The sequence below is a fragment of the Silene latifolia genome, chromosome 3, assembly GCF_048544455.1.
Source record: "Silene latifolia isolate original U9 population chromosome 3, ASM4854445v1, whole genome shotgun sequence".
NCBI classification, from domain to species: Eukaryota; Viridiplantae; Streptophyta; class Magnoliopsida; order Caryophyllales; family Caryophyllaceae; genus Silene; species Silene latifolia.
In genome coordinates, this window is record NC_133528.1 from 96,316,691 (window position 1) to 96,388,779 (window position 72,089).

Sequence of the window (72,089 nt, forward strand, 5' to 3'; positions counted from 1 at the left end):
GGTGAGTCAACAACTTTGACTGATTCTACTATTAGAACTCTTGGTTGACGGATTTTCTTAAAATCTATCATTTAGCCCCATAAATAAATATGGGCACGGTGGACCGATTCAACCCCTATTTATACTTACCCAACGTAAAAAGAGTGTACCTCGGTGATCCGAACCTACCTCTAATGAAGAAGGGATTCATAGGTGTTATTATTTGGTAAGGCTAATCTCAAATTTCAATCAAAGGTGAGAGATCTAATCAATTTAATTGTCTATCACTTTTAAGTGAACAAAATTGGTGAATGCTAGACAATTAAATTGATAACAACAAAATAAAACATGTAGTGACGATTTGGCGTGAATGCATAAATATAAGACAACAAATCCTAATATGGCCACCTAGTTAATCTAATTAACTATTACACTTTGGAAACTAACTCCTTGGTCCCTAGAATCTTCATAAAAAAGCGGCCTCCTTCTTTAGGATTTCGAAACGCCTTTATGAAAACGACGTCTTCATGAAAACCCCGTCTTTAGATGCTTCATTTAACTACTAATAATTAAATTACATAACAATTTACTATTATACAATTTGTAACAAAAATAAAAATAAAAAACTTTTAATTAATTACAAATTGGGCGATACGAAATCGTAATTAATTACAAAACAAGTCGATATTCCCTTACATTAGGGGAAATACCAACTTCTACATATGGCTATATTAGGAAAAATTACATAATTAAAATACTAAAAACCCGTCATCCAAATGAATAATAAAAATGCATTATATAAAATGACATGCCAAATCGTTTAACTTACCAACAACGATCATTTGAGCTTGCTTTGACGGAATTTTTACCATTAAAATTCCATAATCAATTCTTAAAATAATTTTAAGATTTACTTATCATACTAATATGGTCTAATATCAAAATAATTATTCTCACTAATTATCTTAAATTTATATGGGATAAAAACATAAATTATAAGAAAAAAGATATAATAATTCCCAATTATTATGGAAAAATTCCATTTAATTAAAAAATTTATGAAAAATTTAATTTTTAGGTTTTGTACATTCTGATCTTTCACCAGAATGACTTGCATGTGAAATGTTTTGGTTTTAAAATTTATTTAAAACAATTTTATAATTTTCTCGGTAAAACGGCAATTTTTACGATTTAATTCTAAATCAAATCATAAAAATTGAAACGACTTTGAAATAAAATTTTGTACATTTTGGAACAATATCCAGGAGCTAAAAATCCAAAAATTTCGAGCCCAAAAAATAAATCAATATTTATTTGTAAAATACCATTATTTACCAATTTTTATCAAATAAAAATCAATAAACATCCTAAATTAATCACATTAATTTAAAGTTTCTATTTTCTTATAAATAGAACATGCATGTGGTTATTTCTAAATAAATATGCATAAAATTAACATGCAACATAATTTAATTAACTCTTTTTAGTGCATTTTTACTCAATTTTATGCCATTTTAAGTCATAAAAAATGATTAAATATTACAAAAATCAAATTTTCGTCCCATATCATTTTAAGACCAGATTATTTACATGCAAGACCATATTATGTGATAAAACTAATTTTAACAACAAAATATCAAATTTTATTAATTATCTCATAAATTACTAAAATCGTCTTAAGACTACATGCATGTATGTAACAATGCTCTGATACCACTTGTTAGTTATTTAGACCATATTAGACTCATCGTATGATATCAAAATTACTAACTAATTTTATGTAGTGGTCTAAATCTACATGCATGCAAAGATAAATAACGTAAAGATGATATAGAACCATCTTAAGAGAGATTTCCTTACATTGATGGTGGAAATATATATGGGCACAACTAAAAGACTCCTTCTTTAAGTTGTTCTTGTGCTAATAGATTGTGGATGATCCTCCAATACCCAAATTACCAACTTAGGTAATCTCCTTTGGTGGCACCCAAAACAATTCCAAAAGACTACTAAAATTACTAACTAGATAATAGTAGTAGTAACCTTGTATTATGTAATAATATTACACTAATAATATTAGTTAATGTGTATTATAATTTGTGATTTTTTATTTGATTATATGATCAACAAATTGATCAAATTTTGATGAGAAAAAAGAAGAAAATAAGTCTCCTTTTAGGCTCAACAAGAACCGGTCAAGAGAAAGAAAGAAGGGTGAATTTTTTGACTTAAAATTAACCCATGTAAATGTTTAAGAGGTGGTATTTATAGACCTCTCAAATGTAAACAAATGAGAGGAACATTACATGTGATTTATTTCACAAAATGTTGACAAATGGTGGTCTTTAAAGACCTTAAAGAAACCGGTCCAAATGGACCCTATTTGGTCAATTTTGATTTCCGATATTTGTCCCACAAATGCTTATAAGTCTTATATTTAAATATCCCATATAATATTAATTTGATTATTTAACACTTAAATAATACAAATTAATAAATAATGACCACTTAACATTTAGGTAATTATCAGACCATTTTATCAACATAAAATGTGTCTCATGATCCCTTATTAGCTAATTTTACAACCTCTTGTAAATTTAAATAGCCAATTACCTCCGCCTCAAAGCATAAATACATGCCGTATAAATTTAATTAATTAACTATTAATTATTAAATTTCAATTAACATTTATTAATTAATTATCGAATAATTAAATAATAAATCCCCTTGGCCCGAGTTCGTAACTCGTCATCAAATAATAAACTCACATGACTTATTAAAAGTCAATAAAACAAGGGTTTAATTTTTTTGTATCTCATACAAATAATTAGTTTTTCCATTTGGGCATCATCCTATAGGTGTGATCTAAAGGGATCAGCTGATCACCGCCGTCACACGACAGTAATGTCAAACTCTAGTCAGCCAATCATTACCGATTAACGATGACCAGCTGACAAATAAATAAATAAATCCCTGATATTCCTTTAACGAGATTTAATGTGTAAACGCACTTATTGTGGAGGACACTACTCCAACATCGGGTGGTGATGTCGAATTTGTGGGGCATTTGTGATGTATTAGGTGAATGGTGATGAAGGATAGGATTTATGAAGAAGGAAGAAGATGACCTGTTGGGCAACCGGTTTTAGCAGGTAAAAAATGAGACGAGATCAATGCAAGTTAAATGATAGGAAAGATCAGATTAATATGGGATAATTAATAGGTTGGATTAAATAGGGAAGAAGAGACTTAAGTTGGATTATTGTCATTTAATAACCCTATAATCAATCGTCCATTTGTCATATCAACCCCCACAAATTATCATTGATTTTTGTATCAAAAATAAAAGTAAATAAATGACCTAACGGAGGGAGTAGATATTTTCAATAGATTTTGGAATTTATGCCTAGGTTGCGCACTTGCGGGATGGAAACTGTAACACCCCCATACTCCAAGTGCCTTACCAGGACCACTCAGGTATAAGGATGCCACCATCTCGGTTACCCGAGGCATGATAATCATAAGACAATGAAGAAACATACTTTATTAAATAAGTTTAAGTGATTACATTATAAAACCAACTATAAGCAAAATACAACTGTTCTCAAACTATAAACCAACTGAAAGGAACTGTCCTAACAAACACAGCGGAAGACTAAAGACTCTGATATGTGATGACTCCATCCCCAACTAGATCCCACGCGTATCCAAGATATACCTGTCAAGCAACTGCTCACCACCCCCGAATGGATCACCACAGTTTTTAAAACATTTAAACGGGGTCAGTACTAATCACACAATTAATATAGATAACAACAATAAGATAAACAGACAGCTGAACTGTCACACACACACACACCACCAACCAATTCCCATCATCTCAATCGACCGTCCTTTGGACCACCCCGCCGATGGGGGACCGCAGCCGTTCCCACCTAAGCCCCGCTCATCATACCGAGCGATAACCCTGTCCCATTAATGTGCACATCCCCTTCCGTGGCGGGTTCCACGAAGGGCGAAACTAGGGCGTGAAGTCACTCCCGCAAGTGACCCCACTCAGCCGAGAACGCATCTCGAGAACCATCAACAGCAATCACAACCACAAATATAGTACAATCATCATATCAAACAACTAACTACAGCACATCACCAATATCCCATTATGGGACTAATACTGAGTAGGAAATCCTACCTGGAAAGCAACACAATCATCGACGATCTAGCAAATTTGTCTCAAAACCTCTCCTTTACAAATCCTTCTCCTATCACATAATCACATAATCACAATCTAACCATAACAAATCATAAAAACCCCCAATCCCAAAATTAGGGTTTAACCAAACTTAACAAAACACAATACGAATTATATTAAAAGCTTACCCTCGACGCAAGGAACTCAACGACACGAATAACGACAAGAACCGACCGTCTGAACTCCGGGAATTGCTAAGAATGCGATTAGGAAGATGAACTGGTTGCTTTCTCTCTTAAACAGGGTTTTAGGTTTTGTAAAAGTGATTTAAAACAATGACGACTATGTTTAAATACCTTAATCGCATAATTAACAAAACCCGAGAAAACTCCCCGTAAAACCGGACACTCGATCGAGTACCCAAGGTACTCGATCGAGTACCCCCTTACTCGATCGAGTACCTCAGCTACTCGATCGAGTACCCAACAGGTCAGAAACTATTTTATATCGCAAAACTCCCTTACTCGACAGAGTAAGGCCTACTCGATAGAGTACCCCAAGACTCATAAATACGGAGTATTACAGAAACATCCGTAGTTACCTCGTGGTAGACTAGGTAGCACGGACACTTCTCTTAATCAGTCGTCCCGTGTCCGACACCGTGTCCGACACCGACACTCGTCGGACACACGCCTAAATGTGTCGGACACCTATAAAGCTCTGTCTAACTTTCTACTTTTATAAGGGCACGTGTCCGACGCGTGTCCATGGTATTTTGGCATGTGTCCGACGCGTGTCCATGGTATTTGGATATCATTTGGGGTGAATGATGTTATTTAGACAAGAAATGAGTCGCCGAAAGAGATTAATTAGAATACGAGTTTGGCTGGGAAATGCATATGAGTTCAAATCAAGGCCAAATTTTACTTTCTTTTATTTAAATTTAATATGAAATACTTTTACAAAAATAAAATCGGACGTTTATATATAACTAAAAAATATACTCCCTCCCATCCACTTTATTTTTCTCCCTTTCCTAAAACGGATTATTCAGGTTTTCTTCCCTCTTTTCTTATTTGGAAAGTTTTTATTAATATTATACTCTTTGCTCTCTCCAATCACCAAACCCCACCATATTCTTTATTAATATTTAATCCTAATTATTTCTCTCTCTCTCTCTGCAATTGTAACACTACGGATTTTCATAAGCTAAATACTCGACCGAGTAGAGCCTACTCGACCGAGTAGTGTCAAAGGTGTAGTTTGTTTGGGTTCTGCCGAGGAATACTCGGCCGAGTATGATGAATACTCGACCGAGTAGAGGATACTCGGCCGAGTATGCCCTATACTCGACCGAGTATCCGGTCTGGCGAGTAATATTTCAGCGGGTTGATTCGGAAGTAATTAGAACGATATATATTTCGTTAAGCAGTTTCCTAAACATAATTTACAAAACCTAATCATCGTACGACGCTCTAATCACTCCGAATCTCTCCTCTGTGTGTGTGGATAATCGTAGCAATCGCATTCGATCCTTTATTCCTCCGTCGGTAAGTCTTTATCCCCAAGTTTGTTGATGATTATTCTAGGGTTTGTCTTTGATTATGAATTTGGGGGAAATGGGGTTTTGCAGTTAGTGATTAGAATTATATGATTGTTGTTGTAGGTGACGATGTGGTAATTGTTATGCATTTGTATGATTGATTACAGCGTAGCGGATTGCGAAAAGGTAGGGTTTCTCCTACTCAGTACTGTTAATTGATTGAGATTGCATATGTTTTATAATTGTTGTTATCTGCTGATCATCGGAGGTTGGGTGTTGTGGTGACGGTATTGGTGTGGTTGTCTTTGTGACGATTGTGGTGTTGTGACATTTGTGATCTTGTGTGTGTGATTGTAGTGGAGTCACTTGCGGGAGTGGCTTCACACCCTAGTTCGCCCTCCGTGGAACCCGTCACGGGAGGGGATGTGCACATTAAGGGACAGGGATTGTTAGTCGCTCGTTGATGAGCTGGACTAGGTGGGGATGGGTGCGGTCACCCATGGCGGCGAGGATTACTGTTGCGATGGGTAATCTGCGGGGGCTACACACTTCGGTGTGTAGTCGGTTCTTGTGTGAGATCGATGATCAGCTGGTTGTATTGTTGTTGTCTTATATTGATTGAGTAGTATCGACCCCGTGTTGTTGTTTTGTAAAACTGCGGTGATCCATTCGGGGATGGTGAGCGGATTGTGACAGTAATGCGAGATGTTTAGCTATGGGACGGTCATGGGGAGTCATCACGTCAAGTCTAGCTTCCGTTGTTATGAGTTTAGATGTCTTGGATTTCATTTGTATTGAGACCTTGTACGTTTATTTTGAGTTGGTCCGAGATAGTGTAATCTTTAACTTTTATACTTTAATAAATGTGGTTTGGAATTTGTAACTTTGATATACTAACCTCGGGAAACCGAGATGGTAACAACCTTTCATGCTAGGGTAGTCCTTGGTAAGGTACCTTGGTATGAGGGGGTGTTACAAAGTGGTATCGGAGCCGACGATTCCGGCACCTGAAACAAATGAACCCAATGAACTTAGGGAGTCTAAATAAAATGAACCCGGGAGAGTTGTTTGAGTCGCCGCAAAGACTTGGGAGACGTCCGAAGTCGCATTAAGGCCCTTACGATCTCAAGCCGGTCACATGGGGGAAACTGTTGTATGTTTGAGTCATGTGAGTTTGATATTTATAGTTTGAATCTTGTGCATGGTTGGATGAAATGATGCAAGAAGTGGAATGTGATAGTTGTTGAAAGATGCATCGAGGATTGTTGATGTTAAACTTTGCGCATGAATATGTTGGCATGTTAAGTGTTGGAACATGGTAAAATATGAAAAGTGAATTGTGAAATTGTATCTGGTTGATATTGAGCATGAAGAATGTGATCATGTTACCTGTTTAATACAATGTTGAACATGAAGTATGGTAGTGGTACATGTGCATATGAACATGATGATTTTAATGCTTGATTGTTGGTAGAAGCATGTGATTAAGGTCATGCGTCTATATATGTGAATGTCGTGTTTAATTTTCATGTGAGTATGATAAGAGTTCACTTGTGTATTGGTTTCTTGGAGTTTTGAGTCATTATTGTTTGTTTTATGCATGTTAAAGTTGTTTTGATAAGTAATTTTGATTTGTATACAAACCGATTTTGGAAGGGTTGTCTTAAAACTGTCATAAGTAGAGTTCTGGAAATGATATTGCTGTGATTCCAGGTTGAGGTGATAGCTTGTCCTCTTACGATTCTAACGATAGGTCACACGCCCAAAATGACCAAGTAACGAGTGAGATATGACTGTTTTACGAAAACTGGACGGTCTTGAGAAGCTGGCGATACTCGACCGAGTAGCCCTACTCGGCCGAGTATCTTTTATACTCGACCGAGTATTCCATATTCGGCCGAGTAATCTCTCGTGATAATACTTGTTTAGCGTGCCGGAGTCGTGAACTCGGCCGAGTAGTCTCATACTCGACCGAGTAAGGTCTACTCGGCCGAGTATTCCCAATACTCGACCGAGTAATCCTTCTGCGACAATTGAGTTTGCTTCTGGAGTCGAGAACTCGACCGAGTAATATAGTTACTCGACCGAGTACCTTGTACTCGACCTAGTATGTTATGTACTCGACCGAGTACCTCATTGGGCGGCCACTTTGAGTCGATGGCTATGTTCTTACTTTTGTTTTGAGTCGGTGGCTATGTTCTTACTTTTGTTTTGAGCCGGTGGCTATGTTTTTACATTGTTTTGAGTCGTAGGGTATATACACATGTATGTTTTGAGTCTTAACGCATTCTTTTATATGTGAGACGGTCTTGATACGTAAGTTCTAGGAAGTTATGACATGGAGAATGATGGCTTATGAGGGACATGTGTTGGGTAAGGAAGACATGTGTTAATGTGGTTGTGAAGGATAGTGGAAAAAGAAAAGGGAAGAATGATGAGCTAATCGAGGTAAAGAGCATGTTTTGTGAGATATGATGAGTGATATAGTTGTGTGTTGAGTAATATAAAAGTAAGTGTATATGGGCAAGGGTGATGTAAGTGTAAAGAAGCATGAGAATGAAAGATTGAGATAAGGGATACGAATAGTGGCATATTTGGATGTGTAAGGATTTATTGAGGAAGACAGCTATGATAGAGTTGCTTAAGGATATATGTAATGGAAGGTTGTTGTAAGAAGATAGGAAAGAGAGGTATATAGTGAACTTAAAGGAAGTTATGTCGCGATGTGGATTTGTAGATAGTGGCTAAGTTTGGGAAGTTGGAATATCAAGGGGTGAGCCTAGTGTGTAATTCTTTGGACAAACGGTATGAAGTGAATTTTGGTTTCTAGAAATGCGAAAGGGAGATACGACTAATTGAAGAGTAACTGTTAGTGCGTGGACTTGATGGTGACAAGGGTGAGTGTGAAGCAAGATGAGAGATGATAAATGATAAGAAGAATGATAAGATATTTATATGAATTAATGGAATTAGAGTTGTGGAGCTATGGAGAAATAAACAAATTACTAAAGAGTTAGGTAGAGAGAGGAAGGCGATGAATTATTAATTGGTATTATTGAGTAAAAAAGGGGAAATAAGGATGGAAGTAAGTTGGGAGAATGTTGACCGGAGTTATGGAGCATGAAGGTAAGAAATTATGGAAATGTACGATATCCCCACTAGAGGGTGTGAGTTAATGGTTATATAGGAGAGCAGGACGACGTGTTAGCCGTGAGTTTCGAGGTATTAAGGGAATAAGGAGCTTGTAGAGTGGTTATACGATCTGAGATTTTGGTGGAGAGTTAGGTAACGATATGATAAAGGATAGAATTGGGAATAGTGTTGAGGTAAATCTTGTTGATGGATTGGATGTTCGTTATTTGGGATGATAACCAAAGAGAGAAAACGGATTGTGATATTAAGAAGTGATAGTAAGAGAGTAGTCACATGAAGGATGTTGGTGCCATAGTATTGTCACTAGTGGTTGAGGGTGATGTTACTTTAGGGAAGCTAGTTGATCTAATGAGGTTGATTTTGTAGAGACCAGATAGATATGTATGGTTGTGAGAGAGTATAAGATGTGGTTATATGAGGCGGTTGTTAGTAGTTGAGTATTAATGGTATGGTTACATTTGGCAGGGGGTGATGGTTATGCGGATGGGAGAATATGTTATGAGGGGTGTACGAGTTAAGCTCGGGTGAGAGGTAACTTTTAACAGGTGGTAACTTACGTGATCAAGATTGACTAGTTGGATGTGATTACGGGTCTATGATATGTGTAAATGTTTGTGTGAGGTTCTGACCTCACAAGAAGTGGTATGGTGTGATAATTATAAAGTTATATGAATGTTTTGTAATTTATGTTGGGTACGGTATACTAACGGAATAAGGTTCAAAAGGTAATAATTTATGGATAGTTAAAATTGTATGTGTATTGATGATACATGTTTATTCCGTGAAATGGTAAGGATGATGTTCATGAGATTCTTGTCAGCTTATTCCGTATATTATGTTGTGTTATAATCTAGTAAAACGGTTTTGAATTAGTTGTCTTGTTCGAAATGTCATACTGAGTCAGTGTTTATGGGAATTATATGTGATTGTGATGTTTATCGATGTGGTTGTTGTGCCTCGAGTGGTGATCCGGGCATGTTACTTCATGTTGTGATGCGGGCATTTTCGCATGCTGCGGTGTGCATTTGTTGGTGGCGGTGTTGCGATGCCGTCACCGGTTGTGGTGGAGTAGGCGGGATGATTATGATTCGAGTTTCGACAACGATACATACCGATTATACATAGATTGTTGTTTTGTTTGATGTTGCTCCTGCGAGTTTGGTTGTGCAAATAAACGGTTGTCTTGTTTATTGATGTTTACTTTACCAGGTTAAGTTTGGGAATGAGGGTAGAGTATGATATGAAATAGAGTTGTATATGTTTTCGTTGTTGTCATGGTATAGTGATATTCATGTTGATGGGACACGTTTGTGAGAGGTTGTTCTGATAATTTTGATCTTGTTCTAGATAAGGCTTTAGTAGACATGGTAATGGCAAGTGATTCGTAAAACATGTGTGGTAATGACCTGAAAGATGCAGGTGGTTCATAACCCTTTGTTGAGACAGTGAGTGTAGGGTGTTGGGGAATTAGTGTCATGCTAAGTTATGAATGAGTTTTGCGGTAATGAAGGAAAGAACTTGAGGATCTAGTGTGAGCGTACGTAACGAGTGTGGATCGTGAGTTATGCTTTTGGGAGATAGGTGCTTTACATAGAGAGGTATATATGTTGTTTTGCAGTAATAATGGAGAGTTAGTATGGTGATTTTACTACGAGTTTTATGGTATAGGTTAGGTGGTGTGCCGAATGAGTTGAGGTATGAGGAATGTTTAAGTAAGAGAGCCTTGGATATATACATGACGAGTGTTTAGATTGTAGGTGGTTATCTTTGACATGCGGTGGCGATGAGGATAATGAGACGATATAGCGAGGATTTAGTATTAGTGAGTTACGAGGACGTAACATTTATCTTAAGAGGAGTAGGATGCGATAAAAGAGATTTAGATGGTTGTGCATATGGTAGTATAATTGGACGTAGAGTGTTGGTGTAGCATAAGGAATGGATGGGTACATATAGTGGTTGATAGTGTTAAAAGGCCATGGCTGTGCTTGTAGTAGTTCGATGTTTAGGAGTGTGAGAATTTTTCGATAGTGTTGATAAAAGTGGATGATGATATTTATGAGTTCGAGAGTTTTGGCAGCTGGATGATGATGTTGATGAGTGTGAGTAAACTTCGAGGACGAAGTTCCTTTTTAAGAGTGGTAGAATGTAACATTCCGTTTTGATGGTTGATCTTCTTTTGTGGATTGTTTTGGTATTGAGTGCTATTGAGTGTTATGGAAGTGAGACAAGATTGGAAACATTATTTTGTGGTTATTCGATAATGTTATGAAGTCAATATCGAGAGGATATGTTATCTAGTAAGCGTGGTTAGTGGAGCTGGTGTTAGGTGTCCATGTTTTATAGGTTGGGTTGGAACTTCGGGGACGAAGTTCTTTTTAAGGGGGGAAGATTGTAACACTACGGATTTTCATAAGCTAAATACTCGACCGAGTAGAGCCTACTCGACCGAGTAGTGTCAAAGGTGTAGTTTGTTTGGGTTCTGCCGAGGAATACTCGGCCGAGTATAATGAATACTCGACCGAGTAGAGGATACTCGGCCGAGTATGCCCTATACTCGACCGAGTATCCGGTCTGGCGAGTAATATTTCAGCGGGTTGATTCGGAAGTAATTAGAACGATATATATTTCGTTAAGCAGTTTCCTAAACATAATTTACAAAACCTAATCATCGTACGACGCTCTAATCACTCCGAATCTCTCCTCTGTGTGTGTGGATAATCGTAGCAATCGCATTCGATCCTTTATTCCTCCGTCGGTAAGTCTTTATCCCCAAGTTTGTTGATGATTATTCTAGGGTTTGTCTTTGATTATGAATTTGGGGGAAATGGGGTTTTGCAGTTAGTGATTAGAATTATATGATTGTTGTTGTAGGTGACGATGTGGTAATTGTTATGCATTTGTATGATTGATTACAGCGTAGCGGATTGCGAAAAGGTAGGGTTTCTCCTACTCAGTACTGTTAATTGATTGAGATTGCATATGTTTTATAATTGTTGTTATCTCACGATCATCGGAGGTTGGGTGTTGTGGTGACGGTATTGGTGTGGTTGTCTTTGTGACGATTGTGGTGTTGTGACAGTTTGTGATTGTGTGTGTGATTGTAGTGGAGTCACTTGCGGGAGTGGCTTCACACCCTAGTTCGCCCTCCGTGGAACCCGTCACGGGAGGGGATGTGCACATTAAGGGACGGGGATTGTTAGTCGCTCGTTGATGAGCTGGACTAGGTGGGGATGGGTGCGGTCACCCATCGGCGGCGAGGATTACATTGCGATGGGTAATGGCGTGGCTACACACTTCGGTGTGTAGTCGGATTCTTGTGTGAGATCGATGATCGTTGGTTGTATTGTTGTTGTCTTATATTGATTGAGTAGTCGACCCCGTGTTGTTGTTTTGTAAAACCTGCGGTGATCCATTCAGGGATGGTGAGCAGATTGTGACAGGTAATGCAGATGTTTAGCTATGGGACAGTCATGGGGAGTCATCACGTCAAGTCTAGCTTCCGTTGTTATGAGTTTAGATGTCTTGGATTTCATTTGTATTGAGACCTTGTACGTTTATTTTGAGTTGGTCTGAGATAATGTAATCTTTAACTTTTATACTTTAATAAATGTGGTTTGGAATTTGTAACTTTGATATACTAACCTCGGGAAACCGAGATGGTAACAACCTTTCATGCTAGGGTAGTCCTTGGTAAGGTACCTTGGTATGAGGGGGTGTTACAGCAATAACCAAACCACACCCATATCTTTTACGTAATTTATTTTCGCAGTACATTTTTTACTCATGTCAGTACTTTTTACGCAAAATTTTCCATTTGATACCCCCTACCTCCCTTTGACTAAGAAAAAACACAATCAATTTTTCTCTATTCCCAGCCCTTCAATTTATCAAACAAATCAATTTCTTCATCAATGAATGGAAATTTGAATATTAAAAAATACGAAAAATTTACGTGGTACCCTCGAACTTTGTCATTTTGCACATGGTACCCAACTTTTTAAGTTTGTGTACATTATAACTTCCATGTTTGATTTTCATGCACAACATATCCTTTTTGTCGCTGTGAAAAAACTCAATTGCGCATAACTCCTAGATCGGAATTAAGAATCGACCAAATTTTTTTCGTTAAATGATTATCTCGTCATAATCTACGATTTGAGGAAAAAAATTGCCAACTGACATTTTATAGGGTTTTTTTTAACGAAAATCTCAAATCAAACATATCTTCGATCATAAATTTCCGAATGACCATTTTCGTTTTATCAATTTATAGATTTCGAAGAGTTAATCAATTTGAAAAAAAAAATTACTCAATTCCGATTTCTGGTCTATAATTTATGCTCAATTGAAAATTTTAAAAACGATAAAAAGGACATGTTGTGCTTGAAAATCAAATTTCAAGGATATCATGTGTATAAATTGAAAAAGTTGGGTACCACGTGAAAAATGGCAAAGTTCGAGGGTACCAAGTGAATTTTCCGTAAAAAATATGCTTGATGCGTGAATTGTAAATTAATCAAATAATTGATGTTCTTCCCATAACTTTATTAATCTGTTTTATGGACTTATATGGTTTTGGGTTAATTAGGGTTGGAGGTTGTACACTGGTGGTTGGCCGCCACAGTACGGATGAGTGATGGGCGGCGCTCCTAATAGGAGGCGGCGGAAAGGGAGGGATAGAGACGGATGGTATTCAGGCTGTAGGCCAAGTGTAGGGGCGATGGCGAAAGGAGGGAGTTGGGTTGGTTGATGTTGGTCGTGGGTGAATGGTGACGCGGTAGTTGTGGTGTTCATTGGAGGAGGCAAGGGCTAGTGAAGGTGATAGGGATGGTTGAGAGGTAAGGGATGACGGTGGTACGATGATTGGGTAGTACGTAATGTTGGTGTTTCCTTTTCAAAAGTTTTCCATTGAATGTAGTACAAAATGGTAGTAAATGACATGGGTAAAATTGTGAAATGTGTACTCTAATGAGTAATATGTGTACTGCGAAAATCAATAACCATCTTTTATTATTATTACTAGATTTAATGCCCGGACGATGCCCGGGCCAATTTGTAATATCGTATGATTATGATGTAATAATACTCTACCGTCCTGTTCGTGGACATAATTTTGCTGAACTGAACATATATAAGTTGAACTGAACTTGAAGAAGCTTAACTTATAGAAAAATGGGTATGAATTGAGTTTAACTTTTCTGAACTGAACTTGTAAGAATTTAACTAACATAAATGAGCCTTACTTTTCTGAATTGAATTTATAAGAGCCTATCTTTTCTTAACCGATCTTATAAGAACTGACATCTTACTTATTTTTTTTTTATAATAGATTGTTAAGTGTCTTTTATAATAGTTTTTTTTTTTTTTTTGGTAAAAGGTAAATTATATTAATAAGGCACCAAATTACATCAACTAATAAAGTCTGACAATATAGTCAGACAAAACACACACACATTTTAGTTTAATTACATGAGTTTTTCAATCCACGCAAGATCTTTCCTAGCTAGCTTGCCCGTGATTTGCTTGTTAATTTTAGTTCTAATTTCATACTGAATCATGGTCACACATCCATCAGGCCTTAGGAGCTTCATGTCATGCCTGCACCCGTTCCTTTGTCGCCAAATGTGGTAGGTAACAGCATTCAGAATGCTGTTCAGAATGCCTACCTTCAGTCTAGTCATTCCAGCAGTCCTTTTCCAGTCATGACCCCTGGACTTTTATAATAGTTTGATAGTGTCATAGACTAATAAAAGTGTAACACGCGAAAATGTCATTTTTTTTTTGTCTCAATAAGTAATTGATAAAACTGGCATATACAATAAAAATGATGAAAAATGAAATTAATTATCTCATGTTGCCTATCTTGTTTTATTTTCTCCTAACAAAATAATGTAAATGTAAACTATTCAATTCAATGAAACAGAGGGAGTATAATTTTCTGTAATTATTATTAACAGTCAAATATAAGATTTTTTTATACATAATAAAAAATGCATATCCACTTCGTTTATGAATTATGTTCACAATATACTTATGAGAGATCAAGGTCTTTTCACCTATATGGCGGATTAAAATAAAATCACGTGATATACTGCCCGCTCGTTCAACTTTTATTCAAGGGCTCACAAGTCGTAATGAACATATATAATCAACATAGTCAAATGTTCGCCTACGTATATGATCGTTTATATTACTCCGTAGTTGTTTGTTGACCTTATAATAATTGAGGCACTTCTCATTACGGGATTCTCTTTATTGAGCATAATACTTCTGTTAACTATAATCTAATTTGATAAGAAGATAGTAGAGCAGAATATCAGAATAAAAGTTGCCAAAAAAGTAAATCAAACCAATCTAATTAGTAATTTTACAATAATTGAAAAATGTAACTTTTAGATTATCAAATACGGAGTACTTCGTACCCAATAGGACTATGAGTCTGAGTTTGACCGTAAAACTACTTTGTCATTGACATTGTAATCCATTTTACTATTACATTGCTACAAATCTACAAAAATTGTCGCAAGACTTATCTTCTTATTTAGCAAATGCGAGAGAGCTTTCATGATCATGTATATTCATATTCTACCCGCTACTTCACCCTTTTTATGTATAATAATGTCAATTTTAAGACTCCTTAATGAACAATTTTAATCATAATGGGACTCTAATAACTAATAGCGCATCTTGTAAGAGGGTCGGGACAAAGAGAGTATTTGATAAGTCATACGTTTTATCATTGATATGTTAGTCAATTACTCAATTATTTTGGAATAAGATCTTAAAAACAGTTTGGGAAAATATGAGTGGAAATGTGTAATACTGAAATAATTTCTCTTCTGAAACGTTAATATGTGAGATTTTCTTTGTTCATTAAAAATCTACACTCTGTTCTTCCATTCAATGTTTCTAATTTGTATTATCACGTAATAAAAGATTGTTATTGTCTTAAAAGTAGCAGAAAATCAATATTATTTTTTTGGTTAACAATACGGTAAGAGATGCATACATAGATAGATTCAAAAATCTCAATGCGTACATATACCTTGAATAGCGAAAAAATCTCAGTCAATAATATAGACTTGTTTTATTTTTCCGTTACAAAATAAAGCAAGTGTAAACACTATTCAATGGAACTGAGAGAGTATGAATTAAAAATACTAATACCGTATGAAGTTTAAGTAGTACGTTTATACCATGAATTTTGTATCTCTATATATGATCAGATACTTTAACACAATTTCACTAAAGCTTTGCATACAACATCTGCAAGAAATTAATTAAAGTTAATTATCATATTATATTAGTGCAATAGAAACAAAGAGCTTAAAGAATCTTTAATACGAAAATCTAAAGGAAGCAATCCGAAGCAATATCATAATTCATACACAATCAACAACAAAAGTAACAAAAATAATAAACTTAAAAATAGAATCAATACATATATATAAAGCAGAAACTTTTCAAGCGATATTAGAGAGTCCAACTTTTTTAGAATCCCTAACAAGAGAAGATTTCGAAACAAATTTAATAAAATTATCCTAATAAAAGTAGATTTTCTAATATTTTAATAAAGTCAGCATCCTAATATAAGTAGATTAAATTTATTTTAATCAGATTATTCTAATATATAAGTAGGTGATACTCAAAATACACAATGTAACTAATGATATGGTATATTAATTATAATATAAACATTATTCATATACTATATCGAGTTAATTAGATTTTACTCCCTTTTGAAATTTACATTTTTAAAATTACTCACTTTTAAATTTTTTTGCTAAAATTACTTCCAAGTTGCATTTTTTCTTAAAATTATTTCAAAACTCCAATTTAAGTGACCTATTTCGTCTGTTTTTGAACTTATTCCCTTTTATGCCTTAGCCAATTTATACTTTGAAAGGTATAACTATGTAAACAAATGGAGGGAGAGTCCAAAAACAGATAAAATAAGTCACTTAAATTGAAGTTTTGAAGCAATTTTAGGAAAAATGCAACATAAGGGAGTAATTTTAGAAAAAAAAATTCAAAAGGGGGTAACTTTTAGAATGTGGATTTCAAAAGGGAGTAAAATATAATTAACTCTACTATATCTTAAATTTCTTTTGTCATACTAACTGAAAAGTTAACTAAAACCTAAAAATGTAGATTGAAAGGTAACTGAAAATTAAAAGGTGATAATTTAATTGGTTAAGCCAAGAATGTTTGGCAAACTAATCGAAATGTAGCTGTTGTTTTGGTAAAATGATATAAAAGGAGATAATAAGTTCTATATATTTCATATTATAAATTGAATGAATAAAAAAAATAGGTAACTAATTTCTTTGAAATAAAACCTAAATATGAGATTTTTCATGATCTCCCGACCTTTCTCATATCTAATTAATTACTTGTTGATGTTTTTTTTTTGGCCAATATTTACTTATTTTTAACCCTGTTGTTAGTAGTTGATCTTAAGTTTTATTTTTAATTTTTATAATCTCCATTATAGCTATTGGTTCAAAATAAATATTAACAATTAGGCATTGTAACACAAGGTACATATATACTCCAAAATCATGAGGAACAGAATAAATAAGTAATTGGCTCAAAATAAATGTTAGCTTTCTACATAAGAATAAAAATTATTGTTAGCTCTACAATAAGAAAAAAGTAAATTAATTTGATCAAAAAGGAAAATCTATCACAAGTGTCCAACTATATCGCATTTGTCTTGGATGCAGCGAATATAAATAAAATGTTGGACTCAAATTGAATTTTAAATCGTGCCAACCATATATAAGGGTAAAATAATATCATAATTATAGAGAATGTTATAGAATAGACAAAGTTGAAGCGGTTATGTTTTTGAAAATCTTTACTTGCGACAAGTAGGGGCATGTAATTTTTCTATTAAATACGGGTATGAGAAGGCCTACATTTGTCATGTCTTATCCCCCATTTGGCATCCTTACTTTTAGGCATCGCTTTTGTTTTCATTATGCGAGATTTTGTCGGGTATTTTAGTTCGTGTAGACTTTGGGAGTAAGATTCATTATCTCTTAGGAATTTCACACTAAATGCATTTCACCTTCTTCACAATGATCTTCCGTATTGCTTTTACACAATTATTAATGCGGAAGTTTGATCATGATTTCGACATATTAATGGTCAAAGTTGTAAAAGTTTAAACTCTAAGAAGCCAAGTGGAAGAGTTTAAGAAGGGGAGAGTGTATACATCGTGATTTTTTTTTAATATAACTCATCATAATAATATGCTCTACCAAATATGGTATGCCGGTTACTTTATAAGAGGATTATCTAACGGGACCTCTCTTATTATCAATCGCCCTAGAAAATTCATAGTAGAAGGGAAGATACTTACGGGTTCCAAAGTCGGCAAAAGGTATTGAACCCGAGGATAGTGATGACTTCCTCAGATACAAAGATTCTTTTCGTTCTTAAGTAGAGACAATATATACGTTGAGGTCATGCTACGTAGACATGACAAACAGATCAGCTCATGTCGGGTTTCAGGTGTCGCATTTAAACGGGTCACGAACTCTTCAACCCAAACCCGACGCAATTAAATCTCGTGTCATGTTCGTGTCGATCCAGTTACATTAATAGGTCATCAAAGCTCAACCATAACCCGTGAATTTCGTGTCGTGTTTGGAAAGTGTAAGTATATTTATGTGAGGATCAAGAAAATTAGGGATTAATTTAGTAAATAAGTTATTCGTGTCGGGTTCGTGTGTAGAGTGCTCAACCCAAACCTAACCCAATTAAATCTCGTGTCGTGTTCGTGTCGACCCACTTACATAAATGGGTCGTTAAATGTCAACCCAAACCCGTTAATTTCGTGTCGGATTCTTGTCGTGTTTTTGTGTCGTGTCATTGTTTGCCGGCTCTAATGCTGCGCCATAACAATAAACAAGAGTTAGGGACAGTTACTAAATCATGTTGAAATTTACTTGCCGAAACCAATTTTTATTAATGGCCAGCTTTATGTAGTTTCAAGAACAACGTCATCCGAGAGATTAAGATTTTACATCGATGATAGAGACCAATTGTATCAAGTCCACAAGAAGGACATTGTTTACAAAGAAGTTTTCATAATTTACCAAATTAAGATGTCGTATTATATATTTTGCATGGAGTTTTTAAGGATAAGTAGTCAAAGACTATTTCGTTTAAAAATAGATGGTGCTAAGACAATAAGAACGGTAACTCTATAATCCAACTATATCTCTGAATGTTAGTATACAACTGATATAGTTAAATACCAAATGCCACAATGCTTTTGTTGCTTTTTTGTTATAGGAACTGATGATTAATCTGTCCTCATCTAAATCAACCTCCGAGATTTTGTTTGCTTCTATTTGTAGCATAATTTGACTTTTTGTTAAATTTAATAGTTTTCTATTACCAAACCATGGTAACGTCAAATAACGTTTTTAGCGGTAACATAAAATATATACTACTAATTGACATTATTATACTAACTTGGTAACCCAACTATTTTAAAAAATGACATAAACTACTAACTGATATTGTCACAGATAATACTACTAGGTGCCCGTGCATTCTATGTAATAGAATCAGAGATATTGCGAGATGTCTATAAGGAGCAAATACTCTTAATTGTAAATAGTCAAGGTAAAATTATGTTGTAAGAGATCTAATATTTTCTCTCAACGCCTTAAATATATATAATTACAATAAGCTGCTTGTTTGTTTTTGTAACATCATTCGATTTTATGTAGTTGTAAAATAATTTGCAAAACTCATAAAGATATGTCTCCATTATTAAGGGTTCATATTGGTGAGCTCCACCATGTTTTTAGAGAAAGCCTTTTGTATTTAATTAAAAACCGGTTTGTATGCCTCAGAACAATGAAAAAGCGGCGACATACTATAACTAATTAACTATGTCACTTGATGCTATACTAATCGATGGCAAAATGTTTATGCTAAAAGCATTAATAATTCATCGGTTATCATCTATACCAATCACGATTTTTTTTTCGTCAATGACAACATAGTAGGACTTTTTTTTATCAACTTAAGAATATATTTTTACAGATAATCCTAATGGAAGCCCCATTCATCGCACGGGCTTTCCAACTAGTAGACATGTATAAAAAATAGAATAGATAGGTATGACAGGAAAAAGAGAGAAGAAATTTTCTTTTATAGACAATTGAGGTGATCAATTTCACCCCAGTAATTGATCACGTTGAAGAGTTGGAATTCTATTACAATTCCTACTCATAAGTTAAGTCAAATACATATATTAGTGTCCTATCCTTTATCATTTGCCAATATTTAATTAGCTTAATATAATTATCTTTAAGTTATTTTATTAATAAAAATAAAAAAAGCGTTTTAAAAAAGTTAGACTCTCTATAATCGCTCGGAAAAGGCTTCCTTTATTAATATAGATAGATAGATTTAATCCTAACTATTTCTACCACCCTCCAAACACCAAACCTCACCCACATTCCCACCCTTAATCTTTTGTTCACAAGAAAGGAGGAGAATATAGTGGATGAAAGGGAGTATATTTTATTAAATTTAAATAACGTGTCCCGTATCTTAAATTTAATGGGATGCCGTGTCATGTGTCCGTGTCGTGTCCGTGTCCGTTTTGGTGCTACCTAGGTGGTAGACCTGACAAACGGGTCGATTCAATTTCGGATCGGGTCGGCCGGTTGGGTTATTTCGAATTCAGGTCATTTTCAGGCAAGCTATTATCAAGTTATTTATGGTAATAATCAGTTTGTAATAATAAATATTCGGATTGAGTTATACTGGATCGGATCAATTCAAATTTGGATCTAATTCGGATATTGAGTTTGAGTGTTGGGTCATTTTTGCCAAATCTACCTCGTGGCACACGTTAATGAAGGGAGATGATGAAACACAGTGGGAGTTCGCAAATCCTGAAACCTTAAACAACTGACTCCCAATAATTGACTGCCACACAGACACTCTCCCTCTGAATCCCCAAAAGCATAAATAATTCGCCGACAACACAGGAAAATGTCAACATTAACAAAATTGCTAAGATTTCTCATTTTATATTATTTTTATTGCATAATTTAACTGCCACTAAAATTCTTTGGGTACTAAATCATTTACTACTTACCTTACAATTTACATGCACTTAGATTCCTATATTTAAGCATTTTATTTCTCTAACAATTTTTTACTGATCAAAATGCAAACCATAACCAAACTGATTTAGTATTTACAAAAACAACACACACCAATACTAACAATGGGTTTAAATTCTGTTGAAGCATCTGTAGAATCAATTTCACTATTTGTAGTGTTGCTTTGCGTTTCTATTGTGTTTGGTCATTTATTGGAGAAGAATCGATGGATTAACAGTACAATCATCGCCCTACTAATTGTCAGTTTAATCATTTGTTTACTTTTTTTTTTTTTTTTTTTTTTTAATTCTGTGTGAGGGGTATTTTAATCATAGGTTAATAAATGATTGACACGGAGGAGTATTATTTATTTTAGTTGAATTTTGCGAATTATGTTGCAGCAAGTTTTAAGGAATGAATGATGGTAATATTGTTTCTGAATTTTGCAGGGTTTTGGGACTGGAGGTGTAATACTTCTTATAACTCAACGAACTAGTTCATTGTTATTTAAATTTGATGAACAACTCTTCTTTAACTATATTCTTCCTCCTATTATATTCAATGCTGGGTATGTCTTTTATGTTTTTTTTTTTTTTTTTTTTTTGGCTACTATTTGTTTCGGTTATTAATTCCCTGTAATTGTTCATCTTGGTAAACTGTAAAAAAGGAAAATATTTTAAGCTATGATGTAATTTTTAATACATGCTGATTGATCGAAACTCATGTGGTAACCCATTCCAGCCTCGCATGTGAGTGTCCTAATTACTCACTTACAGTATCGAACTCCATCCTCGTGGGTGTAGTCCAGACCCTTTTACGGATTTCTCATGGTACGAATAACTTAGGTTCATAATTCGATATTGCTCCATTTCTTTGCAGCTGGATCACTAATGACTAATGTTTGTTCCTCATACTGGTATTTGTGGAGAATAGAGCCCTAGTTTGTTCTGTAAGGACTCCAATGTGAGGGGGTTTGCCCCATTTAAATTTCACAAGTTCAAGTCCACATTTATTGCTTGTTAATTTTGATATTGGACCTTCTTTTGGCTTTTGGAACAAATTCTTTCGCCTCTTTGTGAATTTAACCAACACTTTTTTATGGATTTCATACACATTAGAATATCACCGCACCAATACTTTGCTCAGATCGACTTTGTTGTAAGTGTCTGACATAGGTATGTATTTGGTTGTGAGAGTAGACGATTCTCTAATAAAAAGAAATTTCTCTTGCCTGAAAGAGAGAGTTGAGTGTTCTTATCGCTGTCCAGTGTCAAGTGTACGATACACATACTTGAGCAACCTTATACCATGTGATTGATTTGTGGAGTGTCTGAAGAGAGTGTCTTGTTTGTCGCAAACTTATACCATGTGATTGATTTGTGGTTCTTTCCTACAGCTTCCAGGTAAAAAAGAAACAATTCTTCCATAACTTCACAACCATTATGCTATTTGGTGCAATAGGAACTTTGCTATCCTTTGGCGTTATAACGACAGGTACACTCTGAACTACAAATTTGATACTTGGTCACTGATTTCCCATTGTCTACAATTGCAGAGTTTTACTACAGCGGAATTCTCTTTTCTGTTATACTCCCTCCATTCCAATCATTTGTTTACCTTTGATTAAAATACCCCTCACAAAGAATATAAAAGTAAACAAATGATTGGGAATGGAGGGAGTATCATTTTTGAACACACCATTTGAATTCAAACTTTGTTAATTGAGTGCGACAACATTGAATTTAAATTCTGTTGAAATGGAGTAATTTAAGATGCTGTGACTTTTTCGTAAAAAGGCAGACCTTGCAGCCCACAACTAGGTCCCACAAACCTTCATTTATATGATAACACAGACAAAACTCTGGATTTGATGTTGCAGCAGGGGGTAATCAAACTCATCATTGGGACGGTTTTATTTAAATTCCAATGATGACTAAAATGTTAAGCAAGGCACCCGCATAGTGTATGGTGTAACACATTACACATGTCTTCATTCTGTGCAAAATCAGTTCAATGCTTCTAGTCTTCTACCAGTTATGTTTTGCAGCTGGATTAAAGGTTTAACATGACTTTATTCTGATTTGTAACATGAACAATATTCTGAAACTAGTTCAATGCTTCTAGTCTTCTACCAGTTCATGACTTTTTTTTAGCCAGACCTTTTCTTATTTAATGCAATGTAACTGTTGTGTGTTGCAGTTGCAGTTACCTCTTCTTCTCTGACCTTACCGTTTGCATTTTGAACCAGGTGCTCTGCTATGTTTTAAAAACCTTGATGTTGGTTTCTTGGATACGGCAGACTATCTTGGTACTTGATCTCTTTATTCATGTGTATTTTATGAACATTTGGTGTGAAGTTTGATCACATAATATATCATGCATTCTCTATTTTGTTGAGCTATCATGAGTTGCAATACTGATGTTGTACTGTTGCACATGTTATATACGTATGTAACCTTTAACAATATACTTCAAAAGTTCTATCTGAATTTATATGATTGTGCTATTGTGTTTAAAAAAACCTATTTTTGAATGGTAAAGCTCACGATCTCTTAGACTGATAAGGGTTACCAAGTTCGCTCAACCCTAACAAATTGCAAAGTGGTTAGCTTGTATTCATTTCATTGCAACTGAGAATCTTGTATTTAATATTCATTCGAATTAGAGAATCTTGTACTGGTTAAGAGAGTCAGAAATCGATGATGTAAGGACCAAACTCATGGTGAAAATGAGACTCATTTCCTTTTCTACTTTTGGTTTTAGTTTTCCCAGCATTTATGGTTACACTCGCAATTGATTAAACTGATCTTGTAATCCTTAACCCTGAAACTATTTTTTTTTTTTTTTTTTTTTGAGAAACTGAAACTATTTATTAATTCTGTAGCAATTGGAGCAATATTTGCAGCAACAGACTCTGTTTCCACCCTACAGGTCCATAAACTTCCTTGACTTCAAATATTTATCTTTATGTGAGAGATCAACCATTGTTTCATGAAGTTCATAATGCCATTGCAGATTCTCAACCAGGAGGAGACACCCTTTGTGTATAGCCTGGTTTTTGGGGAGAGTGTAGTCAACGATGCTACATCTGTGGTGCTTTTCAATGTGATACGAAGATTTAAAATGTCTGATAGTGGTGCAACTGTTGCTCTACAGTTTGGTTGGCAGTTTTTGTATTTGTTTGTCGCTAGCACTTTGCTTGGTTCACTTGTAAGTTCTTCTCCCGGCTTATCTTCTGCACTAAATACTTAAGAGAAGGATTGAGGGCAATTTCAAAGTATTAATCAGTCGACGTAATTTTCAATATGGTTCACCCGGAAAATGGTTTGTGCCTCTAACACAGGCTGAAAGCTAGGTAGAACCAAGTCCATTTACCTTGCCATAGGGGGGAGCATTTGAATCATGTTGTTGCTTCACTGTCATGCTCTTTATGTGCAAAATGACTGTTTATCTTGTTAGCAATTTTTGAATTGAGGGTTGGTCTTTTCTCTTTAGATCTATTATCTTACAACCACTGATTTAAAAAACTCGAAACAAAATTTGAGGGTTGGGTCAGAGCATGTAGTTCCTCTTCTGAGTATTCTCTATGAATAATATGTTGAAACAACAAATGAGTGGAACTTACAAGACAAGCCTATGAAGTGGGAATGTCACACATCATATTTTCTTTAACGAAAATAGCAGTGTTATTCAAAGATGCGCTTACTAGGCTTATTGATACTCTGATAGGGAAAGAAAAAACTATTTGTCAATTTTTGGAACCTCACTTGATGTTGACCATGCAAGCAGTGATCATATCACATTGTTTGGGAAGAAATATTTTCTTTTCCAAGAATATAAGCATAGATGCTTTAACACCAATAATCCTTGATTTTGTGGTGCTAAGTTGATAGTCATATTGGCTGGCTCTCAAAGTTTCAACATTCCCATGTTGGTACTGACTGACCCGCTATAAATGCGTTTTTCCTGCTCTCTACTTTTTGTGAATTTTGAAAGCGTAGCTTGTTAACCTTTTCTGCTTCTTTAACAACAGGTCGGGTTACTATGCGCATATATAACAAAAAAGCTTTACTTTGGCAGGTATGAAATAGTTACGGCTTTATCCTCTTAGTGAATAATTCGTGTCGCTTCTCCTGTTTACTCACAATGCCTAAGATTATTAAAAAAAAAAAAAAAAAAAAAAAAAAAAAACAAGTTCTTTATGGTATAATTGGAGGTCTGTGTGCTTCTGACGTTCGCATGCTTACTTGAAAGGGAATCACAGCAATATCGAGTCCTGACGTTTTTTAGTACTTGTTATATTGTACTTGTAACAATGAAATTACATGTTATCTATTGATGTCTCCCTAAGATTTTAGTGCCAAATGTAACAGTCATCCTTCAATATTTTTTATTGGAATACTTGTTCAAAAACTCCTTATCCTTGAGTCTGTCCATATTCGTGTAAACTTGCACCATGTATTCATGATGCTGTAGAACCGATATTTTTCTCTCTTTTACTGAAACCTGATTCATGCTAGTTGCGAACAGCGGTTCTGAGATTATTCTTGTATGTATAATTTATAAACCGTTCACTTTCGTGTTAATTTCCAGGCACTCCACTGACCGTGAAATTGCTGTTATGATTCTGATGGCTTATTTTTCCTATATGTTAGCTGAAGTGAGAACTTCTTCATGAATTTTTTCTTTTGTTTCTATTACCGGCTTAGTTGTATATATCAGTAATATTCTGAGCCTTTCGTTTTGCAGCTATTCAATTATAGTGGCATTCTTTCAGTATTCTTTTGTGGGATAGTAATGTCGCACTATACTTGGCATAATGTGACTGAAAGCTCAAGAATTACAACAAAGTAAGTAAACCTATTTGAATTTGTCTTGCTTTATTTGTTTTGGACTATTCTTAATCAAGTTTGCTTTATATTTGCATTACTCTTTAGGCATGGTTTTGCAACCATGTCATTCATTGCAGAAATTTTTATATTTCTGTATGTTGGTATGGATGCTTTGGATGTCGAGAAGTGGAAATTCGTGCTTAACAGGTATGAACTATATATTCATGTTCGATATAATTAGTAAGTAAAACCTAGTGGCTATGTTAATATAAGATTGTCAACTTTTTAAAGCATGCCTTCCTTGTTTTAGTGACCTATACCCTTCTTTCATGCATCACTATTTCTTCTAAATGCTCATCCCATAAGCATATGCTCTTGAGATGCAGACTGAACTTTCATCTTTGCACCTTTCATATTCTTCAATGGACGAGGATCAACAAATTGAGTATTTTAACGTGCTTTGGCACTATACTATGAGTATATAATAGCAATATATTCATATCTCCAACATTCTCGCTTACTAATGACACCTTTTATCACAAAAGTTAACACAATATAATCTATCTCAAAAGAAAAGGAGACTAATTGAAGAACCTAGATGCTTTCCTCATCTATCTTCCTAATACTAGTCTGCACAATCCTATTAGCCCTCTCATACATATCAATGAGAAATTAAGTCTATATTTCTGCAAAACACTTGGGCAAGATTATTTTCCTCTTTATTTGAGGTACATCTAACTTGATATTGAGGTACCGATGCATATAACAGTTTACATGCTTCCCTCCACTTGGACCACATTACGGTCTTTGTTTGTCACTTATTCTGTTTTATATTTTTGTATCTACAGTGTTGGTACATCTGTTGGAGTAAGCTCAATTCTATTAGGCCTTGTTCTGGTCGGTCGAGCAGCATCTATCTTCCCGCTTTCATTGCTAGCCAACCTTACAAAAAAGGACCCTGATGAGAAAATTGAGTTCAAGCAGCAGGTATTCTCTCTCTCTCTCTGTGTGTGTGTTAATTATTATTATTACGGAGTATTAATTTCTCTTATCTTTTCCTTTTTACTTCGTCCGACCAATTAATTGACTGTTTCATTTCTGCCACTTAACAGGTGATCATTTGGTGGGCTGGCCTGATGCGGGGTTCTGTGTCTATGGCACTTGCTTACAATCAGGTAAATGATACTATTTTGATCAGCCTTTTTCTGTGTCCCCTCTAACATGATGGCTTCGCAAGTTGGAAAACTCAATTCTATGAGAATGTTGGTATATTTGGCGCTACTATTAATGATGGGTTTTATTAAACCAACTGGGAGGCTCATAGCCTTGTACAACCCACCTTACCGGCTACACCGATGAGTCTTGTATACGATGGTTTCATATGTTTCATATGTGAGATAATTTCATTTAAGTTTTTGTGTTATCTAAAAGACTTTCTGTCTACGGTGTGGTAAAGGGTGTTGCCATAATGAAGAGTTAAGAACGATAAACACCTAAGAGGGGGAGGGGGTGAATTAGGTGTACCTTTTAAAAAATTTCTCTTTTACTTGGTTAATGACTAACACAAGTAAGATCTATTAAGTACAAGTTTGAGAAACTTAATGGATTGTAAGTTCACAAAAACAGACAGCAGTCTATGCAACAAGATGAGAGAGATTTGTTGCACAAAGACGGGAGCGAGATTAACGTATAAAAGAAGAATGATAAGAAAACGTGAAAGTAAATAAACAAACAAGACGATGTTTAAAAATTGGTTCAGCTCCTACTCCGGAGCTTACGTCCAACCGTTATTTTATTGCTTGTTTAGAAATTTATTCAAACTTAGCTAAACCATTACAATGAAAACAACTCGCCAACCTACTCCGGTTGCAATTGCTTAAAGCTACTCCGCTTCAAGACTTTCTCTTGCTCAAAGCTACTCCGCTTCAAGACTTAAGGTTCTATCTCAACGGTTTACAAAGTCAGAATCTCAGTGGTTCACTTAAGAACATGGAGATTACAATTAAGACCTAAACACGAGAATCATTGAACATATTCTTTATGCAACTTGTTTAACCGATACTTGGAGATTTTCTGACTTTGAAAACAACAATTGAAGACTTTTGAAAAACAGAAAACGGTTTTGCAAATGATTGAAGAACAAAGCTTTTAATGCTGAAAAGATTTGCAAAGTGTTTACAATGAATGCTCTTTCAAAGTGTTGCAATAAATGATAAATGAAGTGGCTATTTATAGAGAAAGATAGTGTGTAAGAGAAGGGTCTTAACACTACATTAATCTAATATTCATAAGTTTGTAGTATGCATTTTCATTTAAAATTATAAAAGAACAATCAGGTTTGAGAGGCTCAAGGTGGCTGCATTTTTCCAAATCGAATGAGTGTTTCCCATAAAATATGGGAACTCACAATTTTGCCACAAATGGAAAAAGCATAAGACCTATTTTTAGCATGAAAAACAACTTGCACAAATGGGATTGTCATCTTTTAAATTATTGTGCAAGCATATTCTTTTTGTTCTTCAGTTTTGAAATAATGTTCCTCTTGAACATAGAAAAGCTTTTTAAAGAATTTCAAACACTTGTGAATTTTTCGGAAAATTCTCCATACGTTAGTACCAGAAACCTTGGTGCAACAGTCACAAGAACTGTTGCACGGTTTTGCCATAACTTATGCATAAAAAGAATATGTTGAACTACCTCGTTTACAACATTTGTTCTAAACTATGGGCATGCTTGACTTGTCCTTCATCTTGATCATCTTGAACTTCTTTGAACAATCATTGGATACTTCAATTTGCTAAACATTTACTAAGAGGCAAACAATTAAATCATAATGAAACTTGGCATCATCAACCAAGTGTGTTCTAACGCATAACAAATTGTCAAATACATGGATTTCAAACTACAATCGATCAGGCTGATGAGAAGTAGTCTGTCTACCTTTCTGCAACTTTGTATTCTTCGTCAAAATTGTTTATACCTTAATTTCTCTTCCAAATTGGGATTCTGAACTTAGTAATTACCCGCTATGTTAAGCCGTTGTTGCATCTCCTTTGCTTATTTGCTTCTACACGTTGATTACTCTATTTGTGCTTTCCATGATGCTTATATTAATTACTTGACTCACACTGTTTTGATGACTCTGAAGTTTGCAAGATCGGGTCACACGCAGCAGCGTGGAAATGCTATAATGATCACTAGCGCGATCACAATCATCTTTTTCAGTACACTGGTAAGAAAACTCCTTCATTAACTTTTGAAGCTACATTTTCAAATAGATCGAGCGACATTCCTTGATGTTCGAAATTATGAAATTAATTTACATTATTAACCTTTTACTATTTGAAAGGATTCGCTTTACTCTTCTTGGTCTGGTGATTCGATTCTACACTATTACATTGCCTTTTCTATGTTAATGTAATCTCATGTAACTCACAAGAATAACAATAACAACAACAATAAGTATTATGTTGAACTGAACTGAATTTAAATGGAACGAAACTGATATGTACTGAAGAACTGACATTGAGTCCAAAAGAACAGGGCAATATACTGATTAGGTTAGTATCTAAATATGTTTTAACAAGATTATAGATTTCATAATATTTGCAAATATATTTTGAGACGGAGGATTGTTATGTATTAGCATTGTTAGAACATGTAAATGGGACACACGTGTCATCGTTCAAATAGACCGAGAGATAATAATGAGAGAACTATGCGTCTCTCGACTTGTATTAAAAACATAGGTAATAATACTGAGTTTTAATTACGAGTAGTATGTATTTAGGTGTATCAATGTAGTGTCGTAAATTTTGCTACTTCTAAACCATGCAAATCTGTCTCTTAATGGTACACACTTTGTCTGCATAATCTCAGGTCTTTGGGATTCTTACTAAACCACTGCTTAGGCTTCTGGTATCTCCCTCAATGTTACAAAGCAACACAGCTTCGTCAGAAGTAACTAGTCCAAAGTCGATGACACTGCCACTACTTGGCATTGGACAAGACTCAGATTCAGCCATGGAACGTAATATTGCACGTAAGAGCACTCTGCACATGCTTTTGACCACCCCTACTCGTACTATCCATTACTACTGGCGTCAATTTGATAATGCATTTATGCGGCCTGTCTTTGGAGGACACTTTGCTCACTCTCGTGGACCGACATCACAAGGTGAAATCAGACAAGGCAATTGAGAATGAGAGTTTAGTTGATTTTGTTAGGTTTACTTTTGCTTGCCATAGCAGCGAGTACATTCTCACGTTAGGCATGTACATAGTGCAGGTAGAAGTTTTAACACTAACAGATTGACTGCTTAGTTTTGCCGAGCAGCTTCTGTTCTTGTTCTTGTTTTTTTAGGTTTAGAGGATAAAAGGAAAGGGTTTAACAGAAATTCTTCGAACTTAATGAAACTGAAATTATTAACTTTAGCCATGAAAGTGGCTTAGCGGATATTGTTTACGTATGAGCAGAATGCAATTGAGGGTGACATTTTGTGTTACTTGGCTATCTCATCTAAGAATTTGCGATAAATTTATCAAATATCGTTTCAAGAGGGGAGGGGAGATCTTGGAGATATGGAATTGTTGAGTACTCCGTAGTATTTAAAGCGAAAAGAAACGTTTAAAAATATTTTGGTATTTTTCTGTGAACAAAGCTTAAAAGCAACAAAGAAGCAGCCTTTCCATTGACAGTATTTCAATTATTGCCTCATTATGCACTAAAAAATCAAGGGAAAGCAAAAAGGTTACACCTAATGGCATAACCAACATATACTCTATACTATTTCCAAACTAAGCAGTACTTGTATTAACATATACTAACTTTATAAGATTACGCTATCAAGTACTACAAGATGCCAACAAATGAAAAAAAAAAAAAAAAAAAAAAAAAAAAAAAAAAAAAAAAATAAAAATAAATCAAATACTAGAAAGCTAAGGCAACTAGAAGTAGCATAGCCAAACTGAGTAAAACAGAAAAGCTGAAACCAAAAGCAGACGATTCCAGTACGGCCCCACTTGGCGCAATGCCGAATTCAGGATGAGGATTAGCCAGAGAGTCTGGGTTTGGTGGGCTTGGGCTTGCCGGAATGGTAGGAAGTGATGAGTCTGGACTCAAGCCTGAAGCTGGTGTCGGAAATAGTGGAGTTATATCAGGGGATGATGCAGGAGCCGGAGCTGAAATCGGAGACGACTCTGGTAAAACAGCTGGTTCTGCAGCTATAGTTGTTATTATTAGTCTAGCTGTAGGAGATGATACCGCAACGATAGTGTAAGAATTGCAGAATGCTATGAATATGATTATACTAATAAGTAGTAGTTTTGAAGTGTTTAAGGAAGCCATTATAGAGTTAACACAAACATAATAAGAAACACTGAAAATAAGATGGTTTTTATGAGAGAATGATAGGTAATGGGGGTGGTTGTAATATACTATACAGTTTGGCATGTTTCAGTGTTTCACTAAGGGACAAGCTTCATGTATCTAACTTTTTGTGAGCTCACATGATAGTGAGGTGTCTTCCTCTTTTTACTTGGTATTTTTCTCACTGTCTTTTCTTCCATCTTTTCTCTCATCAATTATTTTTAATTCAACCCTCCTAATTATATTCCAATTACATTTGTCATCATACAACAATCACAAGACTCCAATTTAAGCTGAAATTAAATAGATATCAGGAGTATCCAAGAAAACAGCTTCCGTATTTTAGTTTTTAATGGTTTTGGCAAAATATGAAAAAGCACGCCAGACTGTGTTTAAAAGGCTTTAAACTGTAACAAGGATTAAACAGCAACAATGAACAACCAAAGCAACACTAAGATTGGAACTGTGTTTGGTGTTTGTAATCAGAGAAAACAAATGGCGGAGATTCGTTCCCTTGACTCCATTTCCCTCCGAATCCTCAATCCAAACAAAGCAGCTACGGAGTAGTACTTAATAATGTTAGATAAAAACAAGTAAGGCAAAAGTGAAGACTTGTTTAGAGGGAGGGTAAATGAAAATTGAGGAAGTTAAATCTGATAGATATATAGACAAAACTAGATTGATTAACCATACAATGAGTTTTCACACATAAACATCATCAATTCAGGTCTACTGCCCCTTGAAAATGGGGTTAACTTATGCTCCAATATACAGAACATCCGTCTCTCTTCCTGTATAGTTCCTTGACTTTCCGAGTTGGTGTGGAACAATAATCCATGGATCATGATCCTCCGACATGTGAATGCCCTGACTGTTGATGGTGGTGCTGTGGCGACTCCCTGCGTTCCATGTCTTCCACGTTCTCTAGAGACTGCTGCTGCTGCTGCTGCTGCTGCTGCTGCTCCTGCTCTGTCCTTAATTCCATCCGTAGAGGTATAGGAATAGGAACAGGAATAGGTGTTTGCAGCTGAATGGGGCGTGGATACCGGGGTGGTGTGACGTTGCCGTCTACACAAGCAGAGCACTTGGACTCAACCCATGATTCTGCGTCCATGTGGGGTCCGTAACCCATCACTTTCCTACCACTACACAGTCTCCCTACCAACACCGCAACTATTCCCATTACTGCTATCACCACTACTACTCCTATTGCGCCACCTACAGACCCATGCTGCCTCACCCTCACACTTGGACTCAACACTTGCTGTTGCTGCTGATTTCGCCTAATTTCCATTTTTTAATTTAAGCATATCGCAAGGTTTAATGTTTCAAGGCTACTCATCTTTAGTTGGGAACACCAAGGGGTGGTAAACTGGTGATTATTATAAGCTATCTTGAAAAATTAAGGTAGATCAACACTACTTTTTCCGTTTCCTTCTCTTGCTTTTTTCACAACACTTGGATAAAGCTTGAGGAAAGTAGTAGTGTTAATCAATTAGGTAGAGGTGGAAGATGGTGTGAACATAATTGGGGTATACCAGAGACTAACACGGACATGAGAAACAATTGGTCTCCCTGGTGACGGGTTACCATTTGTGGGGGATATTTTGTGAGTTAAAATGGTAACAAAATGGGTTAGTGGGGAAAGGGGACCACATGAATAGTGTTGCAGAGAGAGAAAAAGTGGGTACTTTGTGAGGTAAAATGGTATCCGTCACTCAAGAGTGACGGATATGTGCCGTCACAAACAAGAATTTGTGCAAGAGAAATACTTGTATCTTCCGGGAGGACGTTCTGTTTAATGGTTCTCCTCCTTTAAATGTAAAGAGGACGTCTTTTCGGAGGACAATTACATGAGTGGAAACCCTCTCCATTTCCTAAAAAGAAATGGAGAGGTCATTTTCTTTCGGTGACCCAAATTGCATCTTGGGATTATCAAACAGTTCTAAATTTATGTGTAAAAAGAAAGGAATTATGGGGTTTAGTGGAAAAAATATTATTTAAAGTATTTAAGAGAGGAAATGGCCTCTCCATTTCTTTTTAAAAGAAATGGAGATGATCCAAATCCCAATTACATAGGAGAAAATTTAGTGAATGTTTCTGCCATTTTGTAACACTCCCTTCTTACCCGACCAAGGTAATTGAGAGATGTTACCGTCTCGATTTCCCGAGGCGGTGAGATCAGAATTACAATTAAGAAACTCCATTAATAAATGACAAGTTTAGTTATTACAAACATAAACTAATGAATAAAATACAACTCATGACCACTATACCTCTCTAACCAATACTCGTCTCGTGACTCATCAAACTCGTCCCGTCTCCCGCGTGCTATCCAAACAACATGTACTTAACCTGCTCCTCATATGATCGGAAATATCATATGGATCGACACAGGCCACCCCGGAAATAGGTGACAATTACACGGACACACAAACGTCGTCAGTTTCAATAAATAAAGTGTGACACGACTCGAATGTGTGGAAATGCAACATCACTATGATATGAATGACATACTATCAAATGACCACCACCACGGTATCGGGACACGCCCAGACATACCGACAACCACACTGGTACCGGGACACGCCCAGACATACCAACAACCACAAACAGGTACCGGGACACGCCCAGACGTACCGGGTCCCGAAGTCAACCGAGTCCCTTGCCAGACGACGTGTCTCAACCACACGAGTCCCTCCGTAACTCAAGCCATTAATGTGCACATCCCTCTTGGAGTAGGAAGCTCCAAGAGGCGACTCAAGCGGAAGACGGTCTCCCAACCGCCTTCCGTCTCCTCAACAACAAATAATCAAACACAATCATCAAGTCCACCAATACACATGACAAACACAATAGATGCCAAATGCCATACAATATGCCCATATACCGACTCATCATGATACATGTTATAATGCAAATGACTAATCAATGCCGACTCACATGACCATATAAACATATTGAAACTGAGTAGGAATAACCTACCTTTTCGCAAGCTCTATAGCAAACCCAAATCCAATAATAGTACCTCTTCATAAAACCGCCAACTAATTAAAGTAATTAAATACGTTTAATTTCTAATTAATCTAATTAAATTAAATACGAATTAATTAATTAAATAAAATCCGTCTTAAAGCTATTTAAAACCCGACTTGTACCCATCCTCCCTCTTAGCCCGACAAACACCACACCCCGCTGCCACCATGGACCACCACCAGCGGCCGTGGTGGGCCACGACCGCCATAACACGGCATCACCGTACACCCCTACACACACCCATACCCGACACCCTTCAAACACCTCTAAACCACCACCACCATTCGTACCACTACGGCCACCACTACACTGCGGCCCCCTCATGTCGACACCATCCACCACCGTGGTCCCCCTGACCACGGTGGTCCCAGCAACCACCCTCATGACGACAACAAACAACATACAACAACAATAACTAACACGACCTAGTCACCCCTCTTTTCCCCTTCGATTCCACCACCTAAAGCCACCATACCAACCACCCAAGACCTCACTACCCTCGACACAACCACCCCAACCCTAACCCAGGTCAGTTGCGACAAAGGGGTTAAAAACCCGTCTTAAGACGGTAGCACAACAACAACAATAACCCATGTATATACTCGGTCAATCCGATTTGGGACGGTCAGCGGTGGCTATATGGGTGGTCAACGACGAACTAGATTGGTCAAGGTCAAGGCGGGTCTAATAAAATAATATATAAGCTAGTCACACGGTCTTACCTTACGAACTCGAGGCGGAGGGACGGAATCTCCACTTTCTCTTCCTTTTTCTCTCTTCCTCTCATCTCTCATGTTTGTGGATTTTGTTGGGATTTTGTGTGGATAAGATGATGAGTGGATAAGGTGGAGTATATAAGGTGAGTATAGTATACGTATATTTTACATGTATCGTATTGCGTATTATTATTATCATTACAACTTATTATTATTATTATTATTATTATTATTATTATTATTATTATTATTATTATTATTATTATTATTATTATTATTATTATTATTATTATTATTATTATTATTATTATTATTATTATTATTATTATTATTATTATTATTATTATTATTATTTTATTCCGTCTCAAACATAACTCGTATAAATGCAAAATAATATAATATATATAATTATAAATACGGGGTATTACACTTTTAACATAATTTTCTTTCCTTTTTTTGTTGGTACGCAAATTGTTGGTGATCAAGTGAAATTATTGGCCATTTGGTGTTATTAGGGTTTGGCTTAAAGAGGGGCGAATTCGGCAATGCAATATAGTGGATTTGGGAGGATACGAGTGTAAATTCATTTAACCAAATTCTGAGTTTGCGGGGTAGTAAAATGATCAAATAAACAAGCTAATAAGCCTTTTATGCTTTTGATGTTGCTCGGTCTTGTAGATACCTCATTTCTGCACCTCCCGCAAACCACCCGGTGATGATTGGGTCGCATGTTTGGTACGGGGAACGATTTGTGACAGTTCGTAAGATTATCGTCAAGTGATCGCTCAAACACTTGTGTCTACCTCTTAATTGTCATTTATGTGCCGATATGGTCGTTTTGGCAGTAATTAGAGTACATTTGGAGTCCGGGTCAAAAAACCGCATTCATTTTCTAAAACCGAGTCAGAATGTTCCGGAATGTTCCAGATATTTCTATTCCATATTTTGCAATCTTTTAATCCTTGGCAAACAATTTCCCGTAATATTCACACAAAATATTAAGGAAAACAAGATTAATCCGTTATTCCATAACCAAAACACGGAAATCTTTCTTCCGCAGGAGGAAACCACTTGGGAAAGGACGCAGCAGGTGATGCGCCTCTTCCAAGAGACGCAGTGCCTGCTGCGCCTCTTCCCAAGTCCTTTTCTGCGTATTTTTTCGTATCTTTTCATATCTTTTCGAGATTCACTTACAAAGTTTCTCCGAAAACCCTATTTCCTCCACGTGATTAGTATAAATAGAGACCTTCGGTCTCACATATTTCTCACGCGAGTGTCCGCCCTTCTCTTCTCCCTTTGCATTCTAGACCACGTTCTTACTTTTTGGCGTCTACGTGCTTGAACATTCGACCACGTAAGCTCGGATCTTCTGAGTACCAGCCTCGTTTTGCATGACCGACCAATTTGACCAACTCCACCACAATCAACTCTAATCAATCTTGTTCGTTTTCCTCTTACGAGGGCACTTTCGTCTACATTCGAGTCGAGCATCACGAAACGTTAACTTAGTTCATCTCGTTTCGTCAAACATGTAAGTCTGAGGGTGTAAATCCTTCTTTTATTTATTGTTCTACACTTTTGTATCACAATTGTAAAGTTTATGTCGAAAGTATTCTTAAAACCGATTTGTAAAACCATGTTTTAAACCCTTTTTACGAATTACCAGAAGATGACCGTCGAGAAAGGACGCAGCAAGAATCGCTGCGCCTCTTGAAGGGGACGCAGCACTCTTTGCGCCTCTTCGTGAGGCTGCCGCAGTTCCTGCTTCCTTTCTTCTTCCTTCGTCTTTTGTTAATTTGTTTCTTTTTCTTCTGTTTTAAATCGTTCGTCGTTTCTTTGACATAATAATTCTAACATGTAGCATATATTATTAATCGTCATTAATATTTAATTCGTCATTAATATTCCCGGCTTAAATCCCTTATAATTCATATTTGCGGGTTTTCGTCATTAAAATCAATTCGGATTTTTAGAGGTTCGATTCATCAATATTGAGTCTCTGGAATTCGTCATTGATATATTTCTCACCTTTATTCATCGTCACCATCATTAATTCGTCATTCATGACTTGTTTAGCCTAATTAATTAGTTAGTTCATTAATTTGTTAATTAACCTTATTAATCTTATATAATTCGTTCTAATCGGTTTCATCCATGTTTATCGCTTTCATAACCCCCAATCACATGTAAATAACCTGCTAATCACTTTCATCCGAGTCAATTATTCATAATCAAGCATTAAAATCACCAACGAATATTAACAACTTGCGATTCCGGCTTCACAGCCAGAACTGAGCCAAAGAACAGACGCAGTGACTGTTGCGCCTCTTCCAAGGGACGCAGCTCTGCTGCGCCTGTTCCTGGTTTATTTCTGTCTCTGAACTTCCGTTTTGCCTTGACCTAGTTTACTAATTACGTATTTAATTAACTACTACCCGTATTATCACCCTAATTCCTGTTCGTTAATTTGTTTATTTCTTTCTTTCTCAAATTATCCGTTTTAAAATTATTTTCGACATAAATCATTAAACCCAATGTAATTATTGTAATTTTTCATTATTGTATTTATTTTATTTATTGTATTGTATTGTATTTTATGCCTTCACATGTAATTGAACTTAAATCCCAACTTTGACCCAATTGTATGATTAAATTACGTGATAACCGACTTAGTATTAATTCTCACATGCTAGGATTAATCTAATGGATGTTGCATTGCATGCATATAATCGACAACATATCGAGTATAGACAATTTCCCTAATCATTAGTAGAGGCCGCTATCGAGGCGGGCGGGATTAGGTGTTCGATCAAAAGAGCTTCCTAATACGTACCCTCACCCCTTACTCCAGATCTCTGTGAACATCCGTGTTCATTGGCATCCACGAGAGTCATTCTAGACACAAAATGCTAAGGGTAACGAGTTCTTGGTTTTCATGTCACTACTTTGGGTCTTGACATGGCATGAGGTATTCGAACGGTTTCCAATTTTCCACAATAAATTGGTGGTGACTCCACAAATGCAAACGCTTGTTCTCCCAAGCGCCCCCGTGGGCCCGCGTCCACAGTTTGGCGACTCCGCTGGGGATAATACACTTACGTGTAGCCAAAAGAGTGAAACTTGAACAAGGTTAGGAAATAGTTTGTACTAGACAATTGTCGGTTTTCATAACTCGGTCTTCCTAGATCGTTTCATTCGGCCTTCCTAGGCCCAACCCAACCCATTCAACCAATCGTCCCGTCTAAACGGTCCTAATTCCTATTTGGGCCTAAGGATGGATAGAGATTGACGTCATCCATACCATGGTACTTACTCTTGTTTGTATCAAGGACTTTTACTACTTGAGGAAATGGACTAGGAATCGGCCTTACTACTGTTTGGTACGAGCCTCTCCACAGACTTCGGGTTTCATTGTTCGGTATGGCAACCCACCCTTTAAACCAAAACCCTTCTAAATGCACTCAGCATCCCGTTATAATGCCTGTATGTATGCTTGTATGTGATCACCATTTTCTAAACGAAACTATGACGAATTTTGTGAAAATCAAAACCTCTTTCAAAATGTAAAATTTCGAAATATAGGCCTAATATTAGCACAAAACAAGTCGAAACTCTGTCCAATTGTCGAGTCAAAATTCGGGCCTCAAAACCCATTTCAAAACCTCACTTCGAGTCCACTCCTACAACTACACTAAAGTTGACTAGGACCAACATTTTTCAAACTTTGTCATTTCCTCAAAACTCACTTGACACAAGTGGCACACTCCCACTTCACGATTCAAAACATTTCTTTTCGAGTAAGTGTGCTAGAATGGTCGATCGTGTTTTGATTCGTCGTCGGTCTCTTATTCAGTTTCCAAGATGCCTGAAACAAGCGACGTGAACTTCAACCAACTCCAACTTCAACCGGCAGAGGAACCTTCTCAGCATTCCCTCCTCTTCTTCTCCCATGAAAGCTCCTTGAGACTCCTTTCTTGCTTTAGTTCTCTAACCGACTCATTCCCTACAAGACGAGACGGACAAATATAATATTAGAGTAACGGCACAAAATGCAAAAAAAAGGGATAGAAACAGTCCCGAAACGCGTCAAAACGTGCGAAAAAAGAGGAGGAAATGCTAACCAAATAAGCACGCATCAGTGCTTCATGTTAAACCAATAATACGCTCTATATATTTTAAGAGCTCTTCTCTCTAAAATGAAGCTCATAAGCTTCATTTCTTCTTATAATGGCTCTCACACATATTTTTCATACGCAATTAATTAATCTTTTTGGCATTCTTGCTAACATATTTCATTTGGGGTATTCTTATCAACCTATGTAAGTCCATTTCTAATCTCTTATTATGAGACCATATAATAACAATGATAGTTTAATAAAACATCAAAGTTAGAATCTTGATAGTATTAAATAATGTCGAGTCAATTAGGTATTATTAGCGTAATAATGTAGTTAAAACTAGTACTTTAGTATGGGATTTAGTAAGTTTCGGGATATGTATTAAGGTTCTAATTTGGATAACTTAAGTTTAGTTTTATAATTCCTAATGTTTGAACTTGATGCTTATGGTACTTGGTTGTGACTAATGATAAGCATGGCTTGAAAGTGAAACTCAAAGTCAACGCTGACCGGTCAACAAAAGTCAACGCTGGGTCAAACAACCGAACCCGACTTAAGCTACCGGGAGTGATACTAGTAAGTCATGTAAAGCCCAAGCCAAGGAAATGAAGTCGGGATGATATCAATAAAGGCCAAGATGAAGACAAGTTGTGGGGCCAAATTTCCAATGAGAAACCGCAACATGCGGTCACCATCGTAGCTTATGGTCCACACCGCAGCCTGCGATCCCTGTAACTACCACATCATTTTGTTTCCATCTCATCCGCATCTCAAGGCCTAAATCCCGCCTTAACCTAGAAAGGGGTGCAGCCTTATAAATACCTCAAACTTTTGAGATCCAAAGCCTCAGTTTGAATAATTACTCTCTAGAAAAACTTAATCTTTCCTTGATTTAATGTGTTAGGATTGATCACCCTTACATGTTTTTCCTTAAACTATTGCAATTCCTAGAAGACGTGTCTTAACATTTATAAGAATTAGGGAAGCAAACTTATTTGGTGAAATCTTGGTATAAAGGTTGCATCTTTATGCACGAGCAGAGTTTATATGTTAGTCTTTAATTTGTTGTATTAAACCTTTTAAAAGACTAATCCTAGCTTGATTCATTTGGAATTGTTTGTTTTGCTCTTGTATGCAATCCTTTGTGTGTCTTTCATAGAGGTGACCATATAGGAAGGTTAATTAGTCTAACTTAGGGCTAATAGTCACTATCTCATGAATTTTTTTTAACAGCTATCTCATAAATTTAAGTAGTGGGTAATTATAGTAAAGGGGAAGTAGGAGTCTTACATGCTTTAGAGTTGAATACTTGGGATAATTGCATCACGTTGTTTCCATATTTTACATTGTCAATATCCATAGTTTGTGAATTTACTTAATTAGAGAGTCTTAATTATTCGTTGGAGTCTTAATTAGTTTGATTAATAGTTTAAAAATCGAGTCTCGATTAAAGGTCCTTCCTTTGGGGTTCTTTTTCCAAAAAATATTTCCTCATACGTAAAATAGATAGAAAACTATTTTCTTTTAATAATATCACTCGGTTTATGGTTTACATTGACTTAACAGCGCAGACGTATAAGTAAAAACCTGAGACTATATAAATAACCGTTGTCAGGACTCAAACACACCTACTAAACTGGTTACTGCTTATATAATTCATGACAGTGGCGGAATCAGGATTTGAGCTTAGGGGAGACGAAAAAGTTTGTTTTTTTTTTGGGGGGGGGGGGTTAGTAAAATTATAAGATACACTTGAAAAAATTCAAAAAATTTAGTTAAAAATCGAAAATCTCAGGGGAGGGCCCTTGCTATCCCCTCTAACCCCACCATTGGTTCATGACATTGTACTTTATTAACCTACTCTCTCTGTCCCGGTCATATGTTGTGCTTTTCCATTTTGGGGTGTTTGAATCAATTGTTGTCCTTTCTATTTTAAAAGTGAATTTGATAAGCAATTTGATCATTGACACTTAATTTAATCCACTTGTCATTTAATAATTAGTCACCTCATCTTTCTTTGGTCTTTGTGATAAAATCAAAAGACAATAATTGACCGGGTAGGAGTAAGTACTAAAGAAGCGGTCTTTTCCACTATTACGCAAATTCTTTTTAGCTTGAATCATCACTTCTACTTAACATATCATCATTATTCCAAATCCACAAAACTTTAAGCACTTCAATGATCATCGTATGCTTTGATCATAATCTTTTAGCACTTGTTAAGAGTATTTAAAGATTACAAACCACATGAACTGTCAACTACACTTGTTACATCAAAACATATTAAAATCAATAGTAGAATTTAAAACTTTGACTTTGGTTTTACTATGAGTATTTGCATAACTTTCCTAACCTCCACATCGATTACACCGTTATTCCGTCAAAATATTTAAATTAGAAGTGTATTAACCTCCAATTAACTTATATATTTAATTTTTGTGTTCCTATCCATTCTTGTTAGGGTGTAAACTCATGTCCCATGTCGGTACAATAAAGATGGAAGATCATCTTTATAAGTGTTTGCAAAATATAATAGTATGAGGCCTTTTGGAAAGGATGTAAGAAATATGGGCCTAATACGATAATATATATGGACAAATTATTAATTCAGTTATTATTGTATTTATGCGCTATCTATTAAGTTAGGCTCAAATATAAAGTGATCCACTATGGTGTATTAAATACGGGTTTGTTTACGTCTTAAAAAGTATGGATATGGGTTTGTTTACGTCTTAAAAAGTATGGGTCAGTCTATTATCTAAGTGTAGATACCCATTAGGTTTGCTAATGCATGATGGGTGTATTAGACTAAGGAGACTATATATAAGTCACCTGGGTTATGGTCCCTGGTAGCCCATAATAACCTAATCTCCCTGCATCCCATCAGTAGAGAGATCCCTATTGGTATGTGTGTCTACAAGAAGACCTAATCCCAAAGACCTTCCTTAGAGGCGGTTCATCCCAACCTTTCATCATGTAATCAGGTATGCTTCCGCTCTACAGTTTACTGAGTAATTTAATATGAAGTTATGGTCTCTATTTGAATTAAATCTAACAAAGGAGGCCAAGCGTAAATTCCTGAGGGCTTGGCCCAAAGCGGACAATATCGTACTATTATGGACAGTAGACACAGATGCAGCAGAGGTCCAACACGGCGTATTCACGCTTCTGCACAACAGATCTATTTATTTCTTTATACTCTCGTAATCTCACATGCGGGTTTGTGCCGAACAATGCACTAATTACATCCGATCGAAAGACCACTTAAATCTTTCAAAATGACGGTCTTATTGGTACTATATCCATACTATTTAAAAAGTCCAAAGTTGGGTTACTGTTCCCAGAACAATAACTTTGGTTATTTCTCCCCATTTTCCCCTTTCCTACCATTCTTCCTATTTTCGTTCTATTTTTCCTGCGTACAACCCATTTACCCCTTTTCACCTCTAAATCCCTACCATGTTTCCTCCCTCTTAGCAAGAACATCCACGCCATTTTCGATCTGTTTGTTACATATAATCAAGCTACTTTTATCCATAGAAGAAACCAACCCAACAAGGCAAGTTTTTTGTTAATTTGTTTGTTTTATTCCGAACTTGTGATGAAGATTAATGTTTATTCGCATCTGATTTTGGTTATTAAAAATACTTTTTTGATGTAGATTTTCATTGTTACGTCAAATTGATGGGTCTTGAGGGTTGTTCTGTTGTCTGTCTTCCTATTTTTCCATTTGCATGTTAGGATCTATTATATTCCAATTAAAGTTTCTGGGTTCTTTTGGGTGCGTTACTGTAGGTGGATGTTTGTGTCAAGATGATGGAACTTGCAATTTCAGAGCTTTTTTGTTGGTTTATACCAAGAAATAGCATCGATTGATCACTTAGAGAGGTAACTTCCGGATTTACATGCACTGTTAATCTCTTTCAATTTTGGGATTTAGTGTTCGCCATTGTCCTATTGCTTTGTATACTATTTTTGTTAACCATAATTCACTTGATGCATGAATGTTTAATTGGTTTGTTTCTTTAACTGTGTCTTCAGTGTTGCTGGGTGATATGTGTGGGACTCCAATGTTGGTTTGGTATTGATGGCGAGTTCTCCTTCTTAAGAAGAGTTTTATTTTAATGGGTTTCGTTTGCTTTTTGTTTCCCGTCATTACTGTGTAGCCATTTGCAGCATCTCACTATTAGTGTGCGTGGAGCTGTTGCTTTTGAGGACGAACATGGTGACCACCTCGGTGAGAAAGCATATTTCATGGAGGATAAATCGTATCTCCAAGTCGTATATGATTGATCTCCAAGTAGTCCTGTGATTCTGGTGCTGCTAAAGACGATGGGATGTGCGCAGCTTGTTATTTGGATTCATAGTCTCACTTTGGTATGTATCTATCTATCACCCTTTTTAATTTGGGCTTTAAATTGAGTGCATGTAGCTTATAACTTGGATTCAGCCGCTCGCTTTGGTATGTATTAATTTAAAATTGACAGAAAATATTCCCTCCAGCCCGATCATTTGTTTACCTTTGATTAAAATACCCGTCATAATGAATATAAAAGGTAAACAATATGTAATGACTGAAGTTTATACACCTTAAAGTTATCATCTTTGTGCTAAACAATTCTTAATTGGGATGTTTATTGCTTAATTAAACTAAGATCTTTCTTTTCAGAGTAAATTTAACTTCTATATTTTGGGTTCTTAATAAATTTTTTTTTTTTTGGTATTTTGTATATATGAATTGCATTGTGTGTGTTTAGAATTGTGGCAGAATAATCTTGTAATTTAATGCCTTAAAGTTATCATCTTTGTGTTAAATATTTCTGAATTAGGATGCTTATTGCTTAATTAAAGTAATATTCTTTCCGCCTCATTCGTTTGTTTCTTTTTTATTTCTCGGGGGGGGGGGTGGTGTGGGGTATTCTGATCAAAGGTAAACAAATGATTAGGATGGAGGGAGTATCTCTCTTTTTAGTGTAAATTTACCATTTGTATTTTCCTATTCTTTTTCAGTAATTATTGGGTGAGACGGTCCTTTTATATATGAAAATATTAATTTACTAATACTGTATGAGCGTTTAACCAAAGTGTGAGACGGTTTTATTTTATAATTTGCGTTATGATTTGTAATTCTGAGTTGTGACAAAATGTTCTTGGAATTTTGCACCAATAGATAATGAAACATATGACCACATTTTACAAAATGTCCAAAAAATGTCATAATATTAATCTTGACTGTTAGATTGGAGAACAAGCTAAAATGATGTTAACTTATTGTGGTTCCCCATGCAGAATGTCTATGAATTATATTGTTCAATGTCATGATAGCTAAATTCGGTGAAACGCAGTTAACTTTACAATTTCTGTAGGACAATCTTGTTTTTACACCAGGAACATTTTTGTTTTACAAAGCTTCTTCCTTTTTCGAGTTTGACGATGTAAATTAGTTCAGTTTTTTTGAATTTGAATAAACTTTAAGAAAGACGGTAAGGATTCTCCCTAAATTTACTACCTTAGGCAAACCACTATGTCTGCTTTTTAGAAAATCGATGGTAGTTAATATAGAGAGGCCTTTTAAAAAATGTGAGGTTCATTTAAAAAACTGGCTTAATCTTTTTCATTGATCGTGTTGAGAAGGAGCTCCTACCATTGTGGATGCTCTTTTAAATGCACCATGTAGTTCTGTAGGATGATCTTGCTTTAATTGTATTTTTGTTGGGAAGGAGCTCCTACCATAGTAGATGCTCTTTTAGCTGCACCATGGCATTCTGTAGGATGATCTTTCTTGAATCGTATTCTTCCAGTTTGTGATGTGTAGCAATGTTGGATACTGATTTCTCTGTCTTATTTTTATGTTATATAGAATCCTCTTCTAAAATAACAAGGGTAAGTCCTGAGCTCGAATATGAGGAACATGACGGTGTTGCTATGTCGGTCTTAGCTTACGTTAGCTTTCCATCGGATGGGTTTCCAAAGTATATGATCTGGCCCAATAATGAGATTGTAGGAGAGCCTAGGCCTAAGCCTGGTCCTCCACCACTCATGGAGGTTGTTTCACAAGAAACTGCTCAATTAGCCGAGCAAAAAACAAGCGCCTTTTGGTTAGAGATCTTGCCAGTAAATTTGATAAGAACTTGTCTGCTGCTGCTAAGTTGTCAGATGAGGTTATATCACAGTTTCTTCTATTGTACAAGCAAATAAAACTCTTAAGGGCATTTCATATTTAAACATGTTTTTCTTGATTTCAGGCGAAACTTAGGGAGATCCCTTCATTGGGGGGACATGTTCTATTGAAAAAGTTTAGAGATGCTCTGGAATTTATGAAAGGGTGCATGGCTAGAAGAAACAAGGAAGATGTAGAAAAAGCCATATCCATGGTCAATCTTCTATCTCCTCTATCCTTTACGCTAATTTTTTTAAAATATAAATCGATCACAACTGATGTGGTAGTTTGGACTTTCAAGTAATATCGAGTTTTGACTTTAATGCTCTGTAATAGTTTCTAGGAAACTATGATGAATTCTCCACAGTTCTCAGCTGTGGTGTATCTATTATCTCAAGCCCTTACATATATTTGTTTTTTTATATAAGAAAATTGTGGTGCGCAACAGAGAAACTATTCATATTTTTGAGGCCTTCAATGTAATTTAGAAGGGAAACATTTCTTTATGGTTGTAAGGGTGAACAAGACCAGTTTTGATGCTGATGGCCGGGTTTCAAACTTAGGTCATGACTCATGGGTGCCGATTCCCCGATTATTTTACAAGTTAATTTAGCAAAAATCTGCATATGCTGAGCATGTGTGACAAAGCATGTTAGATCTGCTCATACTTCTATTTCAAGTTGTTAGCAGCCTACAGTTTGCCAATTGATTTAATCCTTGTCATTTGTGCTGAACTATTCTATTACTTAAAGTGTTAGCTGTGTGCACTGTCTAATATGAGTTAGCCTGCTTTGGTATCTTAAGTTTTATAGAGGGTGTTCCTCATGCTAATCGTGAATTAGACAAAGTAATATATATATATATATATATAGGGGCGGGTTCAGGTACGAACTAGCTTATCGTACGAACCGTACGAACCATCTAAAAAGGAAAGTTCAAGCGCTGTAATAAAACTCACACTCACCTAAAAACTCATCCCAACAAAAAAAAAAAAATTGATCGAAGAAACGCGAATCTCCATTGCTTCAAATCATCCTACTTTCCGCCATTATTGTTCCTGTCCCATGCGAATCTAAGAGGTAAGCTTTTACTCAGATTAGGGTTTACAAAATTTAAATCGTAAATTAGGGTTTGAACAAATTGAAATTCTTAAAATTAGGGTTTACCAATTTTAATCGTATTTTGAGATTTTGATGGTAATTTAGTTTGTGTTTTGATACTATTTTTAGGATGGTTATAATTTCATCATCTTCTACTGATTCAGGTATGAATTATTGTTGTAAATACATTTTTGAGAACTATTTTTTCAATTAAATTTGGGATCCATTTCTGAAATTGCTTAAGGTGTTGTAGGTGATAACGGAAAAGAGGATGAATCAATGATGAGAAGAAGTTATAGGTACACATTCTTGTTTTTTTTTTCTTATTGCGGGGATGTCGGATACATGTATCTACTAAATCTGAAGTAGTGTATCTAGGATCACAAAGATGTGTACCTCTGTATAATTTTTCTAGCCGTGGATAATTTTTCTCGATTGTTTTTGTATTTTTTTGGGTGGTTTAATGGGGGCCAAAAGATATATCTCTCGACGAGAATAAATTTTTTAGCCAAAGATACATCTCTGGTTGTTAGATACATCATTCCAGCTATTTTGAAAAAAATGTATCGGCTAGCTAAAACAGTGTATATCGGCTAGCTAAAAAGCAGTGTACCTAATGTGGCTTGGGTGGGAAAATCGTGCTCGTATGTGATAAATACTCGATCGATTATGATTTTGTGCACCGTAGAGAGTCTTTCAAAAACTTAAGCTAGTATAGCATTTGAAAATTTTTGGATGAATGTTTAGCAGTTTGAAAATCGCAAACTTCTTTCTCTCTGCACAAATTGTTGATGTATAGTGACATATGAATTATTGTATCTAATTTGAATGAGATGTGTACCTGTGCGAGATAGTATACCGCTACTAATGTCCATGCCTCGGATATCTTTGGTTGTACTTCCCTTGACATATGCAACAGTGTACGCAAAATGTAGCGTAAGCATGTATCTAATATCATAGTAATGTGTACCTATGGACTATATTTTCTTTGATTTTAGTCTTTGGAACATAATGCGTTTCCTCTTGTGTGTCATTTCTGTGCGACAGTATAGTTGCTTCTAATGTTGATGCTCTAATGAACAATGATATACCTCCTATGATTCCATTGACTAATGCACCAGGTAAAAAAATTGTGGTTTGTTCATTTACAAGGTTTGATTTCACTAATATAATGTACTTGCCTTAAAAATAACAACCTTTTGGTTAAATTGTCTTGTAGAAACCCCACAAGTTGGTTCTGAAAACACAATTTTTGGATTCCCAAGCTGTCCAGAAGATCTAAAACCAATCAACGGTATGATGTTTTCAAATTTGGAAGATGGAATAGATTTTACAACAAATATGCAAAAGTTTGTGGATTTATTCCAAGGTTAGATTCAACAAAATTGGTTAATGGGATTGTTACACACAAGCGCTGTGTGTGTAATAAAGAAGGTAAAAGTAGGAACAAGGGGACTAAAAGAAAGAGGACTGTTACGAGAACAGGATGTGAAGCTAAGGTTAGTTTTAAGAGAATTGACACCGGTGAATACCAAATTTATGATTTTGTTGAGGTACACACACACACAATGGTTACCCCAGCTACAATGGTTCATATGAAACCATCTAGGAATTTGAATCTCTTTCACAAGAAAATGATCATGGATAATTCAAGGGTAAATCATGGTCCAGTGGATTCCTTTAGAATGTTTAAGGAATATGTAAAAGGGTACAAAAATGTTGGAGCTTCTTTAGAAGATTTCAAAAACTTTTCAAGGGATGTTAAGAAATATATCAAGGAATATGATCTTTGAGATGTTATTGGAAACTTTCATGCAAAAAAAAGGCTATGTCTCCATCATTTTATTTCGACTTTGAGGTGGATGATGAAAAAAGACTAAGTAAGGTTTTTTGGGCAGATCCAATCTCAATTAAAAACTATGCCCTTTTTGGGGAAGCCGTCTCTTTTGATGCTACTTATAACTTCAATGAATATAAAATGGTGTTTTGTCCGTTCACTGGTGTGGACAACCATAAAAGATGCGTCACTTTTGCGGGTGGTTTGTTAAGAAAGGAAGATGGAGAATCATTTACCTGGTTATTTGAGAATTTTGTGAAGGCTATGGGTGATTGCTATCCTACTACAATTATAACTGACCAATGCAAAGGCATCAATCAAGCTGTAAAAGATGTGTTTGGTGACAAAACACAACACCGATTATGCATGTGGCATATAATGAAAAAGTTGCCAGACAAAGTCGGGCCGACAATTTGCCAAAACACAAACTTTTTGAAGGAAATAAATTCTATTGTTTGGGATGGAGAGATTGATACACAAGAATTCGAATTGAGATGGAAATCAATCCTTTCTTCGTATGAGCTTTCTGATCATGAGTGGCTGAAGTCAATGTTTGACATTCGTTCAAGTTGGATTCTGCCTACTTGAGAGACATATATCTTGGTGGGATTATGCGCACAACATCAAGGTCAGAATCTGAAAATAGCTTCTTTGGAAATTTCACAATCCCGCACCTCACTCTTGTTGAGTTTTGGATGCGTTTCCAATCGGCTATGGATGCGCAGCGTTGGAAATATGCTAAGGTGACTGCCGATGATAAGAACTCTTCTCCAAAATTATCAACACCTCTCCTTCTAGAAAAAAAAACCTCTGAATTTTACACCACCACTGTTTTTTATCAATTTCAAGAAGAACTCCAAGCTGCGTGTTTTACTTGTGGTCTTTCACCGAGGACAACTGAAGACAACAATGAGCATATTTCAATAATGGACCGCGAGAAAGACAAGGTATACACAGTTGATTTAAGTGGTAATAAATTTTCTTGTTCATGTAAGATGTTTGAAAGGATTGGGTTACTTTGTAAGCATGTTCTGTGGGTGTTAAAAGATAGAGGGTTTGATGATATCCCTACGGAGTATCTATTAGACAGATGGGGCAAATATGCAACTTGTCGTCCCATTTTTAATGTTGTTGGGACAACCCTCCTAGCTGATTGTATGTCAATAGAAAACCACCAAAGTAAGATAAGTGAATTGTGGTCGGAAGTATTTACTTGATTTCGCTTGTTGAAGATAATGAGGAACTTGGTGATGAGTTGCTTGAACTTCTTCGCGCTTTCAACGAGAAATTGATGATTTGATTAAGCGTGGGAAGTCAAAAAACAAGAAAGCTGAAATTGAGATGCTTATTGGCTCGAAAATACCGTCTGAAGCTAGTGTTCTACCACCAGAAAAGTGTAAGAATAAGGGATCAGGAAGACGGATTACTTCAAACAAGGAAAAGGCAGTACAAGAAAATACAAAGCCCTTGAGGAAATGTCGTGCTTGCGGTGAAATGACTCATCATGATAGTAGGAATTGCCCAAGTCGAGCCACTCAAAAGTGAGTCCAGTTTGATTTCAGCTAGAAAAAGTTTAAGTTGTATTAAGTATTCTAAAAACTTTCTAGTATGTAAAGACTTCTAAGAAGTATGTTGTATTTGACTTTAAATAGTGGTCTTTCTAGTAAGTAAAGACTTCTAAGAAGTATGTTTAATTAACGCATCATGATAGTAGGAATTGCCCAAGTCGCGAAGTTATTTGGTTGTCTAATGTCTCACGTTTACTGTTCAAACACTTTGCTTCTCTATTATTATACTAACTTTTATTGCGTACCCTCAAAAGTCGAGGTGTGACACACATAATTAAAAATAAAATATAAATACAAATTGAAGATTAAGTTCTTTATTTTAAAAAATTGATGAAACAATGGGAATAGTGAATTGGTGTAGTTTTTCTCGTATCTTGAATGTTGCATGTGGTGTTAATCGGTATGAGCGAATGACGTTCTTTGAAGTAATCTCTTGCACAAGTGATATGATAGCGCTACTCATCAAAGCCCCCAATTCCTATGGCACCATAATCATAAATTGTGGGACTAACCACCCTACACTCATAGGGACAACACCCTTGGGAACATCAATAAGTCCATTCCTACTTGCATCATGGACCCTCTTTGTCTCGATCAAGGCAGCAACAACAATTGTAATAATTGATAACCGGATCCTGATCCTTTGAAGGGTATTTATTCCGGAAGGGATTTTAGTGAGTTTTCTCATTGTAGGAACAAAGAGTTTATCATAAAATGGGACAAAAATTAGGATTACAATCCCCGGGATAACTTGTAAAGAGGCCGGAGGGATCTTAAATTTAGGTCCAATTGAAAAGGTTAAGGGTAGAGGCTTGTTGGATGAAAAATGTATGCACTTGGGACCCATCTGAAACCGTCATTCACAGGACCCATCTGAAACCGTCATTCACTTGGAATTAAACGAAGAATGAGTTTCAATTCTTTTTGGATTAAACATACTTTATGCATTGCATCTGCCTTAATTACAACGTTTATGCATTGTATAAAAACATTGACTATTTACAACGTTTCTATTTACCACACATTTACACATTTCTCTTGGTTTCACACCAAACATTCATTCGTTCAACTCTATGCATTGCATCTGCCTTAATTATTTCTATATAAATAGGTTTTCATGTGTTTAGAAGGGTATTACATTCTCTTTGTTTCAAAAAACTTCAAACTTAATCTATCTTGAATTCCCTCTCAACCATTATGTCTTCTAATAATTCATCGATGCATCCGATGCATCCTATGAATCGATGCATCCTATGAATCGATGTAGAATCCTTTGATTCAAAAGAGAAAGTTTGGACGCCATTCCGAAATATTGTACGTCAAACCCGTGATGTGTATTCTTTATAATTTGCCAAGCACACGAGATGGGTTTGGAAAGGAAACTCTCTCATATGATCTTGACAGATTAGTAGAAATTATTCGGGGTGCTGGATTAAATTTAGTTCAAGCTATCCACCCGGCTATTTCTTACAATGGGTCGTTCAAGGGACATGCAATGATTGAGTTTGGAGCGGGAGATGAGCGCAAATGCTTCCTTCAAGCTCGCAAACCTGGAGCGCTTTTTCTAATAATGAAGCTTCGAGGTGGTGGTTTGAAAACGTTAAACCTCCGTCAGGACCATATTTATGGGTTGCTAATAGAGATGATTTGGGACTGGTCGCATATTTGTATGCTTAGGGGCCTTCCTTTGAGTTCGGGACAATTCCGCTTGCATGGGAAAACGACCCGGTGGATTGGGTTGAAGGTGATAATGATGTTTTCAGTGATATTCGTTTTGAAATCCGCAATTACTTTCCGGATTATTAATTTGTACTGTACTTTTTATAATGTTGGTTATATTTTATAACTTCAAAGATGGGCTACAATCCACATTTTACAATTTAAAACTATTACGGAGTAGTAGGCAATCAAACCGAGGACAATAGTAACAATAAAAAATCATTTTACTTTTTATAATGTTTTAGTAAAATGAAAGCACTCCAATTATCATTGTTTCGCAAACAATTATAGTTTGACTATTAAATTTACCAATGTGAATTTTTGTGACTTACTTTTATTTAGCCCAAATTATATCACAAACTATAGAATAAGACGGTCTTATATCCGAGATTTATCTTATACTTGTGGATCTAAATACATTTTCGTTGATAAATATATGTCCTGCTATTTTAGCCTAGGAAGAATGGGATAGATCAAATATATGATGTGCTATATATGTAGAAGTTGGAAGATCAAATGATTGATTGTTGTTAAATGAAAGAACAACAAAGCGAACGCAAAAAGAATATTTTGAAGTGTATCCACAAAGCCGGGTATGTGTATCCACACATCCTTTTATTTTGGAGTGTAACTGTCCAATGGCCTATACCAGGAACATTATGTGTATCCACAAAGCCGGGGATGTGTATCCACAAAGCCAGGGATGTGTATCCAGACAAACCGACAATGCGTATCCACAGATGCGGTGTGTATCCACACGACCATGGGTGTGTATCCACACAAAGCAGTTTGGGGTGTATCTCGTACCGAGAAAGTCATATATGTGTATTTACACAACCAGTAATGTGTACCCACGCAATAACCGCAAGATGTCTTAATAGGAATTTAATAACTGAATAGTATTAATAGTAGCCATACATTGAAAAAGGATTGAAACAAAAATACATTTGATGAACAAAAACAATTGAGTCAAAAATGTTCCTGGAATGTTTGAACACAACACTATTAAATTCAAATACATTTCACTACGCACAACACATCCTCAAAACACACTCCCATCTACGAACTCACCTGGTCATAAAACATGAAAAAAGTAACGTTAAGTTAGTTTAAAATAATTTTATATGTAAAATAAAATTAACATCTCCGGCACATAAGTGCCTACAAAACAGTAGGGATGTGTATCTGCGAAGCCGGGGCCGTGTATTCACAAACCAGCGGGTGTGTATCCAAACGAGCCGAGAGATGTGTATCCACACTAGTTGCGGTGTGTATCCACGAATATAACCACGAGGTTGTGTCTAAATTTGGAGTTTTGAAACTTCTACTTTCTATATCTATATTAATATTACCAACTTGATGAAAAGTAGACATTATAATCAATGGCAAGTGGGAGTTAGTCTTGTGTAAGATGATTTTACACTAATATAGTTGTAAAACGGATCTAAACACAAACTCTATTAGTAGCTAAACAAAAGTGATTTAAAGATTCCGTCTTACAATAAATTTGTGTAAAACCGTCGAACACGAATATTTGTGTTTGTTTTCCTCCCAACATATATGAAGGCACAGAAAAAATGTAAACGTCTCAAGGATGAGAAGGTAAAATCTGCCATTTGGTGAAGGGAAATGAACTCTAAAACTAGTGGAGAGACATTTGGTGACATGGATAACTAACTATAAACTACTACGAAATTACTATCGGTGTGTATGCAGCCGAGAGATGTGTAACCGCACATTCGATATGTGTATCTAGACGACCAACAATGCGTAACCGCACATTCTCGCGGTGTGTATGCGAGGCAGACTGCGCAGTGTGTATGCGAGGCATTTGCAGTGTGTATCCAAGCGCAAAGATCTGGGATGTATCTTCACGGCCCCAAGAAGCGTAACCTCACAACCTCGTGGACCGGATAAGTGTATCCACACGGCGGGAGGTGTGTATCTACACACTTGAAAGAAGTCTATCCAAAGCAATTTAAGATTGTGTACCCCTACTAATGTATTCTATCTCACCTACATATATGTATCTATCAGTTCCACATATTCAAAAATTACCTTTGCAGTATTTTTCTCCCACTTGAGTAGTTTCAACATAATTTGTCGACGATAAGCAATCATATTACGCAAATTAAAAAACATTGATAACAACAAGTAAAATACGATAAATAGAGAAATGAAAAACTGACATTTAGCTAATTTGGCAAGCTTACTTTGAAATAGTTTTGGTCCTCCCATAATTTCCTATCGTGTATTGCACCCTCCGGAAACTTCATAACAAATAGTCCGCAATCATAACTACACATACTGTTAAGATTATTAGACTAAAAAAGCGCATCCATTTTCGGGCTAATAAATAAAGGATTTTTAGAAAACTTACGTGTTTTTTCTTTGAGGTACATTGATAACAAAAGTAGTAAACAAGATGATGCCCTTAAGATGATTGTAACCCTTGTGGCCCTCAAATTGACTTGCAACATGGAACACCTTTGAATGACAACAACTTATCAAAAATAGTAATAAAATAATTTCATCCTAACTGATAATAAAAATGCAAAAATATAACAAAAAAAGTAGGGGCCATACAATATCCTCCACATAAGAATTATACTCCTCAAGATCATCTGCTTTTTCTAACTTTGGCTTGCATGAGTCCAAGATATAGTTTTCCTGTTTCTTGAGGTCCGACACACAAGCTAACCAATGATTACCATTTTTGCCAATTGTGAAAAACACCTACCAATGTCATAGCAGCAAAGGTCATACAATGACATTCCACCCAACGCCAAAACAACTTTTCCGGTAGATTCCCAACAAATTTACCTTTTCAATAGTTGCTCCATTTTCAGGCTTGTAGTGCATCTTAAGATGAGGGCACCAGACAATATTCCCTTTCTGAGGCCTTAATGAGGGCTTAACAAACTGAAAATTATAAAATTGTTTAGATATTGAGGACTAATACATCTGAAAAACTGCATTTTCAAATCTGAATCAACATGTATAAAAATGCATTTTTGAATCTGAAAACCTGCATTTTCGAATCTGAATCTTAATTATCTACCCGGACGTTGTTGGCAAGTAGAGAATATCAGTTCTATCATATGTGCACATCACACCATACATATCAAGCACCTACATATAAATGATCATGTTCTAAATATCACAAAAAGATTAGTATAAATAATAATAATAATACTACTAATAAAGGTGTAGGAAAACTTACCAAATCCATTATCCAAAGTCCGATTTTGCAAACTTTGCATTCCTTTTCGACACACTCGCCATCCACTCGGTATTCACAAGAGTCTCGTCTAAAGCGTAAATGAATATAATTAAAACATAAAAGTGCATCAACAAAATTTAATTGTGCAAATATGTTATCGATTTCACAACTTACTCGATGCCTTTACCCCTTTTCATTACAACAACAAGAAGTTCCGTGTATGCGTGAGTTGACGTTGACATTGATGTTGTGATTTGCCTTCTCATTTGGAACTCTTGGTCAACTGCTTCAAATCTAGAAAAAATAAGGGACAAAACAAAAAATTAAATTTATCAAGAAAATTACAACTTCATTAGAAAGTAATTTATGATTATATTTACTCAAAGGAATAGAGGGATACCTCGTATCAAAACTCAAAGATCCATCTTTTGATAAGAGTTTATCCTTGATTTATTACCGTCGAAACAACAAATCGAGAGCAAACTCTTGCGACAAAAAGCTTAACTTGGTTGTGCTACAAAACAAATTGGAATATATGTTAAGCATTACATGTGTCTAGAAACAAATTGGAATATATCTTAAACATTATAGACTAGAAAATTGATTGAATTGTATCTAGGTAGCTAGATGTATACTATATGAAATCATAACTTACATCATTTAGACCCAAAGGGAAACCCTTTCTAGTGCCTCTGTACTTCTCCAACAAACGCATGAGATAAATCCCAGAATCAACTCCATCACCCATATTTGATTTCGGAATATATTCCTCTCTCACCAGATTCTTGACGTCTTGTATAGATGGAATCTTGTTTCGGACCAAGCAATTCATAACAAATTGTACCTGCATTTGGCAAAATTGTTTAGCAAACCAAAATAAATATGACATTCAGAAAAGGACTTTACAGGTCATACCGTAGACTTAATAATTGTTGTATAATTCATGATTTTGGCTTCATCACATGCGGGATTTCCAACTTCATTGCTATGAAGTTAAAACAAAACACAAATGGCGTCTCGGAGATTATTGGAACAAATATCTGCAATTTCATGTTTGTAAAAAGTCAAAAAACTTGCAGTTTAAAAATAGTAGTAAACTGGCACATTGAATAAAAAACTTGCGGTTTAAAACGCAAATATTTACTTACGAGATTTGCTCCCGCAAAATTGTGATTAATGCCGGTAGTATGAGTAGCAATAAGGGGATCCTAGTGATTAGAAAAAAATTATAAGAAAATGTAGCGGAGTATGACTGCAAAAGAGATAAACATGAGTAATCCCAAGAATATCATCAGATTATTATACAAAACTTACTTCTTCATCGGTTTGCGGGAGATACACCCTATACGGTGAATCGGTCATTTGCTCTCTACGTGTTTCACTTTCGTTCAAAATGAAACACCAAGCATGTATGACAGATTTAGGCACTATGTCACCTGTCACTACGTCTTCAAATCTGCCCGACTAAGTTTATGGTTATCACATTGGAAGAGGATCTCACTGAATAAACATGTATCGATAAAAGTTAGTTACGACAATCATACTTTATAAACAAAAAAAGTGTCTAACACAAATTCATAGACAATGTTAGAAAAATCATACCTTTCATCAGATGTCTCTGAAAATACATATTCCAATACATCTTTTTCAACTTTATTCAAATTCCCAGCAACTATAATACTTCTCTGAAGGAAAGGAGATTTGAAAAATTGTGATTTAACTCTCTTTCTCTTAAGCATTACTCTTGTAATGTGCACTGGTTCTTTTGGTGGCAATGAGGAAATCGGTTCAACAACAAGTGGTTCCACAACTTCAACCCTATCTCCAATATTTAGAGCAATATCACAGAACTTTTTTAACTCATCTTCTTGTGATTGTGATTCTGAACTTAGTAATCTAAATGAAGGTGGGATAAAATCATTATCCGATGGGAGGGAAGGTGGTGTAAACTTTGGAGGGGAGGGGTGTATAAACCGTGGAGACCGTCGAACAAATGTAGAAGATTTTTGTTTCTTCTCAAAATTCAGTGGCTCAAACTCTTGAGACTCAGAGTCCAAAACAATAGGAGAAGCTGGCTTACCTTTGGTGTTGTGAAGAAAAGGAGCTGAAGCCGTTATACAAGTTGGTTTGTTGATAACATTACTTTTCTCCTTTGCTGGCCGTTTTCCCAAAGCAATTTCTAATTTAAGAAGAGCTGCCAACAACTCATCCTCATTATCAAATTTGAGTTTACCAAACTTAGTAAGTGGATCCTGCTCCTCACTATCACCTTCATTACAAACAGCTCCATTATCTCCCACGTTGTCAGCTCCTCTCTTGTTCACTTTTTCAGCCCCCTTCTCTTCCACTCTTCCACTCTGACAGACTCATCAACTTTATTCCCAGGAATATTCAATCCCTCTGTTGTAGGTTGTGATGAATAAGAGCAATCACTTAAAGCAGACGCGATTTGAGCCATCTGTTGTACAATCTTACTGTCAGGATAATTCATTCTAGCTTCTACCAAAGACTTTGAGAAGCTAGAATAGGCAAGAGAAAGATTGTTTGCATCTTCGCAATTTCTTGAAAGTAAACATCTTGCTCCGCTCATTGTCCTCCTCCCTTTGTCTCAGTAGCCTTCGGGTCCTCAGTAGGCTTTGGGTCCTCAGTAACCTCAGTAGGCTTTGGGTCCTCAGTAACCTCAGTAGGCTTTGGGTGCTCAGTAGCCTCAGGTTCTCGAATAAAAGCCTCAGGCATATCCAATTGTATTGGGATAGTAAAAGTTACATGCTGAACCGTAGCCTTGACAATGCGACATAGAACACCTCCAGTACCAAACCCATCCTTCATCTCATCCTTAAGCCTAGATTTTATCCTTTCTTTCGTCCATGATGCTATTGTTGGGAATACCCGAGGGACTGAAAAATAACTGAAGGATACTCTATCAAGATAGATGAAAACGAACACCATGATAGGCCCAGCAAAATTATCATTTCCAGACATTCTCCAATCTTTAACATGACTTCAATAAATCTGTTGTCGGTAAATTTGCACCGATTAAATGATGCAACAAACTGAAATATCTTCTAAACACTTCAACACTCGTAAGTGGCACAAGTCCCTTTTACGCCCATAAAAATCTTTGAGACAATGAATACAATAAAGTTTCTTTTAAAATCTTCCCCGCCGTCTCTTTGGCTAATTATCAGTTGTAATATATCCTTAACATCAACCTTTGTGGGATCTTTTGTATTGAATTGTCTCAACTATCTACTCTTTAACTCAACAAAGTCAACACTCCTATCTGTTGAGGAAGCTATCGTGACATCATTTGCACCCATAGGAATACCAAGTGATAAATGAACATCTTCATCCGTTATTTGAAGTTGCCCTTTCATATAGGAGCATGACAATATGTTGAATTTGGTAACTAACCAATGCGCAAGAGCACCTGGAACCATATCTGTCCGGAGATTAAGAACCCCACCAAAGCCCATGTCCTTTACATCAGCTACTTGTTTTGCACTCAAATTACTGTTGATAAATGTCAACAACATTTTAGGTGACATACGTGTCCTCAAATAACACTGCCCCAAGCCATCATCATCTTTTAAATTCGTTTTAACAGCTTTCTTGCATCGACTTTTCTTAGTAATAGCATTATGGGTTTGCTTGCTTGTACTTGCACCATCATTATATAGCGTCAACTTATCCATGTGTGGTAATCTGAAAATATGATTAAAATGTGTGGTTAAAAACATGTGTATCTATAAACCAAAAAATACCATTGACAAAATACATTATTCACGAATGACAAGAATTTTACATTGTGAAGAAGATAAATGGAATAAGAAGCAAAAATAGGAAGCACAAATCTGAAAGAAAGTGAGACAATGACATTTGACAGACACACCTACCAAACTTTAAATAGTGAATCTAGCGTGCTAGATGTAAGTATCTAACTCTTTGTAAAACATGTATCTACCTAAGAAATAAGAGCTATGTATCTATCAAACGGAAAAAGGATAAAAAAACGGGACATAAATCATAAAATTAAACTAAAAAAAGTAAAAAATTATACAAAAGAAGATGATGCTAATATTGGATACAAAAGTAAAAAATTATATTACAAATAGAGAGTACGCAAAATGTTAAACAACTTACTACAAATTATACAAAAGAAGTACATAATTATACAAAGGTTTATAACAACTACATAATTATACATAATAACTACTAAAAAAAAAGAGAAAAATTACACATAAACTAGCTTGCGCTATATGTCAAGCGGGAAAGGGAAACCAAAAAAAGAGAAATTTTCACGAGTAATTAGCAAATCTGATGCAATGGAAATTCTTTGTGCTTCTTGTCTCGGATGGCGAGCTCTAAGCAACAACAACACTTCGCCAATTGCAATATCATTAGGAATGTTAAGATGCATATTAGGACTTTCATTTTATGCCTGGTGAAAATGGAGGATGAACTTTGCTATCATATTGTCCGTTAAAAAACATTTGCAGCTTTGATAAAGGATGTTAGGACCCCTACGAGCAATCCGTACCCCATTCAAATCATTTAGAACTAAAGACCCCAAGAATGCCATGTCAACACGAGGTGCATTTCGATGTATGAGAAAGAGTTGACACCAATTTCTACAAACCATTGCCATATTTGCCTTATCTTCGTACAAATCAAGTCGTGTGAATATCTCATTCATTAAATGTTGATTATTAAAAACATCAAATTAAGCTTCAGAGCTTGTGCCATTGACGGTAACTTCCTTTAACGGATCAAATGAAAACTCCATTCCCGTTTGCTTTTCAGATACATAATTACTAATAAAGTTTTCTTTATCTTCTGCTAGAATATTAACAACACACCCATTGCACCAATTTTCCATAGATGATTATGTAGACTTAATTAAGAATAAAGTATTTGGACCTACATTTTTAGCAAGTTAGGAAAAAAAGAAAATTAGTTACAAAAAAATAAAGCGAAAATAACTAAGATGAAATTTAATTGTTTCGACACAACTCCCGCACATGTGTAACCTATAGAAGTATCATGTGTATCCTATAGAAGTAGCATGTGTATGTTGTAGGCAAGAGATGTATACCTAGAGGTAAAAGTACAGCTATGAACACAGCAACACATGCTAATATTGGAAGACACACAGGCTAACGCTACCAGATACATGAAAACAAATTGTGCATCCAGTAAGAGTATCATGTGTATTCCGTAAGTGACAAATGTGTATCCAGAATACAAAAAGACCTAATATGGCATCCTAATTGTGGACTTAGCCCAAAAAACGTGAGACTCTTCGAATTATGACTTATTGAAAAAAAAATCGCAAACATTAAAATAGTTTCATCCATTTTTAAAAGAGATATTGTCACTTTGTCAGTCACTGCCAGTAAGAGATCTATATCTAGAGGTAAGGTACAGCTATGAACACATCAACACATGCTAATATTAGAAGATACATAGGCTAATGCTACCGGATACATGAAGCAATTTCTGTATCCAGTAAAAGAAGCATGTGTATTCCGTAAGTGACAAATGTGTATCTAGAATACCAAAAGACCTAATATGGCATACTAATTGTGGACTTAGCCCAAAAACGTGAGAGTGTTCTAAATTATGACCCAGAACAAAAAAAAAATCGCGAACTATTTTATATAAGAAGGTACATAGGCTAATGCTACCGGATACATGAAGCAATTTGTGTATCCAGTAAAAGAAGCATGTGTATTCCGTAAGTGACAAATGTGTATCCAGAATAACAAAGACCTAAGATGGCATCCTAATTGTGGACTTTGCCCAAACCGTGAGACTCTTCTGAATTATGACCCAGCACAAAAATCGGGAACATGAAAATAAAATGGAGGGACATGCACAAGCTATCGCATCGCATACGGGGAAACAGTTGTGTGGATCCTATAGAAGGAGCATGCGTATCCTGTATGTAAGAGATGTGTATCTAGACTTAAAAATACACCAATAAAACACAGCACAACTGAGCATACCACTTAACAGAACTCACACCAGTACGCCAACCAGAAAAATCAATCGCATCCCCTCAAAACACATGACAACATAACACAACAGATAACCATAGCAATTAAAACAGTAATTATATACGTTTGAGCTTCAATAATCAACATGTGAAGCTTAATAAAGATCAAAAATCAAAAAATATAAATCAGCTGAAACATAAACAACATAAAAATGAAGAAATTAGGGTTACAGCAGCATAGAAAACGTCACCGTTGGAAGGCAATGGGAGATCAAGTCGCCACCGTCGCCGTCGCGAGCGGTCGTCGGTGATGTCGCCGTCGGGGGGGCGGTGGTCGGTGATGAGAGAGAAGTCGTCACCGTCGGGGATAAGAGTGAGATGTACGGGAGTGTAATGGGAAATTGTGAGTGACAGTTGTGCTTTAAATAAAAAGTACACAGTGAGGGGTATTAGTAGTTCGTACGGTTCGCACCGTAATTTGGTTCGTACAGGATCCTGATTCTATATAAAATAATATATATATATATATATATATATATATATATATATATATATATATATATATATATATATATATATATATATATATATATATATATAGTTAGGATCTATTGAGTCTACCTTCTTAGGGTGAGTCCAGCCTATTAATCCTGACCGTCAGATCTGCCTTGATCAACGGCTGAGTATCGCGCATCTAAGTAAGGGCAAAATCGTAATTCACCTATAATTATATAAACTATGACCCTCTTCAACACCCGTCATTATTTAGCTTAAAATTTCTCTCTCATCAATTTTTTGTTCTCATTCTCACTGAACTCTTCGAATTCTCTTCCAACTAGTACACAAATTTCAATCTGGCTCTCAAATTCTTTGTCTAATTGCAAATTTTCTTCCAGATCCTTTTGTGGTAAGTTTTCTTTTGAGTTTCTTTGTAAATTTTTTATTTGCTCAGCGATTTTCAGTTCGTCTAAATGTTGAAACCCTAAATTGATCGTGCTTTAAATTTTTGTGAATGTTTTGTGCGATTTTATTCAGCGATTTTACTTCATTCCGAAGTATTTGGTATTATTCTTCATTCTAGTTGATTATTAATTGATGTATGCATAATCGGCTTATATTCCTTAATCTGCGTATTCTCAAAATCAATAACCGTCTCTCTGTTTGTTTCATCTTGTTGAATTTAGATTGATATTTCTTTAATTTTGTTCATAGTTTTAGGACATCGTTCAAATAATTGAGGATATGAACTGTTTTTTTCAAAGAAACGTTTTGTGTACTTAGTATTGCTGGTGAAAACAATATTCGACATCAAGTTATCACTGAAGATTTTTCATTATTGAATACAATATATAAGATTTTCACAACTAAAATGTTCAACGCTTTTATACATACTGGAATAAATAATGAATAGTGACTACTAGAACAATTGCGTAATTATGTTACTCTAATGGTGTATGTGTGTTACAGTAACGGTATGGTTGTGTTATTATAATAGTTGATTATGTTACTCTATTGGCGCAAACATGTTATTATAATGGTATTTTGTATATTTGTGTTATTATAATGGTGTGCTTATGTTACTCTAATGGTATATGTGTGTTATTATAATGATATTAGTGTGTGTGCAATATAAAGAACTAGGTCTCTTTGTACTCGTGTTATCTTTGAGCAAAAATATGCAATTCAGAATTTAACGATTGCAGGTTATGTCCACAGCCAGCTTGCTATATGTTGCAGCACGAGGTACGTGGCAAATGCGTTTTCTCCTATGTTAATTAATTTTAACGTACTTATATCTGATGAACTAAGCTTTGGCGGTGACATATTACTTTAATTTGTTGATTTTTGACTATATTTGTTGTTTCTCTGAATAAATTCATTCCTATCAAATAGTAAATTTATTTAATTTCGATTAGTTGTCTGTTTTTTCTTCTATAACATGGTTGTTAGAGATCCATATGACTCCTTAATATAAATGTTGTATGGACTTGATGGAGAGGAAGCATGGACAGTTTGAGTTGTGAATATGGGAGGATGACCATAAAATCGCCCAACAAATCTTTAATTTTTGTTGTTTTTAATTTGTTACAATCTTTAATTTGCTTGCCAACATGAAGCTCTCATCGTGTAATATTTCATCCCAAGTCAACAATTGTTTGATGTTTCTTTTTTTGTGAAGTACATAGGCTTATTTGATTGGTTTTCGATATAAATATTGATAACCTGCTGTGTTTTGCTTATTTGTCTATGCAGGAAGTCAGGGAGGCACAGGTCAATGGTGACCTACGTTACCAAGTGCTTTTTTTAAGTATGTTACTCTAACGGTATTATCATGTTATTCTAATGGTTTAACGATGTTACAATAATCGTATAGTAGTGTAAATTACTGGAAAGATAGTGATAGTGATTGCTCTCAAAGAATAAAGCATTTTGGATTTGTTTGGGATGTTAAGTTCTTTAGTACGTAGTTACTCAAATAGCGCTATTTGTGTCCTATTTTACTTTTATGTTATTTATGTTTCCTGTTTTTATTTTTGATGAGATTTAGGGAGTGTGACACGAGTTAGTCTTTAATGTAACACTAGTTTCTCCTTAGAGTAACACAAGTTGGTCTTTATTGTAACACTAGTTTGTTTTTTAAATAACACGAGTTAGTCTTTATTGTAACATTAGTATGTACTTAGAGTAACACGAGTTAGTCTTTAATGTAACACTAGTTTGTCCTTAGAGCAACACAAGTTAGTCTTTAATTTACCCTTTTCCTAAGCATTCTAATTGTAACACTAGTTTGTTCACAAGTAACACAAGTTGGTCTTTATTGTATACCCTTTTCCTATGAATTATTATAATGCTATTAGCTCAATGGTAGAGCGATGTGAAGTTATTCACATAGATGTGGGTTCGAGTCCCATATAGCATAATTATACGTTGGTGATGTTTGTGTGAGAGTAATGTTTTAGTTATTACTCAATGGAGCAGTACTATTTACCTTATAAAGTCACAGTTCATAACAAAGAATTTAGGCTATGAGGGATTCGAACCCACATCTTTGTATAAAATTGCACAATGCTCTTCCGTTGAGCTAATAGCCTTCAACGGTCATTTGACCAAAAAATTGGACATCACTCCCAAAACAAATTCATCACGGGAAAAATAAAGCCATACATTAGACTGGATGAGTAATGTATATGATATGGTTCTGGTATCATCTACCATATTTCAGTTGATTAACTACAAGTATAGTCACTTATGTATCCTACTCTTTACCCATGTCTCACTTTCCACCATAAAAACCACTAAAAGTATTTCAAACTAGAGCAACATAAAGGTATCAAAGGCAGAATGATATATTGAGTACCGTATATAATTTTTTACTCATCTCCCATCAATTTTTCGTAGCAAAGCACAATACCTCTATGCTCCATTTGACAATTTTGAAGATAATAAGTTCGTTTGCTTTGCAAGCTCAAAATTAAGTGACCCAAGCTCAAAAGGAGAAGGAGAAACTAGACGGATGTCCAATAGTCAAAGAAAGGTTAGAAGATAGATTAATTGTTACAAGTAACCATTTCTTTTAGCAATGAGATCCCACATATCTCACATGGGTTACAATAACAAACAATTAGTGTTACAATAATAGCTCATATGGGTTATAATAATAGTCATATGGATTCGAGGGGATTGAGATAAATATGTTACAATAACAGCTTATATGTGTTACAATAACGCTTTGAGCTACAGTCGATTCAGAGGTAAAGGTAAGCAATTAGCATCAACATTCTATATTCTCAGTCTCGTAAATTTACGCCGAAAGCGAAACTTCACGCTGTGGGGTAATATCCGTATAAGACCCTTTAAATTTAGGACTATAACGTAAATTTTAACATGTGAAATATGGTCATAAACGAAATACAACAATGAAACGATAAAGATTAAGAATCAACCTCGGGTCCTTTGTAGTGCGGCGTAAAGAACAGAAATCAACAGAGATTTCCTCCTAATCGTTGCACCCAAGACCGTCTGAGACTATGCCCTTGTGCTAGAAATGCTCTCTAATTGACTTGCAATATCGAGAGAGCTATTGTGAGGTTTTACAGATGTGAGATCTAGGAATTTCAGAGAAAAATGTTCCGAAACCCTAATTTCTGTAGAAATGAAATTGTCTAGGTCAAAAGGAGAGGGAGCCTCTCCTTTTGTTGTCTCGGTCCGCGGGTCATGAGAGGAGGGAGTGGGCTTTCCACTTTCTCCTCATTTAACTCGTGATCCGACTGATCCGACTCGTCTCGCTAAAATGTATATGACGCGGTTTTTATTATAAATCGTCATCGGTTATCGGCTATCAAAATATCAACTAATAACACGGGTTAGTTGAAGTATTAATACATGTCCGACAAAGACGATATTGTATAATTTATTCAATATACATTAATTAAATATAATCGTTTATATTTAATTTACGAATTAACTGTTTAATTCGCCTTAGCCCATAATATTTAATCCGTATTAAATATAATATCTCAACATCACATTTTGACTAATTACTAGTCAAATAACTCGGACTAACTGGTTAGTCAAATTTGGCATCTACATGACTGTATTTTCATACTGTCACGTCTCTCAAACGTATCCTATAGGTGTGACTTTTAGGGACCAGTTGATCACCGCCATCTGTATGACAATAACGTCAAACTTATCTAGAAAGCCAACCGTTATTGATAAACGTGGATCAACTGATAATAATACCAAAAGTATGCCCTTTGATCCTTTTAGAGATTTATAAGTCCTTGCACTAACTGTTAAGGACACCAACCCCAACAAGCTCCCACTTGTCCGTACAAGTGTATGTGCAATGACGTTATCCGCACTAACTGGAGGACACAAGCTCCAACAAACTCCCACTTGTCCGTACTAGTGTATGTGCGATAACCGATTCTCATATTCATTTAAAATTTCTCCCACTCAATGTAAAACAATTTGCAGATCCGGATCCGCAAAGGTCGTATTTTACAATCGATCTGTATCTAGAGTGGTTTCCCCGACTAGAGAGTAACTTAACTGATAAAACGAATCCGTATCCGAGCATGGCCATGCATTTCGATTCTGACTCCTCGAGTGGCCCCGAGAAATATCGAGTACCGATAAAGGCTGAATATTTCCTTCAACTCGACTCCTTCCGATCTAAGCACAGCATGAAATGACCCAGAAAAAATCTACTTGGCCCCCTGTTACGGATGACCGTGAGAAAGAAACCAAAGTCACCCAAAATCTGCCTTAGTCTCAAGAGACAGTCGATAGTCAAAAGAATCGACTCTTAGGATCACCATGGAGGTCCTATCCACGACCGGGCACCGAATGTTATAAAACATTTAGGACTCCACGTCGATGTCACAATTGTGTCCTACGAGATATCCGTATAAATCGCCTCTGTGATTGGTCAGTCAACCGGTTGACTTATGGCTCGTTGAACCCACCATCAACCAACGTCACAAAATAATTGCCAGAGTTATCAGCTCATGTGGGCAATTAAGGACTGAAAAATATAATGTTTGTTCAGTTCACTTTGTGGTGTTCAAATTTGTCGTACAAAACCACATGAAAAACAAAATATATAAAATATCAAAACGATGATGTCGTATAGAGTACAAAAGGAAATGAATCTAATCCATAAAAGAGTACTACAACTTAGGAACACGTTTTATTCCCATGGAATTAACGTGCCCTTCATGCTTATCTTGTCGTAATGGTTTAGTGAGAGGATCTGCTATGTTATCATCTGTAGCAATCTTTTCTATCACTACTTCCTTTTGCTCCACGTAATCTCGGATTAGATGAGCTTTCCGTTGTACATGTCTAGACTTGTTGCTAGACTTTGGCTCCTTAGCTTGGAAGATGGCACCACTATTGTCGCAATAGATGGTGATCGGGTCATTCGAACTAGGCACTACGGATAGTCCATGTAAGAATTGACGCATCCATATCGCTTCCTTTGTAGCTTCAGACGCGGCATAGTACTCGGACTCGTCGTAGAATCTCTTGTAACAGATTTGTTTCGAACTCTTCCGGTGATCGCAGCGCCATTAAGAGTAAAAACGAATCGGACCGAGATTTCGAGTCATCTCGATCCGTTTGGAAGCTAGCATCTGCGAACCGGTTGCGCATAGCTTTTGAGGGCCTCCATAAGTCAATGCCCAATCTTTAGTCCTCCGTAGGTACTTAAGAATGTTCTTGACAATGCCGCCAATGTGATTCACCTGGATTTGTTGGAATCGACTTGTCATACTCAATGCATATGCCACGTCGGGACGTGTGCATATCATGGCATACATGATTGATCCTATAGCCGAAGCATAAGGAATCCGTGTCATGCGCTCTTTTTCTTCCGGTGTGTCTCGGTGCCCGAGACTTGCTCGGATGCACCCCCGGAGCCATAGGAAGAAACCCCTTCTTGGAGTTAGTCATGCTGAATCTCTCTAGGACTTTGTCTATGTAAGACTCCGACCGAGAGATAATATCCGACGTGATCTATCTCGATAGATACGGATGCCCAAATTCTTTGTGCCTCACCCGGATCTTTCATCCGGAAATGGTTTTTCAACCATACTTTCACCGAAGTTAAGAGAGGTATGTCATTCCCAATCGGGAGTATGTCATCGACATACAATATTAGGAAGACAATCTTGCTCCCACTCGACTTGATATAAAGACATGGTTCCTCGACCGATCGAGTAAATCCATTTTCTTTAATCACTTGGTCGAAGCGATGATTCCAACTCCGAGATGCTTGCTTAAGTCCATAAATGGAACGCTTAAGCTTGCACACTTTCTTAGGATGTTGTGGATCGATGAAACCTTCGGGTTGTACCATGTACAACTCTTCCTCCAAAAAACCGTTTAAGAAGGCGGTTTTCACGTCCATTTGCCAAATTTCATAGTCATGAAAAGCGGCAATCGCTAAGATAATCCGAATGGAACGCAGCATGACTACGGGTGCAAAAATTTCATCGTAGTGCAAACCTGGCACTTGGGTGAAACCTTTAGCAACTAGTCGTGCTTTGTAGATATCTTGTTGACCTTCCACAGAATGCTTTCTCTTGTAAAGCCATTTGCATTGAAGGGGACGAACCTTAGCAGGTAAGTCAACGAGATCCCATACGTTGTTCTCATACATAGAGTCCATCTCGGATTGCATGGCCTCAAGCCATAGCTTTGAGTCGAAACTAGTCATGGCACCTTTATAGGTTGCGGGTTCACTACTCGTTAAGAGTAGAACGTCATCTATGTCATGTTCCTCGACCATACCAATGTATGTCTGCGGAGGAATAGAGACTCTTCCCGACCTCCTAGGTTCCTCGGGAATATTCACCGCAGCCGGGATTGAAGGAATTGGTTCCTCCAATGGTTGCTCGGTATTTGGTTCTGGAATCTCCGACAGGTCGAAGGTTCTATCACTCTTTGCATTCTCGAGAAATTCCTTCTCTAAGAATGTCGCACTAGCCGCAACAAAAACACGTTGTTCGGTTGGCGAATAAAAGTAATGACCAAGCGTTCCTTTAGGATAACCTATAAAGTACGTCTTGACCGATCGCGGGCCGAGCTTATCCTCGTGTCTCCACTTGACATAAGCCTCGCAGCCCCAAACCCGTATAAAGGACAAGTTAGGGACCGTTCCCTTCCATAGTTCATATGGAGTCTTGTCAACATCTTTAGACGGACTTTGTTAAGTATTAGAGCGGTGACGACAAAGAGCATAACCCCACAATGAGTCGAGGCAACACGGTGTGACTCATCATGGATCGAACCATATCAAGTAGTGTTCGATTTCTCCGTTCGGACACACCATTGGTGAGGTGTTCCGGTGGAGTTAAGCGTAAGGCAATCCCACGAGTCTTTAAGGTGTTGGTCAAACTCGTGAGAAAGATACTCGCCACCACGATCCGAACGCAGTGTTTTAATCTTTCTACCCAATAGGTTCTGTACCCTATTCTGGTATTCCTTGAATTTCTCAAAGGATTCACTTTTGTGCTTCATTAAGTAGACATAGCCATATCTACTTAAATCGTCCGTGAAAGTGATGAAATACCTATAGCCTTCTCGTGCGGTGATTGACATAGGTCCACATACATCCGTGTGTATGAGTCCTAATAGGTCAGCGCGCATTCCAACACCTTTGAAGGAAATCCGAGTCATCTTACCGATGAGACATGATTCACACGTGCCAAATGATTGAAAATCAAAGGCCGAGATAGCTCCATTCTTGATGAGTTTGTTTGACGCGTTTCTCATTAATGTGTCCCATACGGCGAGTGCCATAGATACGTTTGATCTTTGTCACCAACCTTTAACTTTTTATTCATTACGTGTAATATTTCGGTCGTCTGATCTAAAACATAAATTCCGTTCATGGAGACTGCCTTGCCATAAATCATATCGTGTAACGAGAAAATGCAAGTATTATTCTCTATTACAAATGAAAATCCAAGTTTGTCAAGTGCAGAAACTGAAATAATGTTTTTGGAAAGACTGGGTACATAATAGCAGTTATATAAAAATAACTCAAATCCGCTAGGAAGCTGGATCACGTATGTTCCCCTCGAGAGGCAGCGACCACTCGTGCTCCATTCCCGACACGCAGTCCACCTCACCCTTTACGAGGGGTTCGATGTTTCGGAGCCCCTGCACATGATTACACAGATGAGAACCACAACCAGTATCAAGTACCCAAGTTCCGTAACTTGCGTGGTTAATCTCAATCATATGAATAAAAGTAGAAGAAGAAGAAGATATACCAACAGGTTTAACACGACCTGCCTTTAAGTCCTCATGATAAACAGGACATGTACGCCTCCAATGCCCAGTCTTGTGGCAATGATGGCATTCCATGTTTTCATTCTTGCTCTTTGTCGCGCCTGATGAGGTGCTCGACTCACCAGGCCCACTCTTACCTGAACCCGACTTCTTGAACTTCGGTTTACCCACTCGCTAGGTTTGCTCGAGCTTTGCCCTTACCTTTCCCCTTGTTTGTCACAACAAGAACATCCTGTTTCAAGCTCCCACTGAACTTCATGTCCTTCTCGGCCCTGCACGAGAAGGGAGTGCGATTCATGGGGACTTTTCTTCAAATCATTCATATAGTAATTCGCTCTAAATTGCGAAAAACCATCGTGGAGTGAGTGAAGCATGCGGTCGATCACAATGTTCTCGCTGATCTTACAATCAAAGGTCTCCAGCTTCTCGACATTCTCAATCATGCTGAGAATGTGTGGGCTAACTGGTTGGCCCTTCTGGAGTCTCGCATCAAAGAAGCGAGTGGTATGCTCATAGGTCACGATTCTCGGTGCTTTCGAGAATTCCTTAGTGAGCGTGGTGAAAATCTTGTTTGCACCATGGGCTATGAAGCGTTTCTGCAAATTGGGTTCCATTGCAAAAATGAGTACGTTTTTAATCGCACCCGCTTCCATACAGAAATCATTAAACTTGGTGATTTCAAAGACTCTAGCCGTGGGACCTGGGTTTGCGGGATGGGATCTAATAGATATTTGAGCTTCCCATCAGCAGCGGCAGCATTCCGTAATGCCGCCTCCCGGTCCGCGAAGTTTGATCCATCATTCTTGATCGAGTAGGCGATTCATCCGATTCATGAAGATCCGAAGCCAGGACTCACGGTCCAATGTGGCACTTGGCATTGGGTTATCAGTAGAACCAGCCATTTGTTATTAGCAGTTTAAAAGTTCGTGATCTACACTGAAAAGAAAGGAAAACAAAAACGAAATAAGCAACTCATCGAGGTGATTTAAGTCTATTAAAATTCATTTTAACGTGTAGACTCTCGCACTTGCATAATTGATCTCCCTCAAGAATGATACAAGTGATCCCAAGACTCAATTTCAGTAAATTGATAAGCCAACTGTTTAGCTAATTCTTCCGTAAGAACTCTTGGTCGATAGATTTCCGTAAATCCTATCTATAGTCCACCATGATCACAGGATCGTACGAGTGACCATAGTGTTGAGATAAAATAGGTCAATCGGTTCCAATTTACCCGACGTAGAAGGGGTCATATTATGCCTACCGACGAAGAAGGGACTCATTGGAGTTTGACCTATAAAGACCGTTCTCAATTTTTGGTTTATACGAGGAAGATCCCATCAACTTAATTATAATTCATTTTAAGTGAACGAATAACTAGCGTCTGCGTGAATGAATTAATTTAGGTGATGGCTTAGCATAAAACGTGTGACATGAGAATGTCAAAGAAAACTAACTCGTGACCTCTATATGTGTCAGTTTTCATGCAATAAATAGGTGGTTTGGTTTTTAGGCGGAATATGATGCATATTATCGTTACTGAAAAATAAATAAAAGAATGCAATACGTAAATAAAATTCCTAGTGTGGCCTATCCTAATAAAAAGAACATAAAACAACTTTGGAATCCACCGTTGGACCCGAGAAGCTTGTCTTGATGTTCCATCTCGATCCATGCGGCGGGAGTGAGCATCCAGGTTCTCCATCTTTGGTCTTCTCAAAAATTACAATTAAAAATTACAAAATATAAACCTATTTACATTCTAATTAAAACTGTAATTACAAGTGAAAAATCCAAACGGAGATACGAGATCTCAAAATACAACCAAGACCGTGTTCCATCATTACGGTAACACGTTCTACTAAGGCCACACTAAGTTACAACAGATTGTAAAAATAAATACGTAATAAAAGGCATTCAAAAACATTCAAAATTAACGATAAGTAAATGCATCAACTAAAAACAAATTCATTCGTGACATAATTCCGTAATTATGTTAAATTAATCCAAACCACCTTTTAATGATTAAAATTCATGTGATAAAACTGCTTCTATCATTTTAATTTTAATCCAATACAATCCGTTACTTTAAATACGCTTTAAAATAACTTAATGGTACGTGTGTGAACCGTTTCACAATCATAGCGAGTGTACAATATCCGTATAAAGTACATATTAAGGCCAAAAGAAAATTTAAAACAAAAGAATAAATTTTCAAAGCTGCCAAACCAAAAATCACTCGATCCAGGGACATTAGTGCTCGATCGAGGAACAAAAGGGCTCGATCGACTGAACTGCTAGTCGATCGAGAGGTAAGCTAATCAGAAAATACTCGATCGACAGTACTGGAGGTCGATCGAGGGCTTTTATCAGCTAATCTGCTCGATCGAGTACGAGGACATCTCGATCGAGCAGTGGGGTTTTGAAAGTGGTCGATCGAGTACAACAAGGACTCGATCGAGCAAAAACAAGACAGAAAAACCACTCGATCGATTAAAAACATGCTCGATCGAGGACAAAAATTTCTGGAAAAAACAAAACCCTCGCGAAAACTGTTTTGACGAAACAAAACAAATGCAAGTTTGATCAAAAACGCATA

At 36.2% G+C, this 72,089-nt stretch overlaps 3 protein-coding genes across 3 annotated transcripts; all 3 read left to right on the forward strand.

The window, feature by feature from the left end:
* The first annotated feature begins 20,899 nt into the window (after positions 1-20,899).
* LOC141647786 (sodium/hydrogen exchanger 1-like) lies at positions 20,900-30,271 on the forward strand. Its single transcript, XM_074456114.1, has 14 exons — positions 20,900-21,270; positions 21,460-21,578; positions 22,407-22,504; positions 23,259-23,318; positions 23,895-23,941; positions 24,026-24,220; positions 25,044-25,090; positions 25,604-25,670; positions 25,760-25,860; positions 25,948-26,049; positions 26,691-26,829; positions 26,955-27,017; positions 28,991-29,074; positions 29,722-30,271. The coding sequence occupies exons 1-14, from the start codon at positions 21,136-21,138 to the stop codon at positions 30,040-30,042; spliced, it is 1,578 nt and encodes a 525-aa protein (XP_074312215.1). The 5' UTR covers positions 20,900-21,135; the 3' UTR covers positions 30,043-30,271.
* A 17,897-nt stretch (positions 30,272-48,168) lies between these two features.
* LOC141649371 (protein FAR1-RELATED SEQUENCE 5-like) lies at positions 48,169-48,765 on the forward strand. Its single transcript, XM_074458064.1, has one exon. The coding sequence runs from the start codon at positions 48,169-48,171 to the stop codon at positions 48,763-48,765; it is 597 nt and encodes a 198-aa protein (XP_074314165.1).
* Positions 48,766-48,788: 23 nt separating this feature from the next.
* Positions 48,789-49,477, forward strand: LOC141649372 (protein FAR1-RELATED SEQUENCE 5-like). The gene is made up of 2 exons (XM_074458065.1): positions 48,789-49,332; positions 49,410-49,477. Exons 1-2 carry the CDS (start codon positions 48,789-48,791, stop codon positions 49,475-49,477), a joined length of 612 nt encoding a protein of 203 aa, XP_074314166.1.
* The last annotated feature ends 22,612 nt before the right edge of the window (positions 49,478-72,089 follow it).

Bases quoted from the DNA above. Each gene is read 5' to 3' on its own strand.
- LOC141649371 (XM_074458064.1), top strand. From the start codon at position 48,169: ATGTCTCCATCATTTTATTTCGACTTTGAGGTGGATGATGAAAAAAGA.
- LOC141647786 (XM_074456114.1), top strand. From the start codon at position 21,136: ATGGGTTTAAATTCTGTTGAAGCATCTGTAGAATCAATTTCACTATTT. The intron at 23,942-24,025 runs GTCCATAAACTT...ATGCCATTGCAG, and splicing joins ACTCTGTTTCCACCCTACAG to ATTCTCAACCAGGAGGAGAC. The intron at 24,221-25,043 runs GTAAGTTCTTCT...CTTTAACAACAG, and splicing joins GCACTTTGCTTGGTTCACTT to GTCGGGTTACTATGCGCATA.
- LOC141649372 (XM_074458065.1), top strand. From the start codon at position 48,789: ATGCGCACAACATCAAGGTCAGAATCTGAAAATAGCTTCTTTGGAAAT. The intron at 49,333-49,409 runs GTATGTCAATAG...CGCTTGTTGAAG, and splicing joins GACAACCCTCCTAGCTGATT to ATAATGAGGAACTTGGTGAT.